This window comes from Megalops cyprinoides, chromosome 19 (assembly GCF_013368585.1).
Source record: "Megalops cyprinoides isolate fMegCyp1 chromosome 19, fMegCyp1.pri, whole genome shotgun sequence".
Taxonomy (NCBI): Eukaryota; Metazoa; Chordata; class Actinopteri; order Elopiformes; family Megalopidae; genus Megalops; species Megalops cyprinoides.
In genome coordinates, this window is record NC_050601.1 from 17745092 (window position 1) to 17817180 (window position 72089).

Consider the following 72089-nt stretch of genomic DNA (forward strand, 5'->3'; position numbering starts at 1 on the left):
GACTGCCAAGTTGGCATTATCATATTAACATTGTAATTGGGCCTTGAGGTCAAAAAAATTAAAACATCACAGATCACCATGTGACCTCCACTCTCCCAGAGCAGCGACAACTCACATTGACCAGTCGGAGGGAATCTAAATGTCACATAATAAGATACTGGAGTTTAGATAGATGGATGGAGTTAGATACTGGATACTGGACTTAAACATTGCCAGCAAAATGGAAATGGAAAGTTTAAGAACCTGGACTCTTTCTTTTACCCCCAATTCTTGTGAAATGTGGCCAGATTTATCAACCTAGAGCTAGATGAGATACTCAGTAAATGTGAGCTCATCGGCAATTGTTACTAGTGCTCCTATTAATATTTCAGCTTTGACAATGATGAATGAGTTGCACTATGTTTGGAGGCCACAACAAGGTGATTTGTGCATCATCAGCTGGCTATGTAATCTGGTAGCATTTTTCCTTCCAGCATCTCTGCTGCTTTGGTGGATTTGTGGCAGTGGAGCACTGTTCTAGACACCTTTATTTGAATGGGCCGTCCTGCTCCAGGGCATCACTGACAGCCAGTTGGAGTGTGAGAGAAGCAAGAGCTATGCTCTGGTAGAAAGTGTTCCAGTTTATCACTCATAGATGCAATTTCCAACCATCCCCTGATATTACTGGGGAGTATGGAGAAAACCTTCACCGTGCTAGCTGCATTGTGGATTACTGTTCCTGTTACCTCTTCGGCCATGGTATCCACATCAATGGCTTCCTCATATGTTCTGAAGATACTCTCTATTGTCTGTGTGCCCATAAAATGCTAAAATGCTTGCAAATAAACATGACACTTCGAGCATGTTATCTACAACGCAATAGCATGAGGCTAATGAGGGATTTCATATTTCATATTTTGTCATAGAACACTTTCGTGTTTGATCAGATCTACATGCAGCTGCCACATAGCCATGTTAGCTAGACATAAGATGCTGTGTACCATAATTTTCCCTTTAGTTTTTCATATTGTAAATGCAGTGCAGGGCGGCAGTGTAGCATAGTGGTTAAGGAGCAGGACTGGTTGCCGGTTCAATCCCCGCTGGGACACTGCTGCTGTACCCTTGGGCAAGGTACTTAACCCACAGTTGCCTCAGTAAATATCCAGCTGTATAAATGGATAACATTGTAAAGAACTGTAACCTATGTAAGTCGCTTTGGATAAAAGTGTCTGCCAAATGAATATATGTAAATGAAAAATACCTCATGAATATTGTTGCTCGGTAGGTGACTAGTTCTAATTACAGCTAGTTAGCAACAAATTGATATGAATTAACATCTGAGGAATAGGACTGGCTTAGGGGATGGAAGTTAAAACTGGAAATATACTAAATTTTCCTTGGAGCAGAATTAACGAAACAAACAAAATGAATTTCCAATGTCCTAAAACTTTTACATTGATGGTTTTCAGTCAGTAATTTCTGAGTCAGTTCTTTTATTGCTGTCAGTACTTCGCCCCCCTTGCTGTTGTTTTTGTGTTTCTCCCTGTCTGTCAGTGTCGTCCATGTGCTTTTGTTTACGGTTCCCTTGTGTTTCGGCCCTGCCCCGCTCTCCACCCTGTCCCTGCTCACCTTATTTCCTGATCACCTCCACCTGCCTGCCTGCCCACCTGCATCCCATCTCCTTGTCAGCCCAGCCCTTTATATACCCTGCTTGTCTCGGTCTTGTTGCCAGTTTGTCTCAGTTTTTCCCCTCTGTTGTGTACCTGCCTGTTTGCTTGTGTTATTGACCCTGTGACTTCCGCCTGACTTCGTCCCTGCCTGCCGCCCTGCCTTGGTTGAAGTGATGGGAATAACATATCTTTGAAGAGAGATCTTTCCTTCCCAAGAGCCGTTCAAAAGAACGGCTCATCGTTCCTTGAGGGGGCGGGGATTACTAGGTTTATCTGCGAAATAATCATATCGTATAACGATACTCATACTGCCAGACCTAATATCATTGTATATTTGTGCTTTACAACATAACCGCCATTAAACAAGACGCAGAAAGCGAAAATCTCTCTCTGTCTCTCTCTCTCTCTTTCTGTCCCTCTTTCAGCAGGGATCAACCCAGCGACCCTTTAGTTACGATTCCTGCTCCATAACTACTATGCTACACTGATTGAACTTAAGACACACAGTGAAATTTGGGCTCAACGATAAAATGAAGCTCTCAAGCACGACTCGGATCCCTTCGTTCATACCAAAGACTCGTTCAAAAGCCTTGGATTGGTCGCGAACATAATTTGAACGTGAACGCCTGATTTGCCTGTGTGCCTGGTTTTTGACCCTGCCTGTTCTGCCACCATGAACTTGCCCTGTGATTCTAATAAAGCCGCTTGGAACCTGAACATGCCTGGTCTGCGTTTGAGTCCATGCCTGTGTCCTGAAAATTGCTGACAACACAATGGTATCATGAGCAAAATGGCATTTGTGAAATGCCCAAAGATCACTTTACAAACTTTCCAGTGAGAAGAATTGGGACAGTCAGCCCAGTGAATAGGTTCTGTTGCTGTCTAGTAGCCCACATGTAATGTTGAACTTGCTGGTGCTACTTGCCAGTTCACATTTGTTTTCAGGATGTGATGCCTCATTAATTCTTCATAGAATCTTAGAACATGCAGTTTGTGGAATGCCTAATATCTGAGCTGCATTTCCCTCATAGGTTTTATGACGCAAAACACAAAGAAGGCATTTTTCTTCAGTAGAAAGTGTCTTTCTTTTCTCCTGCCATGTCAACCAGCCTCCAGGCACTCAGCCAAACTGCTTTAAGAAATATAAACAATAAAGGCTAATTTAGTGGTGTTACCATCTAGAATGAGTGTTAGTTGAGCAAGCTAAGGAAGAGACACCGTTACCTGAACAGACAACGCCAGCATCTTCACCATGACCACAGTCTTCATTCCCAAACCCACGGTGTGAGCAGTCTATGAGAGAGGACTCACTGCCTGTACATGCAACATCATCCATCCAGGTGGGCTCACTCCCCTGGCCAAAGTGGGCATCATGTGGAGCAGACATAGGACTCCCACAGCCCAGCTGTCTACAGACCACTGCAGCATCATTCAGATCCCAGTAGTCATCACACACAGTTCCCCACTGGCCATTGTAATAGACCTCCACTCTCCCAGAGCAGTGACTCCCATTAACTAGTCTGATCTGAGCACCATCTAAAAGTCACAGAGGAGAAGAGACTGATAAAGACCAGAACCTTTCACATGGTCAGAAAAAAACTACTTCTGCAGTAAAAGGGGACTGTGTAACTGAACAATTTCCAGCAAACAGACTCAACTTACCAACTGATAAAGTGATGCTCAGAAGGATAACTGTTAGGGGAATACAAGGAAAAAATTAGCAACTGAACTTCCAACTGATCTCCTCTTTCAAACTAGTTCAAGGAGCAGTTGTCTTTTACCACATTATTCCTCACTGTGATGAAGTATGTACCTTTGCCATATGTTCTTATTTTTATATGTGATTCACACTGCAGTTCTATAAAAGCTACTTGTTTTTTATCCATATCCAACAGAGTCTCCTTCTGCTATGGCCACTGGACAACAGATGTATTATGGCGAGGTCACAGAGTTTTGCATCTTCATGTGACCTACAGGGTTTCAACCTGTAATTCAATCCTTATCCACCAGGTGTCCCTTTAACATGACTGCAAATGTCACAGGCACGTAAATAACTATACAATTGTCAGCTGAGCCGTTTAACTGTAACAATAACACTTCACAGTGCTAAACAACAAATTAATGCCTCCTTCCCTGTAATTAACAAAGTGGTCAACAATTTCCTTGCCTTTATATTATACGGTTACCTGTGCAATGATCGATTCAAGGAGAGAAGCAGTTGTTTTTGTGGAATCCCACTTGTATTTTATCAAGAGGCCTTATCGCATACAGTACCAACAAAGCTCAGACCCCTCAGTATTAAGCACAAGTGAGACTTAGTCAATTCTATGCTCTGCGAAACGTTGCTGGCTTTTACTTTTAAGTTTGCATTATTACATGATATTTTATTGAAAACATAGTTTATTTATGGCAACAGGATTACATGTTACCATTTTAGACAGTATAAAACATGGACAAAAAACCCTTGATGTATTCTGAAAAGTCAGTAATTACCAGTAGCAGTGATGATCTTATCAAATAATTACTAAGTTTCTGAAATAATTAATAATAATCTAATAATTACTCTTAAGTAGTTTTCTAATAAAAAAAATTTAACAGTACTGATATTACTACGTCAGGGCTCCAGACTGCGACCATTTAGTCGCATTTTGCGAGACAGTGCGACTAAATTTTATAACTAGGCGTACCAGTGCGACTTGCAAATATGCCCACATATGCGAACATTTTTTGAGAGTGTGCAAGTTAATACCATGCTGCACCAAAAAAAGGGTGCGACCAAATCATGTGCTGGTGGGACCAACTGAGAAAGTGCTACCAGTGGAAAAGTTAGTCTGGAGCCCTGTGTTTACATTTGTAAATTCATCATTTGATGTTTATGTTTAAAAAAGCACCATTTAACTTTTTTCTCTTAAATCACTGCTTCACTTTGTGACTTTTTCCTTTAAAATAAAACAGCACATTGGTATTTCTGTAAATTGTCTATTTATTACCAAACAATTTATCAGTAATACAGTTAAGATGAAAAAAAAAAAAACGAATCTGTTGTGTTGCATGTCGATTTAAGTGGTGCACCTAAATTTTATGCTGGTGCTCCTAAATTTTTCAGTAAGGAGCACCAGTGTTGATAGTGGAAAAAGTTAGTCTGGAGCCCTGGATGTGCTGTAATGGTAAAGTAAGCGGTGCAGTAATTGCAGTAAAATTAATGAACAGTGATCACTTACCTCATGGTTGCATTTAATTTATTTGTTTAGTTGTTTTTTGTACTGTAATGACAGGAAGGTCACTGAACAGATATTTCTTTGTGTACATTTGTTAAGCTGAGGTTCTTCTCTGACCACATACCTCATTCTGACTACATTCTGTAAGCATGATTGAAAAAGCACCATTTCAATTAAAATGTGACACTGGTAACATCACATTGTAGTTTCTGTATTTATTACAGTTAAAATGGGGGGACATGTGAATAATTGTGTTGCAAATCGATTTATGATGTGTGCCCCTAAATTTTCTGCTTGCGCTCCTAAAAAATTCAGTTTGGGGCTACAGTGCTCCTGGTAAAAAAAAAGTTAGTCTGAAGCCCTGTAGGTACTTGCTCGTTAATTTCATCAAAGTTTCTCAACATATTTTCCAGAAAGTTCAAATTGTTATCGTGCACTTTCCAGGTAAACACCAGGTAAATAATGCAATGTAACTTTTATGTAGGGAAAAAAGCAGTTATCTACATTTTCGTTCTAAAATTCAGGCTCTGCCTTTAAATTTCATATTAACCATTGATATAATAACGGAAGAATAAAGAATTTTACGTAAAATGTTGACAAAACACTGAGATGTTCGGTTTCCATCATGCAAGCATCCTAGATATGACATTTCTGCATAAAATGGCAATAAATCAAACTTACCAAATGCCAGAAGCTCCAACATCCTGATCCTGATGGAATCTCCCAAGGGGCGGCCACAGTGGTACACAGGCTGTATGGACCTGAGACTCTGCCCCTGAGAACAGATGAAAGTACTGGGAGAAGCAGCAAGTGTCACAGTTCTTATGCAGAAGGTAAAATTGCTTGTGCAGAAAGGACTGAGATAATTGCATGTGGCACCTCGTTCAACCGCACCCCAATACACAGCTTTTAGTGGCACTTCCTTGTTTTTTATGGTTTAGACTAATTTCCTGTTTAGTGCAAATTCTGATCAATGTGTGCACTGCTGTAACTCACAAGAGCAAGTCTATGGAAGTAGTGGCAAGGAAAAGCTCTGACTGACCTGACTAAAAGTAAGAAATCTGGAGGGTTCAGGCCCAGGATAAATTGTAACTTACAAACATAACTTGTAACATTTTACAAGTAAACTTTACACTTTACAGACACTATACAATAAAATTTAATTGAAGTTTCAGTATGATAAATGGAAAAAAAATACTTAAGAAAAGTAAAAATGTGTGGCTAGCTGAGACTGAGAGAGGTTGTGGCCTGAGAAACTGGGGCTATCCTGCAAAAGAAAAGGGAGCAATATATGATGCATGAAAAATGTCACATATTTTAGCTAAACTTATAGCCCGAGAATAACGTTCAGTCAAATGTCCACTGGGATCTGAGTCTGTGGTATTCATAGAAATGAGATTAAATTGTGGCAGGCCTTTGAAAGACATAAACTTGAAAACAAACAAATATGGATAAAAATGGAGAGAAGAAGAACTTTAGGTGCTAGGTTTTTGGATGTAGCTCACTCGTAGCATAGCCTGTGAAATACGATACTGTAAAATTAAGTGACTTTCCACAGCTGTCAGTCAGAGGCACAGCTGCACCTGATTGGTAGCCTTGTTCTTCTCTCCTTGGTCCAGTCTATGTCAGTGAACTGGTCTGTAAAATTAGCAACTCGCAACACGTCTCCTTAACCAAATTAATTCAGTTGTATCCCTGCCTGTATCCCTGTATTTCTTTTCTTCATCTACTTCTTAATTGTTCCACCTTCTGTAACTGTTCCATCCAAGAGTAACCGGATTCCAGTTCTGCTAGCTTTTTCAGACAATACGAATAATGTCACAGCATTTTCCAGTTTGTCATTTCTTGCAAATATTTTCATGTCAGCACAGTGTGACATTTATGTCCTGTAAGGGAAAAAAGCCAAGTCAGTTTTTTATGTGTGTGTGTGTGTGCATGTCATATATGTTATAGGTCATATGTCAGCACTGTCTTTGTAATATTTATTTTTGTGTATATTGTATGTTTTAAATTCCATGTTACATGTGTCATGTGTTTTTTTTGTAGCTTACATGTTAAGGACACCCATCTCTCTCTTGAACTGCAAAACCAGTTTACCCACGGGTACCAATAAAGTAAACTGAACTGAACTGAACTGAACTGAACTGTAAAAATGTCAGCAGTGCTGAGATTATAGTTTTTGTCTGGAATGCATGTGTTGGATTTCGGTGAAATTGCTTCAATTTGACATACTTGAAAACTAACTAATAAAACTGTTGACACAAAGAACTTCAGTCTGGACCCCGGTTGAAGGAGACAGAGAAGGCTGTTGAAGGCTATCGATGATCTTCAATACAGCAAGTCTTCACAGGCGGTGGTCGGCTCAGCAGAGTTTCAGACAAAGTCTTTCATGTCTTTCACACGTCTCACACCTTACACACTTAACCATGGTCATGGTCCAGTTCCCTTCTCTGCTGCCTGCTGTCTGGTGTCTGGTGTCTGGTGTCTGGTGTCTGGTGCGTCGAGAGCATCTTTACAGCACCCTAAATAGTTAGAAACTTGTGTGCACATGCCTCATGGGATATTTAATGCTGCCTGACCCTGCTGTCTTAGAGTCTGGCGCCTAATTGGAAAAACATTTTGCTTCAAAAGTATCTTTGAGCTGATAGTGAGCACACACTGACCCAACTCCTCTTTGTCATGGACAATGACAGGGGAGGCAGAGTGGGAAAGGTTCACCCAAGCAGTGTGCACCTATATCACCTAAGACCAACCTTTGCATAAATAGAGACTAATCATTATACTGATAAAATGATCACCAAATAATCACCACTGTTTTTCACATGGGTGTTTTGGCTGGTTTAGGCGATGGGTGGTGGTAAAATAATGGCCATGGTTGTGAATATGTTCAGATGCAGTGGTAATTTGGTCACAATGCAGCAGACATTTTTGCACTGTTTGACAAGGGGCGACTGATTGAAATAAATGCTGTGCTGTAACAATTGTGGTAAAGACATATCCTGATGGACACCAACATTTAGATAACAGTGTTATTTTTAATAAAAGCATCAGTTGATAGGGGAAAAAAATGCAATTTCAAGGTCTAGACAACATTCGATAAACAATCCAACATCATGGAACTAAAAAATGCAGAAATAAACTGGTTTGCACTGATTGCTGTTTAATTGCTGTGCAATTAATTCTGCTTTTTTTATGAAAAATCATAATCACTGTAGCAGCTAACAAAGTGCAGAGAAACGCCTAGCAGAGCATTGAGAAATGTTTGAGAAATCTGTCCTTACACAGACAGAGTTCAATCTTGTTCGTACAGAAAGGACTGTGAGATAATGGCAAGTGGTCATTGCTCTGACCATACTTTAGCTACATCTTTTAATGGTACTTCCCTATTCTCAAAACAGAGAAGAAAGACAGCAAGAAAGAGGGAGGAAATGGAAGATACAACGCCAAAACAAACTCTGTCAGTCATAGACAATAAATCAACGCATGAAATTACAGTAGAACATGGAATGTATTGCTTTTATTATATCAATGAGGCAGACCTATTGATTCTCCCTTTGGTGGTGATGGTGATCATGAAAGGGGGCAGCAACTGATGTTTAAAATAATGACTTCTTGATTTCAGAGGAGGTAGGAAAACCTATAACCAGAAATGACAGATTAAAGTAAATAGAGTGATAACAGGTGGTTACATTACATTACGTTATTTAGACTCTCTTACCCAGAGCGACTTCCAAATAAGTGCATGACATTTTTTGAATAGAAAATAGAGATAGATAGAATAGACAGAGAGGAAATTAGACTATAGATAAAACTTGAAGAGATGAGTTTTCAGGCACCCAGGGAGTCTGTTCTATGAATCTCAGCAGAAAGTTCATTCCACCAGTGCAGAGCAAGTACTGAGAAGAGGCAGGTCCAAGAGATGCTGCCCTTGTATTTTTGGGACACAGAGGTGACCAGAGCACAGCTTACTGGCTTGTAGGCCTTGATCATATTTTGTATGTAATAGAGGGCTGATCCATTGAGTCCCTTAAGGGTTAGTAACAAGGTCTTGAACTTGATCCTTGCTGCAACCAGTAGCCAGTGGAGGGATTCAAAGAGAGGTGTCACATGGGCCTGCTTAGGGAGGTGGTAAATTAGTAACAGAGATGACAACTAATAGAAAATGATAATGACTAAGTAGTAATTAGTTATCAGTTCTAGAAGGGCGTGGAACAACTGAACAATTTATTTGGCTTTAGTACTACTGTCTTAAATTTGGTGAGGGGTAGGTATACATTTACTTAAGTTGACCCTGAAAACAATGACCCCTTACTGACCCCTGGTGTTCACCTGCAACTACATCAGTACTATTCCATCATCTACTGTCATCTGTCACAGATTTCTACTTAGATTCTAAGTAGATTACTATTTTGCTTTCTACTGCACATAGGTTAAGTAAGGTTGCAATAATAAATGTATACTATATCATATAAACTTTTATGAAAAAAAGTCATTTTTATTTGTTTCAATTATTCACTTGAAACATAGTGGATGTTTGTTGTGTCACTAGTTGTGTCTAATTTATTATTAACACTAGAGAAATTCAGAACAACTAATTACGTAAGGAAAACTTATTTTGTTTCACAGCGAGTGTTTTGTTTTCCTGTTTCAGCACTAACAGAATGTATGATCTCAAGCCAAATGCAACCGAATTGATGCGGGAACTCAACACAACTTTTTACTTTTTTTCCTGCTTGTTCTCTCACTACATTAGAGCGGACGTTGTCCATATCCAAAAAATATTTTTATGTATGCCGAAACATTATCGTCCTTTCCCACCATCAGCTGAGCTCACACCCCGCCGGCGCGCCACCTGCTGGTGCTGATGCTAGTGAGCAACGTTTACTCGGCGCACGAAATACGTCACGCAGATTGTGGTTGGTCGAAAGATTTGACTGGGTGGGAACGGATTTGTGAAAGAGTCCACGGTGAAACGGCATTGGGTGCTTCGCGCAGACATCGCCTTTCCTCTGACATGAACGATTTCAGTTGGCGGAGGGAGAAGTATTTTTCGAAAATTTGAAAAGGCCCGCACTCAGGTTAGGTCTGTCTGTCGGCTGCGGTAGGGTCGCATTCGTTAACGTTAGGAGCATTTTATTTCCGTTTCAGTATCTCGCCTTAATTTAAATTTTAATAAGCCTAAATTGACGTTTTTTTTTTTTTTATATAAAGCAACTGTTTTAAAGAACGACATAAAGCACTGAGATGGCGACTCAAACTGAAGGACCATTGAAGGTGAGATTAAAAAGTAACATCACCTAGCTAACGTTTGCTTTGCTATTTAGATTTGTAATCAAAACTTCGTCAGCAAAGGTTTGCTACGCTACCTAAGCTAGGTTAGCGGTGAGAAAATCAGTTTCTCGCACGGTATGCATAAGCCTGTTAGCTTTATTAGCAAACTCGCCTCACGAGGTGGTGATCTTTTTTGTTTTGAAACAATGCAAGCTAAGTTGATTGTGGTCTTTGGCGCCAATCGTAATGAATAAGGTTATGTAGTTTAGCTAAAATTGTTTAGGCAAATATTAAATGATGGCTAAGTATAACTAGTGCTGTGACTTTAACTGGCTTGCTCACTAATTTACTTAAAGTTGCATGGTTTACCAACGCTGCTAGACAACGTGAGCCTGCTAAGTTGCTAGCCAGACGGAGGAGAAATGTCAGGTTTGTTAACTATGCAATACTAAGCGAAATTAACGTTGGTTACTTTAACTAACGTTAGTATGTAGTATGGCAAGCTGTTGGTAGTTAGCCAGTCTGTTGACCACACAGATCTGGTAATAGGAGCAAGTTAGCCGTAGGAAGGAAGTGGTCATGGTCAGTGACCACTACTTTTTGGAGGGAATTTAGCTAGCTAGTGACTTTACCTAGCCAACGTTTGCTTACTCTTTTTTTGTTCATCGTGTCTACCATCGTAAGGAAAATACTTGCAAAGGTAGTGTTGTATGCGGCAAAACAGCTTCAAAGTTAACCTGCTAGATAGAATTCTTGCAATGAAAGTTGAGAAGAAAAGAGCCGAGTTTGACATGGTATTGTATGGAAAGTGTCAGCTGACGTTACCTTATCGATGGTCAGTTCGTTCAGGTTTTTAATAATGACTGGGTCAAGCTCGCCTCATATTCAGACCAGTATAGTGGTTCAGAGTTAAGGATAGAAGTGGAAAAGTTTAAGTCTGTACTGTACTGGTTTGCTTTTAATGATAATAAAGATGGTCATTGACGTAAAAGACAAAAACGTGCGTCAGTGGCTTTTGGGTTCATGAAAAATTCGGGGTAAAGGGAAGTTGGAATAACTCCTCTAAGACTTAAGTTTAGGCTCAATTTAAATTGAATTCTTTAAATTCAAAGTTAGGCCTTTCAGTCCTTATCAGTCAAATGAGGTGCTACACTTAATGATTGATAAAAATGAGGTACGATAATCAATAACTATTTCACTTGTGTTCCTTTTCCTTTATTCCTTTTGCATTGTGTACAGTATATTTAATATTTTCTTAAAATGATTGATTAAATTCAAGTGCAATAAAGTAAAAATCACTGTGTGTGGTCAAGTTAGACTGTTCAAAAACCACCCCTTCAGGCTGGTATTATTGGTGTTGGTCTTTATTGAAACTGAAGGTGAACCCACACTGGGGAGAGAAGGAACTGCACTTGTGACCATCACTAAATGAAATGAGACCACCTCATTAAGAGCATCTCTGTGAAGTTTAAGCAAATTCAGGAGGAGAGATTGGAGCTTTTTAGGAGCGTTCATTTTTCTTGAAGCATACTTGGTTTGGGAAAATTCCCCAAGCAGACGTTGATATTGAAGGCACAAATAATGTTGCATTTTAGATACAGGTATCTAGGGAATCAAAAATATTGAAATTATCCCAGTGATCTGCAATGCCAATTCCCCTGAAGAAGGAAACCTGTAGTATTTTACAGCAGATGCTGTCGTACTAATAGCGCTTTTCCTTGCTTCAGGCTCTGTTCGAGAACAAGACCAAAAAGAATGACAAGCGCCTGTCGGTGGAGAGGATCTACCAGAAGAAGACCCAGCTGGAGCACATTCTGCTCCGGCCTGACACCTACATCGGCTCTGTGGAGCCTGTCACTCAGGTGGGCGAGCACTCAGCAGCATGATAGAGCAGAGGCATCACCTAGCAGCCTCCCTCACTGGAAACTGCCAGCGCTGGAACAAACCTCCTTACTTGCTTAAGACTTGCAGAGCTTTTTTTGAACAAATGTTTTATTTTCTTCTTTATCACTCCCCAAGGGAAAGACTTGCATAGTCTATATTCAACTGTTTATGCTTTTGTACAACTGTGTGTTTGCAGCAGGGTACAACAGAGGTGCCACACTGAGAACTAAAACCTTCTGATTGTTTCTGCTCTAAACCGTTTACACAGACTGTGATCTGTTGGCTCACGCCCTGTGAGAATCGCAGAGAGACGCTTTGTCGGAAACGTGCATCTTAATGATTCGCATCGCTCTCTTCCCTTTATAGCAAATGTGGGTGTTTGATGAGGAGATCGGGATGAACTGCAGGGACGTGACCTTTGTTCCCGGTCTCTACAAGATCTTTGATGAAATCCTGGGTGAGTAACCGGGCACGTGGGCTGGTCTGGTGTGATGGCTTGGAAGTGAAAAGTTGTGTTATGTTTTGACATTGTGAATGAATCAGTGATGATGTTCATAAGTCATTTTGCTCTCGGTGAGTAGAATAATGTGCCTCTTGACATTTGGACTAATAACATTGTGCTGTTGTGCTTCTGTAAAGCATGTTGCTTAAAATCAGGATCTGTAGGTAGCATTAAGTTGTATGATCCAGTTCGCCATGTAGGTGTATTGGAAAGCACTTGTGTGTTCACTCCCGTTCGCAGTCTTAGTCTGAACTTCCCTTTCTGCAGTGAACGCTGCCGACAACAAGCAGAGGGATCACAGCATGTCCTGCATCAAGGTCAACATCGACCCGTGAGTGTCTGTCACTGAGGGGCTGAGGGCACTTCAGCAGTCAGTGCCCGAGACATCATCTCACACGGCAGTTTGTGCTGGAAGACAGGCAGTCATGAGACTTCTAATCGCGATCATTTCCTTAAATGATTTACCGCCAATTCAGTGTTCATGTCAGTATGAAAACAAGTAGTATTACAGCATATCATGGTCTGATTCTCTGAAGCACTCATCTCAGGTGGTTTTCTATCAAAAGACATCAAAACTATGAAATAACATAAATGGAATCATGCAGTGACCAAAGTGTTATAAACAAATAAAAACTTAACTTATATTTTAGATTCTTCAGAATAGCCCAAAAATATTTTTTAAATTAAAAATGTTTTAGAAACAAATTCATAATTCTAAATTCTAATTCTACCTCACGAAGCTCAAGGTTAAAATATGGTTACATATGCAAAGTGTTTAATGAGTAAATGTCCTCCAGACTGATATAATGAATCAGTCACTGGCCTGTGAATCTGTCACAAAGGCAAACCGCCTTGAGTGAGCCCGCAGCTTGTCGTTTGGAGAGGCTGCCACAGCGCGAGTGCTGACGGCCCGCGTTTACCTGCACAGGGAGAACAACAACATCAGCGTGTGGAACAACGGGAAGGGGATCCCCGTGGTGGAGCACAAGGTGGAGAAAGTGTACGTGCCTGCCCTCATCTTCGGCCAGCTGCTCACCTCCAGCAACTACGACGACAACCAGAAGAAGGTCACCGGTGAGAGACCCGCTTACGCATGCAGGAGAAACAGGAGTGTGCTAACTGCATTGAATGGCGCTTGGGGCTACTCTGTTGGTACATATGTGGTTGATGTAGGTGGTTAGTGTACAATTTCCGAGAGGCGGCGTTTTAGTGGCAGTTGTGCCGTGGGTTCACTATCAGGCGTGCATCAAGACAACGACTTTCACAAAGTTGCTTCTTAAGTACTTGATACATTCATTTAAACAATGTCCTGCTAACAAAACAGAACTACATCTCATTGTTTCAGGGCCACCTATGTTATGGGAGGGTGAAAGCATTGATACCAAGGTTCTCCTCTCAGATCTGCATTAGATTTGGGCCTGGCCAGTGTTGGGCAGTGACACAAATGTAGTCTAGCAGGCTTGATGAGCTGTAGGGTTTTTCTGCCAGGTGGACGCAATGGGTACGGAGCAAAGCTCTGCAATATCTTCAGCACCAAGTTCACTGTGGAGACGGCCTGTCGGGAGTCCAAGAAGGTCTTCAAGCAGGTGGGTCCCCTGCTCCCTTTTGCAGCAGTTGACTTTGACTTGGTATGAGTCACTACTGCGCTCTCTGGCCCTGTTCGTAGGAGCCAAACTTCCTACAGTCCTACAAGCATTTCTTGTTTATAGAGTGAGTGTGTGTGTGTGTGTGTTATATAAATACAAAGGGAATTGCATGGTCCATGTGACCCTTTCCTAACTGTACCACCAGTCATGTATGTACATGAGCGCTTCCACAACCCTGCCCCAAAGGCAAGAGAATAAAAAAACAAAATGTTAAAGTTCTTGAATGCATAACTTTTTAAAATGTATCTTTAATTTTAAGTCAATTGCACAACGCCACTGTAAGTGAGAGCCTGCTTAATGCAAATGTCTCATGAACAGTGTGACAACAGCGCTGAAACCTTCTCTGTCTGTCTGTCTAAAAATTGTGCTTGCTCTTACCACCCCCTTCCCCTGCAGACCTGGTATGACAACATGGGGCGGGCAGGCGAGGCCAAGATCAAGCCCTTCGACGGCGAGGAGTACACCTGCATCAGCTTCCAGCCCGACCTGTCCAAGTTCAAGATGCAGATCCTGGACAAGGACACGGTGGCCCTGATGACTCGCCGGGCCTATGACGTCGCCGGCTCCACCAAGGGGGTCCGCGTCTTCCTCAACGGCAAGAGGCTGCCTGTGAGTACAGCCACGGTCCGCTGCAGATAAGTCTGCTCTCAACAAACCGTGCCGCAGAGTTTTAGCCCTTTCCAATTGTAACCCCCGACAAATGATGCCCCACAGTCACGTTTAATGTAGAGACTGCTGACATCTCTTACTACTACAGCAGTAATTTATCATGTCATTACTTCTGCTCAGAGTTACAGAACTACCCATGTTCTCCTTAATACATTACAGATGTAGCAATGAAAGCTACATTACAGCACGGCTGCTGTAATTGTTATATTCAGTGCTTGTGTAATGGGATGCATTGTCTTATTTATATTAATTTGGTATTACTATTAATTTTATACTAATAGATGAATTTGCTTATAGGCATGCAAGTATACAGCCTGATGGTAGGGCTAGGCTGTAGTGCACTGTATAAAAAGGTTTGAAGTTTGAAGCAAAGATTTACCTGCATTGATAAAGTGCTGCTTGTTGCTGCTTCCATTTGTTGAAGCAGCATGCAGCCTGAGCTCCCTGCATGGTACATTAGGAAGGCTTCACTGGCAGCACAAGCATCAAACAACTTGTGTAAAGCCTCATTTATGAAGACATTACATTTCTTTGAATGGAAAAGAACATCCTTTAGCTCAGAAAATGGAAACAGGTTGTCCTGTTTCAGTTATAGACAGATTGTCTCAGATGTAGACTGGTTTATTAGTGTGTTTAATTCTGAATTTTATTGCGTCAGATGCTACATGTTTAACCTTTAAGATGGGGGAAGAAAATGAACAAATCTTGAGGTTGCAGATTTCAAAGGGCAGATTGTTTCCTCAGTGGGGGGGAGAAGAAACCTTGGTAAATGGTGTTGTCAGGTAAATCACTTGGCTTTGACTCAAAAGTATGCCCGTATGGCAGTTGAGTTGCCTTCAAGTTGGAGCTGTGTGAGCCACAGAAGAACATCGGTCCAAATGTTCTCTCCCTGCACCCAGGTGACCGGCTTTCGCAGTTACGTGGACCTTTACCTGAAGGATAAGGTGGACGAGGTGGGCACCCCTCTGACTGTGGTCCACGAGGTCGTGAACGAGCGCTGGGAGGTGTGTCTGACCATGAGCGAGAAGGGCTTCCAGCAAGTCAGCTTCGTCAACAGCATCGCCACCACCAAGGTAGGCCTGAGCTTCTGCTGCTGCTGCTGGGAGCTACAGCAACACTATTGCTGTGACTCATACACAGGTTTCTCTTGCCCAGGGTGCCTTTTTTGTTGCTGTGAAATTCAATTACTTTTGTGCTTTTTTTAATAACATTTAATTGTGTTCATTATGTGTACAGTGTAGTTATTGTTGTTTGTAAATTGTGTATATTCTGTAAACTGTGTATTGTGTATTACGCAAACTGTTGTCTGTACTACAATGCACTGTTGATGTGAACTATGCACACAAGATTTTCACTCTCCTGCACAGCTGTGTCAAGTGATGTGACAAGAAAGTGATTTGATTTGATATTAATAATGTAAATTAATAATGTTCAGCAGTGGCATGAGAAATGTAATTGGTTGAGTTGGTTAAATTCCTGTTCCCGAGGGACAGTAGAGTGTTTGGCGCATGTAATGTAACGTTTGACTGAGGACTCTTTCTGTCTGCACCTCAGGGTGGGCGGCATACGGATTATGTGGCGGACCAGGTGGTATCAAAGCTCATTGAAGTGGTGAAGAAGAAGAACAAGGCCGGGGTGACAGTGAAGCCCTTCCAGGTGCGTCCCGCTGCGGCCTGGGCCTAGAAACGCCCCCGTGCCGCATATCCACTTCCCGTGTGAGATTTTGACCTCGTTTGTCCCTGTCTGCGTGCAGGTAAAGAACCACTTGTGGCTGTTCATCAACTGCCTGATCGAGAACCCCACGTTCGACTCCCAGACCAAGGAGAACATGACCCTGCAGCAGAAGAGCTTTGGATCCGCCTGCACGCTGAGTGAGAAGTTCATCAAGAGTGTGAGTAGCCAGCCCCCCCGGTCCTGCGGGCCAGCTCTCCTCGTGTATCCAACGGAATTCGGGTCCCACTGACTTCCCCCCTCTCTCCCCCTCCCCACCCAGGCCACCAACTGCGGGATCGTGGAGAGCATCATGAACTGGGTGAAGTTCAAGGCCCAGACCCAGCTCAACAAGAAGTGCTCCGCGGTCAAGCACACCAAGATCAAGGGTGTTCCCAAACTGGACGATGCCAACGATGCAGGTAGGCCCCGGTTTGGCTGACCAGTGTGAAGAGCTGGTCAGCTCGTGACTGGTAGGGCTGGATTCTACTCTTCTGCCTTTCGAAATTGATGTTCTATTATAGGTATAGATTTACGTTATTACATTACATTGTCATTTAGCAGACGCCCTTATCCAGAGCAACTTACATAGGTTACACTTTTTACATGTAATCCATTTATACAGCTGGGTAATTACTGAGGCAGGTGTGGATTAAGTACCTTGCCTAAGGGTACAGTGCCCCAGCAGGGAATCGAACTAGCAACCTTTTCATTACAAGCCCTGCTCCTTACCACTTTGCTAAGTATGCTACACTCCTGAGATTTACGGGATTGGCCAGCTCATGGTGCCCTCTCTTTCTCCATAGGGGGTAAAAACTCGAGCGCCTGCACCCTGATCCTTACGGAAGGAGACTCAGCCAAGACTCTGGCCGTGTCTGGGCTGGGAGTGGTGGGGCGTGACCGCTACGGAGTCTTCCCCCTGCGTGGTAAAATGCTCAACGTGCGGGAGGCTTCCCACAAGCAGGTCAGTCCACATATGAAGCACTGCAGATGAGTAATGTTCTTATGCTCCCTCTCAAAAATACTCACTGTGTTTGATTTCCATTTTTCTATATCACAAAATGGCTGCAGCTATTCTGTCTAAAATTTGCAGGGTTGGTTGCAGGCCAAGCAAAATTATAGATTTACAGCAATGTCTGCTGCATTCCCGCTGCATGAAGGCCAAGCAAATGATATAGAAATGACTGGAGGCTCAGCATACAGAAACATGCATGAGGAATCTGACTCGCTGACAAGTGACTGGAGCTTTGTGAAGTCAAAACTCTGGCCCCCCAAAACTCTGTGTTTCTGGCCCCCCCTGCAGATCATGGAGAACGCGGAGATCAACAACATCATCAAGATCCTGGGCCTGCAGTACAAGAAGAACTACAGCGACCCTGAGTCCCTCAAGACCCTGCGCTACGGCAAGCTCATGATCATGACAGATCAGGTCTGCCTGCACTCCCTAGAATAAGCATTAGCCAGCCATCATTTATTACAGGGGCAGACTTCAACTTAAGTGATTAGATGTCCCACTGCTGCTACGGCCAGACGTATTGAGGGAGGGACTTGAAATTTTTAGTTTTATTACTAAATGGCATAGATTGATTTTGAGGTATTACTTTTCCCTGTTTGAGACCGTCGCTGCATGCAGAATTTGGAACTGTGTGATTAGTGTGTCCACTACTCTGTGCCTAAGTGCTCCAATTCCCAAGGATCCTGTGTATTTACTCTGTCTCCCCCTGCTGGACAGGACCAGGATGGCTCCCACATCAAGGGGCTTCTCATCAACTTCATCCACCACAACTGGCCCTCGCTTCTGCGCCACAGTTTCCTGGAGGAGTTCATCACTCCCATCATCAAGGTACATGCACTAACAAGGAGAACGTTGTGTGAGAGTTCCGTTGTTACACAGGTTATTTGGATGTAATTGTTGCGGCATACAGAAATGTGTAAAGATTCAACCGTGCATAGTTAAATGGTGAAAGGATAACTCGCCACGGCATTGATGTTCATTTATTTACATTGCATTTGCATTCACAGTTATGCAATTGTGAAAGAATTATGAAGTTCAACCTATTTGAAACCGGAGTTTGTTTTTTCCATGACCCTGAGATCATCTCTTACATTATAACCTGATGGTTCTCAGGGCTAAGAGGCTGTAGCCTGTGAACATGAAGTTTAGCTTCCCCCGCTCTATCCGTGCAGGTGTCCAACAAGAAGCAGGAGCTAGCCTTCTACAGTATCCCCGAGTTCAACGAGTGGAAAGAGAACCAGCCCAACTACAGATCCTGGAAAATAAAGTACTACAAAGGTTTGTCTCAAACCCCTGTGTGGTAGTGCACCCAGCCAAGTAAGCATCCCTTTTCAATACAGTCTAGTATGCCCTGGTATACAAAAAACCTTTACTTGAAGTGCATAAGCATTTATGATACTGCTGTAATATTCAAGTTATATGTACTGTTACTGCTTACTTGAAGAGTGTCCATAATCTTTCTGAATGTTGTATGGACAGCTGACTACATACTATGACCATAAGCTAAGCATTTAATGATTTTGAGCATCCACCATCTGGTATAACTGGCTTCATAAACCTTTTTAATAATGCTTATCAAGTAAAGGTGTAAATTGTAAATGCCATCTTCCAGTCTCGCTCCTTTAATACTTGCCTTTTGAAAGTTGTGTTGGTGTATGGGCACAGTTATAAAAGGGTGATGATCATCTTGGCACAGTATACGGGGCTTTAGGTTATGAGTTAACAGGACATGTGTTCTGAAAACCACACTCTCTCTCTCACGTTGAGTTTAAATCAGTAGCTGCTGTCTTCACCATCTCAGCGTGTTCAAGCAGTTGGAAGTGCCTGCTTCAAGGACAGCATGCCCCAGTGTTGCTAAGCTTTCCCTTAATTTCCCCTCTCCCCCATACCCCTGCCTGTGCAGGTCTGGGTACCAGCACCTCGAAGGAGGCGAAGGAGTATTTCTCTGACATGGAGCGCCATCGCATCCCCTTCAAGTATGCCGGTCCTGAGGATGACGAGGCAATCACCCTGGTGAGTGAGTGCGGCTGGTGCTGAGCCCAGCTTGGGTCTTGATTCATAGTGCACCAGAAGGATGGGAGCAGTAACTTAGTAATGGGAACTTTTAGCCGCCTGTGTCTTAATTACTGTGCTGTTAATTCTTGTCACATTTTTTCCCCTCATGTCCTAATTAATGTGTGCAGTTAACAGCTTTATTAGTGTACATGTAAAGGGATATGGTGTGTAAGTAGACCTCCAGTTCACTGTATTTTATGCATGGTACCATGTGTAGCTTTCTAAGTTCCTGCCTGTATTCCCTCCCCACCCCCCAAGGCCTTTAGTAAGAAGAAGATCGAGGAGCGGAAGGAGTGGCTGACCAGCTTCATGATCAACCGACGGCAGCGCAGAGAGCACAACCTGCCTGAGGTGAGCCGCTGCTGGTCCCCTGACCTTTGACCCTGTGTAGAACCTTCCACCTATCGCCTAACCCCACCGTCTCTGCCCTGGCTCCCCACAGGACTACCTGTATGGCCAGTCCACCAAGTTCCTCTCCTACAACGACTTTGTCAACAAAGAGCTGGTGCTGTACTCCAACTCGGACAACGAGAGATCCATTCCCTGCCTGGTGGATGGTGAGTGAGGCCGTGGGGTGTTGTTTTGTTTGATTTGGAAATCCTTTCCGTTTATTATATATGAGATTTTTTTAAGCTGTTTTAATGGTAGCGTAACGAAGGGCGGCAGTGTAGCATAGTGGTTAAGGAGCAGGACTCGTAACCGAAAGGTTGCTGGTTCGATCCCCGCTGGGACACTGCTGCTGTACCCTTGGGCAAGGTACTTAACCCAGAATTGCTTCAGTAAATATCCAGCTGTATAAATGGATAACATTGTAAAGAACGGTAACCTATGTAAGTCGCTTTGGATAAAAGCGTCTGCCAAATGAATAAATGTAAAAGTAAAATGTACCTCTTTGATGGCGTGTTTGCTTGCATGCCTGGTACCCTGTCACTGGACTGAATGACTAAAATCTATTGAAGATGAGGAACCACACAAAATTAAATGACACAAGGGGCTGAGTGTAGCCATTTAAACAGGCAACTGGACTTCTGCACAGAATAATGCCATAAACCGTTGGTATGAAATTGCTGCATTAAGTGAACTGATAAAGTTCACTTACACAGTTATTTATGATATCGAGTGTCAGTTTACCAAAGCTATTTGGTAGAGAGCTTTAATGTTCAATTAAAATTATGGCTATAAAGCTGTTTTTAAAGTTGTCTTCCACTAATCTTCCTGCTTGTGTGTCAGGTCTGAAGCCAGGCCAGAGGAAGGTCCTGTTCTGCTGCTTCAAGAGGAACGACAAGAGGGAGGTGAAAGTGGCCCAGCTGGCTGGCTCAGTGGCCGAGATGTCCGCCTACCACCATGGGGAGGTGAGTGCAGTTACGCTGCTCTCGGCCTGCTAGTGGCGCTGCAAGCTTTATCTTCATGCTCTCTTCTAAAAGTATAGACTTGTGTGGCTCCTGATTGGTCCAGTATTATAAAGCGCTTGATAAGAGCGCAGGTTGAACAGAACAGCCTGAGACTTCCCAAGTCTGAGTCTGGTCAGTGTTATTATCAGATTAGGACTCATGACGGTACATTGATACGTCGATGTGTTCCTCCCAGCCACAGAAATAATATGCAGAAACGCAGATTTGTGTGCTGCTCTGTAACCGTGTCGTCTCTCCTCCCTGCGCTCGCAGATGTCTCTGATGATGACCATCATCGGCCTGGCGCAGAACTTCGTGGGCAGCAACAACCTGAACCTGCTGCAGCCGCTGGGTCAGTTTGGCACCCGGCTGCACGGCGGCAAGGACTCGGCCAGCCCTCGATACATCTTCACCATGCTCAGGTCAGCGCCCGTATCCGGCTGTCTTTCATCCAAATACGTACATGGCTTGAAGTGACGTTACATTACATTCAGCAGGTGCTCTTATCCATTGTGATTGTCGTAGGTTACAAGTTGTATATGTTACCCATTTATACAGCTGGATATTTACTGAGACAATTCTGTGTTAAGCACCTTGACCAAGGGTACGGCAACAGTGGCCAAGTGGATAATTGAACCAGCAACCTCTCAGTTACAAGCCCTGCTCCTAAGTATATTAAAAATGGGCAAAGAGCTTTGACCGAAAGGAAATGGCTTACCATGAGTGACTGTAAAACGGTGTAATCGGGGTGCTCGGGGTGAGCATGTCTATGCTTGCGAGTGATTTAAGCTTGCATTGAAAGAACTCACAGTAAGGACTTCTGACTCTCTGCTGTGCAGCCCACTGGCCCGCCTGCTCTTCCCCGGCATGGACGACAACCTGCTCAAGTACAACTTCGACGACAACCTGCGGGTGGAGCCCGAGTGGTACATACCCATCCTGCCCATGGTGCTGGTGAACGGCGCCGACGGCATCGGCACGGGCTGGGCCAGCCGCCTCCCCAACTACGACGTGCGTGAGATCGTGAACAACCTCCACCGCATGCTGGACGGAGAGGAGCCCTTGCCCATGGTGAGCGGTGTGTTAACCACACTGGGTTCTCCCAGTTCATAATGAAAACCAGTGCCAGGCTAAGCAAGGTAAAATGAGTGTTTGAACTTCAGTGCATGTTGACCTTTTGTGTGGGCTGTCAGTCTCTGCTGAGAGAGTGTTGGACCCATACTTTTATGCAGAAATTGATACACCATCTATCTGTTATCCAGAGTCTGCTATGGCCACAGCCAGAACTCCCTTTTGACCAATTTATGAGTCATGTTTTGAGTAAGAATCAGTTTCCGGGTCTTTAACATGGTCAGAGTAATTATGATTTCTGCGTATGGCTATGTGAATTGGCCTAAACTACAGTGTTGCTTCTGTTCCGTTAGCTTCCAAACTACAAGAACTTCAAGGGCACCATTGAGCAAGTGTTGAACAACCAGTACATGAACAGCGGAGAGGTGTCCATCATCGACTCCACCACCATTGAGATCTCTGAGCTGCCAGTAAAAACTTGGACACAGGTCAGTGAATCTCCTTGGTGATCGTTGGCCTCCTGTCTTTCACCTGGCTCAAGCCTGCTCCTCATTTATGCGACAATAGTCTGCGTCCAACAGGAGTGGAACACCTTCACCCAAAATGCTGAGAATGTTACAACTCTAACTCCTATAGCAGTTTGTTAGTAACTGATGACAGGACTGTGGTTAGCATGACTCATTGATTTGGCAGGTTTAGCCCGGTGTCCCTCAGTGCTATGTTTGGCATCCATTTCACGCCTCACAGAGGAGGATTAAATTGAAACGAACCGCCTGGGAGGGGGTGACCCAAAGGGAGAGCACACTGACGTCAAACGGCATGTCCTGCTTCTCACTGTCCTTCCTGTCCCCTGGGCGTTTTGACGCGACGCTCAGACCTACAAAGAGAACGTGCTGGAGGTGATGCTCAACGGCACGGAGAAGGTCCCGCCCCTCATCACCGACTACAAGGAGTACCACACGGACACCACGGTCCGCTTCGTGGTCAAGATGACCGAGGAGAGGCTGCGGGAGGCGGAGGCCGCCGGCCTGCACAAGGTCTTCAAGCTGCAGAACACGCTCACCTGCAACTCCATGGTAACATACCTGCTCGGTGTCTGACGTGTTACAGTTATGTGCACACATGAGTGGGGAATCCTGGGAAGAAGTGGGCAGTGCTCCCTCTGTGCATAACACAACGTAAAACATAAGTCATTTAGCAGGCGCTCTTCTCCAGAGTGACTTACATAGATTACAGCCGTGCCTCAGCAGGGAAGTGAACCAGCAACCTTTCAGTTACTAGCCCTGCTCCTAACCGCTACTCCACACTACTGCCGTCTTGAATGAAAATGAACGAAACAAAAAAATTCTTATTCATGCGATCTGTAGCCATGTGCTTGTTCTGTAAACTGTTTTGCTGGACAGTGACTCTGGAGCTCAGTGCACTCTCCTCCCCCTCAGGTGCTGTTTGACCACGTGGGCAGCCTGAAGAAGTACGAGACAGTGCAGGACATCCTGAAGGACTTCTTCGACCTGCGGCTCAATTACTACGGCCTGCGCAAGGACTGGTTGGTCGGCATGCTGGGGGCGGAGAGCGCCAAGCTGAGCAACCAGGCCCGCTTCATCCTGGAGAAGATCCAGGGCACCCTGGTCATCGGTGGGTCCCCACGACTTGCTCGCACCGGCTCCTACCTGCGCCCAAGGCAGGGCTGATGACCTGCCTTGGCCCCTTCAGACACATTTATTTAGTGTAGGGTGGCCTATGTGAGCCCCGTGAGACTATCATAGTGTCATTCAGAGTACTCATTATGAGGTGCTGGCTGTGAAGATCTACACCAGGTATTTTATTGTGGGTTACTTTCCGGTAGCTAATCTTAGCCAGCAAGACCGTTTTTATTAAGAGCCTTTAGATAAAGGGGATGTCCTTGAAGCTTAGCCCTTTGTCAGTGAAATCAGGGCTTATCACTGATCCAGCAGGTTCTGCTCTCCATTTGTTTTCAGTTTTCTGTCCCGTTTCAACTTAAACGCAGTCAACAGCCACAGACGTGACAGACCGTGTGCTCTCCGTAGGGTCTTTGACTTCCCAGTGTATTAAAGAGTTGCATCTCCCCTCCCGCCCACAGAAAACAAGCCCAAGAAGGAGCTGATCCGCATGCTGCAGGAGATGGGCTACGACTCGGATCCCGTTAAAGCCTGGAAGCAGGCGCAGGAGAAGGTGAGCGGCGTGGCCACCCCCGCCCATCGGGGGCCCGACTCTGCCTGGAGCCGCCACTCATTTGTTCTGCCACTTACACATCTCAGGGGAGTTGGGTCATTTATGCAAAGCACAGTCCTGATGCATCATTTGATGCATTGCTTATGAATGTGCTTTAATATGTAAGAATTCCCTCTGTGTTCTCACTCTGAGAGTGGTGCCAGGGTCATCACCACGTGTCACTTCCATATGTTACCTGTAGAAAGACCTGACTATGATGCTGTCTCTTTTAAGGCATCGCAGATGGAGGATTCTACTGAAGCAGGGGAGGAGGAGAACGAGGAAGATAACTCCGGCCCAGACTACAACTACCTACTGAGCATGCCCATGTGGTTCCTGACCAAGGAGAAGAAAGAGGAGCTGTGCAAGCAGAGAGATGCAAAGGTCAGAGCCCCCCTGCCCTGTCCGTAGACTGCTACAAAGGCGCTCGTAACCTGAGAGGGACGTGACATCACAAATATCATTTTTCTGTGTGTAGATGTCTGTATGCACATGCACAAATTCTTATATTCTTGTATTTTGGAATTTACTTTGGCATCGAAAATTTACATTTTACAATTTACATTTTACTTCATAAATTATGTTTACATTTAAGTGTATGCCTGTATTAAAGCAACACCTTTATTTTTGTAATGCTTTGCTATGATTAAACTAGATATATAGTAAGATGTAAGGTCAGGACGTTGCAGCTGTATTTCTGTGAGTGCGGGTCTGTTACGTGGATGCCCTTTATACTTTTCTGTCAGCTTAATGAGTGCACTGCTGAAAGACTTTGATTTGGGAACCCATCGGTAAAATGCGTTATCTGTTCCTCTTTACTGTATGTAGATCACTGAGCTAAACACCTTGAAGAGGAAGAGCCCCACTGATCTGTGGAAGGAGGATCTGGCTGCCTTCACAGAGGAGCTGGAGGTGAGTCAGGGGCCGTCTGCAAACTACCACACCTGGGCTGCAATAAATGCAGGATAACCCAACAAAACATTCCAGAGCGGACTGATCCCCAGCCCCTAAACTGCCCTCTCCTTCCCCCCCCTCCCCAGCGGGTGGAGGAGAAGGAGCGGGAGAATGCCACCATAGAGGTGAAGCAAGTGAAGGGCAAGACGGGCCGGGTGAAAACGGTGAAGGTGAAGGAGGAGACCCTGCCCACCCCGCAGGGCCGCCGCGTCATCCCGCGCGTCACCAGCGCCATGAAGGCCGACGCCAACAAGAAGGCGGACAGCAAGAAAGGCAAGAAGGTCAAGGTCAGTGTTTCTCCAGGGGAGCGGCCCTGGGGTGCGGCCAGCGCTGGTGGTATGGAGAGAAGCTGTATGGATAACGAGGCAGAGGTTGCTACAGGTCACAGCTAGGGCATTCCTGACATGGGCTTGAGTGCTGCTTGCCCTCTTGTGGCATCAGCTGCTAAGAAATTGGTTATTACCTTGGCGTTGACCATGCTCCGACTAAACCATGTTACAGTACCTCGATACAGAATTAGTGCTTGATGGTGGAATCTTTTTCTTACTCCTCCAGTTTTGTCAGGGGTTGCATTAGGGTTAGGAAAGATCATCCTAGATCTCTCCTTTAGGCTGAAAATGCCTGGAACTTCTCAGAATTGTTATTTAAGCACAGCGCCTGGCCTGAATCCCAGGTTAAACCATCTCTACTGAAGTAGAACATTGTATAAAAAAAAAACAAAACACATTGTTAATAGGGTGACTGGCAGACAGCTAACTATGGACAAGCCATTGAGCACATTTGGAAAAGAAATGGTCTGTTTGCTTTCTCTCTTTGGTTGGCTGACATTAATGGTGGGCTGCCATGTTGTAGGTTTTGATCATGTTGAGTTAAGCATGGGCTTAAGCACTTTTTCCCCCTCTCAGACTGAAGATGGAGTGGTGATGAAAATGTCCTTTGAGGATGGACAGGACAATGAAGACTCCCAGGAGATGGGCTTGGCAGCCAGACTGGCAAAATCCAAAAAGGCCCCTGCCAAGGAGAGAGGTAATGCTTCAACACAAAGCGTGATGTGAACCCATTGATGGGTCTGACAGAGACCGTACCTGAAAGGTGTTGCATGAGCCTTGTTCATGTGGACCAGTTACACGAAGCCTAAAACTATGTAGCTTAAGACTAATTGACCTGAAATTGGTAATTCATTGCAACCTGTAAACCACCTTAAGTAAATTGGCATTGGAAAACTGTTGGATTGGTTTTGAGTATCTGGCTTACCCCTGTTGAATTGTGCAAGCATACATAAGTGTATGTCTGAGAGCAGTGTCGATGAATGTGTCTGCTTGCAGCATCGAAGAGTGGGAAACAGACCACCCTGCAGTTCAAGCCGATGAAGAAGAACCCGTGGTCTGACGACGAAGACTCTGATAACGATGCTGTAGCGGAGGTGGCTCCTAGAGAGAGGATGGAACGCAAGACAAAAGGTGGAATGGACTTCTCTGCTATTCGTCCAGTCCCTTTTAATGCTGTCTGCCAACATTTTAATAGCCTTTGCTATGACTTTGCTGAGGATTTGTACCTCAGGCTTTCCAGAGTGCAGACTCACTGTTAGCCCCTAACCTGGTCTGTAGACTGATGCTCCGTTTTTCCTGCCTAAGGTGCGAAAATGAAGTACAGCATGTCTAGCAGCGAGGATGAGTTCGAAGACGCGATTGGCGGGAGGAAGGCTGCTGTCAGCGACGACGATGAGTTCGTCCCCAAGGCCACCGACAGCGAGGGAGACGAGACGCCGTTTAAAGCACCGGAGCCCAAGTGAGTCCCCCGTCTGTCTGCACGCGAGAGAGACTCGTGTATACTTTGCATGAACGTTAATGTGATATGCTCAGAGTGCAAACAGTTTTTATGCTTTTGATATATTAGCTGGAAAAACATGCGTCTCAGATTTCTGAACGTTGACTAAATTCAAGACAGGGATCAACTCTGATGTCAAAAATACGTACTTGCTTGAAGTCTGGAATCTCATATTCTATGTTGCCTTACTATTTACTGTGTCCCCCCCCCCCCATTTTCACACTCGAATAACTAATAAATTATTAACGGAAATGTCCACTAAATCTTTGCTGCAGTCCTAGCTCTTAGTAGAAGAAACGTACTATTTTTCCTGGAGAAAAATAACTGGCAAAATAAAATGGTATCCATTTCTTCTTTTTCCACAGGAAAAAGGCAGTGAAACCAAAGAAGACTGAAAAGGAAGCGATAAAAAGCAATACAGACTGTAAGTATATGATCTGTCCTTTAAGACTTCTTGCAGACAGAAACCATCTGTAGACTTCAGTGAGAGACCTGTAACCCTACAATAGTAGATGTTGACACTGCAGCTCAGTCCAGTACGGAGGAGATGACCGTCACTATGACATCTGATCACCCAGCCAAGCCCAAATCCAAAGAGCCCGTCGTCAAGAAACCTGCAGCTGCTGGCAAGAAGAAGAAACTCATGGGTAAGCCAGACAGACAGATGCACACAGATCGACGCTTCTGAAACATGCCAACGTGTCTTTGTCTGTGGCTGATTAACTATTAAATCCCCTAGTCTCCTTTTTTATGACACTGAAGCGATTAAGCGTCTGAAATCTGTTTTTAAAATTGGAACGCTTGACATCTAGAATTAGTTCTGTTGCTCCTTTGTTTCTGAAAGCTTCTGTCCACCTTAGTAGGTTGCCTAGAACATGACAGTACATGTGGTTTATGATCTGATGAAGGCAATGCATAGCATCAGGACATCCTCCAAGTACTTTTTGCTGTATACCCCAACACTGTATTTGCTTTTAACACAATGTCAAGATTTGGATAAAATTGATTTGTTGGTTATATGTAAATCTTTTTGCTGTTGTGCCCCTAAGCCTTTCATAAAGTAACCCTGATTTAAATTATTACCTGTGTGTATAACTTTACATTTCAGTGACATAACATTTCATTTAGCAAGTGTTTCAGACACATTTCATTTAGCAAGTGTTTCAGACACATTTCATTTAGCAAGGTTTTGGCTGCTCTAACAATGTATTCGTTAGACTTGGAAATGCCCCATGATTCAGTCTGGGAACACATGAGCCATGAGCCTCTTTGTTTCCTTTCTTTAAAGACGTCAAGCAGCCGTCCATCATGGACGCGCTGTCCAAGCCCAAGCCTGCGCCTAAAGAGGCCTCTGAAGACGCCCCGAAAGAGGTCTCTAAGGCCGCCCCTAAAGGCGCCTCCAAGGCTGCTTCCAAAGCTTCTTCTAAAGCCTCCACCAAAGAGGCCTCCAAAGCAGCCTCCAAGAAGGTGCTGGTGTTCAGCAGTGACTCTGAGGACCAGGCCGCCCCACCCGCGAAGGAGAAGCCCGCCCCCAAGGCTCAGGCCAGCCGAAAGAGGAAGCCAGCCAAGGAGAGCGACTCGGACAGCAGCTCCGAGGACCTCATGTCTCGCATTAAGGGGAAGAAGACCTTGGGAAAGGTCAGTGATGCGGGGGGGGTATGTTTTGTGCCTTAACCATTTATACAACTGGGCATTTACTGAAATGGTTAAGATTCAGTGCCTTGCTCAAGGTCACAAGGGCAGTGTCCCGTATGGAATTTGAAGCCGTAGCCCTTACAAGGGTATTTCCTCACCCGCTGCTCGCTATGTGCCCTTTCTGTCTGACAGAAAATGAAGAAGTGGGACGAGGACGAGAGCTTCCAGCTGTCGGACGAGGAGGGCCCCGCTGTCACGGCGGTGGTGCCCCGGGCCAAGACGGGACGCAGCAAGCAGGCGGTCCGCTATGTGCTGGACTCCGACTCTGATGACGACTTCGGTTTCTAAGGGGCCTGCATACACGCATCTTAGCGTGGCTGCCAGCACCTCGGTCTTCCCAGTACAATTTCTGCTTTGGCAAGATACGGGTTTGAGAATCCACTAATCGCGTCTTGCACGTTTCAGGCCAAACATTGATCAGAAGACTGTTTTTTTGACGTTACAGCTGTACGGTATATGGCCATCGATCTTCCTCTGGCAGGAGGCATTATTGTGGTTATTGTTCTCGAAAGTGACCGTGCCACAGTGCCGGCGGTGGTGGTTTTATTGCACTCATCAATTTTGTCTGTTTCATGCAATCTTACGAGGCTCGCAATTGGCAGCAATACCATGAATGCACTGCACTGCTGAACAGACTGAAGAACTGAATTCGAGATGATTCAAATGCAGAAGGCCTTTACAGATATATTAGATATAGTTGTTCTCATTTACTTTGTGGTGATAAATACTCTTTACTCATTTGTGTATAATGGATTTTTTTTTGTATTAAAAATAGCTTTGTTTGTTGTAATTTCTAAGTGAGAAGCATCTTCAGCACTGTTTATTATAGAGATAGAAAATGGTGTGTATCTTATTTGGCGATGTAAGGACCATAGTCTCTTGTGTGGGCTAACCTTACGTTTTGCCTAAAAGCTGAATTTTCAAATTTGTCGGGAGCATGATGTGGGAATGTAAAGGTGTTGATTTTTTTTAATTGGCTCTTTTACCAAAGTTTTCAGGCCACAGTAGAAAGTGGTGACCCAGGACAGTGGCTACATGGACATTACCCATGCTTGTATATACATATATTCATGTTTGTCTCATTTTCAGTGTTGTCTTGTCTTGTAAATATTCACTGAGTTCTTTTAATGTCTTCTTTTTCCAAATAAACCCAGTTTGAGTACATTCCTTGTTTGTGTTGTCTGGCCCTCACTTGCATGATAAATTTTGGGTTTGAGTTGTGCCAGGTTACCCTTCTGCCCGCACACTCACACCAGCATCGAAGCTCTACCCACTTGCATTGTTTTTACTTTTACTTCAGCAGTATTTGACACAGTAACCCTGAAAGTCTGTTTACTGAAACATTGTGTGAATGGTAGCCTCAGGGCTAGGGTTTCACCGAAACCATTGTTTGCTTGCATGTGGGTGTTAAAAATGTTAATAGTGTTTCAAGTCTTACCTAAAACCAAAATGTTAAATGTACTGCACTGCATTTGAAAATATAGTCCCTTTATGCTGAGATGAGTTATTCTCAGACCTTTGTTCAATAGCTATAATTGCGATTCCCTGTTCAGCTTGAGCAGAAAGTAGCACAAAGTGTGTACCACCTGCTGTTATGGGTGTATTTGCGCTACCTGGAGCCGGTACACGACTGCAGTTGAGTGACGTTGGCAGTACAAGAACTGTGTTTGAGTAAACTGAGATCAGACATGCATGAATTCTCCATAGCTGAATTCAGTAAGCCATGGTTTGTAGAAAACATGTTGGAAACTGGAAAGACTTTCACTCAGTTCTTGAGGTTACTAATGCAATAAAAATAATATTCACATCAACTGATGTCAAAAGGTGGTTTAACAACATGATCAATTACTTTACATTCATTTAACAGATGCTCTCATTCAGAGCAACTTCCAGCACCAAAGAACAGAAGTGTGTCCTTGGTATATTTATAAATGATTCTGAGAACTTGCGATGTGGATCACTGGATGCCACAGATAATGGAAGAAAGAAGCTTGTATTTGAGTAGACTGCAATGTTCTATCTGTGACAATAGAGGGCAGCCTTGCCTTAGGATTCTCTGTCTTGTTGGCAGTCACAAGTTCACATACAGAGAATAGAACAACATTTGATAAAAATGTGGAAAAAGGCCTTTACCTTTAACTTGTATGTTTAGTGGTATTTCAATTGAAACAGGCTATCCAGCAGCTTTGTAATCAACAGTGCTTTAACTCCCTTTCTGGCTGTACAGGAATCTTCCTGGGGAGATGCAAACTGCTGTATGCCTTCACTCAATGGCTTTGGCAGGAAGCTGTAGATTTCTCTATCTGCAAGCTCGTTGTGAGTTGTGTGACTCCCATCTGATTCACTCAGGTGAAGCCAGTGCTTCTGAATAGACAGCGTGCCTATCTACAGGGGCACCCAGCACGTTGGCCATGGATCTCTCCTACAGGTCTTGCCTCTGATAACACTACACATGAGCTATGGAACCATCTGTGATGCTACAGGGAGCACAGACTCCTTTTGATGTGGCATTCCTGTCCTTAGAAAGTTACTCTTCATTCCCTGGATTCGTGGGGCCTCCTGGGGATTGGAGAGTTCTGTGGTGAATGCGGGTCATGTGTGTGAGCGGCTTTCTCACAGGATTAGGGATGAGGGGACACTCACACCGGCCTCTAAACACCTCCACAGGGGAACATGGCGCAGAGGGGCAGCATTCTTGAGTGAGGTCCCGGCTTCCTCTCCCTGGTGTACAGTTTGGCCTGTTAAGACTACATCCATCACCATGGTGGCAGTGCGGGCCAAGAGCCAGTGACCACCCAGGTCATTAAGGGAACCTCAGGCCCGAACCCTAAGCCTCTCTCTGCACCTCGTATTGTGGCCCGGGGGAGGAGCACTGCGGGGTCTGAGTGAATCCACGGCTTTTCTCACGCTACCAAGTTGGCTCCAGAGCTCTGCTCCACCACCCCCCAACCCGGTCTCTCACTGAGTTTCGGATCTCACAGAACCATGATGTCCACCTGTTGACTCTCCCACAATGCACTGTGCTTTCTGTTCGCTTTGCAAGGAAGCAATCGCAGGGGCCGGGATCTTATGAAGCGTGTCTAAAGTAGAACTTGTAAAACCTGACAAATACATGTGAGATTTTGCTGTCTTGTGCTTAAATGCATCTGTTTGTGAAAAGTAAAGTTTACTTTCTGAGGGAAGAACGTTGTTTCTTTAGCATCGCTAATAGGGAGCCGTCACTGAACAAACTGGCCTCTATCCAGACTGTATTTCTGCCCATACCGTAACACCACACCAAATGGCGCCACATGGACCGTACCTTTTGCCTAATCTGTACAACCAGGACACCTTCCGCCTGCTGCGCTGCCGGTCAGAACAGATTGAGGCTTGTCTCGTCGGCTGTTGCGCCGTTTTGCATCTGGGCAATCTGGGAGCGTCCGTGTGCCCGTGCAGGGTGTGATGCCTCACGCCGGTCGCTTGTCACCGAGCTGGTGCGTGTAGGACAGCCTCTGTCGCCCCAGAGTCATTCCGAGCGCCAGCGACGTCCAGCTGTCTCAATGGCGGATGTCTCACTCTGGCACGCCGATCTTACGCGTGGCTGCCCTGGCTATTTTTGCCCGCGTCTCACCTGTCTGAATGAATTTGGGCTGCAGGCCCTGACGTTGTCTACAGGTACACGCCGGACTGTCTGGTGACGCTGAACTTTGACGGTCCTGTTCTCAGCCTCTTCCCCTCTATGCTATGACAGTATTGACATTTCGGTTTAGGCCAAAAATCATATTTCATTTTAATGCCCCCCCCTCCCTCTCCATCTCCGTATGCATGCAATGCTCTCAGCAGCGGTGACTGCTTACCTCTGCTCTAATTCAGTTTGACAGGGCAGAAATACCACCGCTGCTACCCCCTGCCCATCCACCGTCTCCGCCGCGTTAGTCTCCCATTGGCTGCCCCTAACGCTCCGTTCTGCATGGAGACAGAAGCTGACCTTCCGCCCTGGCTCAGCTCCTCCCTGCTTGTGGGGCCGGCCTCCTGTCACGGCACATGTGTGCCACTGTCACCCTGCTTTACATTACACTACATTACAATGCTACCATTTAGCAGGCACTCTTATGCAGAGTGACTTACATAGGTTACAGTTTTGCATGTTATCCATTTATACAGGTGGATATTTACTGAGGCGGCTGTGGGTTAATTACCTTGCCCAAGGGTACAGCAGCAGTGCCTCAGTGTGGAATCAAACCTGCGACCTTTTGGTTACAAGCCCTGCTCCTTAACCTTTATGCTACACTGCTTTGTGGAGGGAGTATTTACAGCCCTCAGAATCCCTGTGTGAAGCCAGTCCAATCAAATGATATCACAGAATGTGTGACGCAGTTTCCATAGTCTCTCAGTAGAGCAAATAGGTGGGGCAAAATTGCACCATTAAAGGTGAGAAAAAAACCACTCCATAGAACAGTCAGGAGCTGTGGAGTTGTGAGCACCTTCCATGCCATTAACATCATGATAAGAGAGGTGCTAGTGCAGCAGGGGTGGATAATATCCATACTTTTTCTTTGTTGCTTTCGGTGAAGTCCTCATTATCTCTCTCTGTCTTTGTCTTTCTCTTTCCCTCCATCTGTCTCTGCCTTCCTCTGTGTCCGCAGGGACAGGTCTGCTTCTGGGCCCAGTGCGGATCGGGCTCTGAATTTGCTGTTCTTTCCGTTCCCTCCTCAGAGCTGCTCGGCGAGACTCCGCCCGCTAACGCTCTGCTGCAGTTATCTTTGGCAGAGGCCTTTTTGTTGTGGGGGGTCCAGGCCTTGCTCACTAGCGCTTGTGTTCATCATCAGCTGCTCTGTGTGTGTGTGTGTGTGTGTGTGTGTGTGTGCATGCAATGTCCCAGGGGAAGATGTGGCTCTGTGCCTATGAATGCTGGAGACGGCTGCATGTGGACCTGTGTTTGATTTGTAGAATCTCATCACGGCCTTTCCACAGCCAAAGCTGCAGTTACTTTCAAGAAAATATTTGCCATTTATTCATTATAAAGTAAGCCAGGGTAGCTCATTTTGTTTATATATTCATTACAAAGAATGGGTACCTGATTTTGTTCATATGCTCATTATAAAGTAAGAATGGGTAGTTCATTTGTGCATACATTCATTATGAAGTATGAATAGGTAGTTCATTTTGTTTTCTTATTGTGTTTGTTTGATAAAATTATTTCTGTGAAGTCCTAGAATTGTTTTCTTTGTTCTGAAGATGTACCCTATTAAACAAAGATATTCCAATGTCTGAGAAAACTTTAGGAGCACATTTCTCTCATAAGAGAGGATTAATCTGACACACACCCTTGTTAGAAGGTAATTAACTTCAAAATCATTCCAACCATGTACGCGCTTTTCCTCCTCGTCGAGACAGAGGGCTGTGTGCCACAGAGAGCTGCTGTGAAAGGCCAGTCAGCAGCAGTGTCCAGCGCTGTGACTCAGCGGGTCAGGGGATAGCCGAGTGCAAACCGAAGGCAGCCTGTGGGACGAGATGGAATGCACGCCGGTCATGTGACCTGCCCTTTGATCCCTCCTGCCAGGGGTACATTGGTTCAGGCCTGGGAAGCTTAGCGGCCTTCTTTTTTTTTTCTCCTTCACGTCTAGCGAGCGCCAGATCTGATGGATTGTGCCTTAACTGGAGGCATCAAACATGGTCTGCAGGCCCTGAGCCACTCCTAGTGGAATAAGACTAGCAGAAGTGAAGATGGAATAGTGGGTCAGACTCAAAACGTTCGACTGAAGATCGAGCATTCAAATGCAACTAGAGTTGGAGTAAAGAGTTGGATACTTTACCCATGATGGTTCAACGGAATACCTAACCCAAATGAGAAGCATTCATTACTTTGGGTAGATGACAGCAAATGCCAAATCACATTTATACTTGTGGCAGCTGTGAGACTTGAAGCCTGTTTGAATTGAACTGAACAACTTGAACAGCTATGATCTGAGCAACTGGGCTGTTTGAAGAAGCCACAACAAAATCAATACATGTCGGAAATGATGCCTTTTATTTCATAAGGAGGAAACATATTTCACTGAGATTACACTTCGTTCTCCGGTAGGTTCATTTGGGTTGATTGCTTTACTTGAGTTCTGTGCTGGTATTACAAGCTCTGAGAATCTGTTGTTTTACAGAAAAGGGAATATATATCGTATATATATCGTATATCCCTGTAAACCAACTAATCTGAAACAAATATGTAATTGTTTACATGCATTGGCAGAGAATGCAGCACACAAGACAGTCCCACCCCCCCCCCCCCCCCCCCCCCCCAAACCACTGCTTTCCATCCAGTTGCCACTAGGTAGTGCTGTTGGCTGTACCATTATCTCTCCTTCAGCTTCATGTAGCGAAGGATCCAACCCCACAGGACTTAACTGACAGAGAGTTTGATGAAAAGTTGACTGCACAGCACGGCCGTGGATGATGTGGGTTTGCATCCGGGGAGCGCAGCGCCCCGTCAGGTACGCGCCTCACCCAGAGCAGTGGATGTTGGGGAAAAGGCTGGCTCTCCACGGGGGGAAGCTGGTGTCAGCCGTGAGAGAGCCAATCCCCCTGGCCCCCTGCCTCCCGGTAACCTTTAGTGCACGCTTGTCGGCGCGGCGCGGTGAGTCAGGAGGAGCGGAGCTGCCCTTTTCCCACGGCTTTCTGGGAAATGTGATGTGACACGGAGGGAGAGGGGTGGCTTCTTCCCCTCCCTCCCCTCCCCCGACTCCTCTGGCAGGAGGGATGAAGCCAGGCCAGGCAACCCCTTCCATCAGAAGTGTCTCAACCAGGGGCACAAATACAGACCCCAATACCAGGGGGCCAGAGTGCTGGGTCCTCACAAAGGCAGGGAAAGCAGGCAGGGAGGACTGTGGCCCTTGCTCCTACTGCCCCACTGACCCCAGATCAGATAATCCAGCCCTAATCCTAACCCTAGTCATTATGTGCATATGCAGAAACAGACCCAAAGCCAGTACATACAGTCATGTTATATCATGGCCAATTGCACAAATAAAGACATTTCTGTTTATTTGTTTTGAAAAGAATAAATAAAAAGAAAAGAAAAAAATAAAAACAGCATGTTAAGGTCATGTACAGTAGACTATAGATTTTTCTGTAATTTGCCTAGGAATATAACTGTTACCACACTGGTCTTTTTTAAGCATACTGTAAAAATACCATATGAACTCACTTTGTGACTGGAGGATGCAGTTTTGGATGTGGAAAGTCTAATAATCTATCTAATCTATCCACAGTCTTAATCTATCCAATAACAGGACACCCACTTTTAAGAGGTGTTTGTAATGCTAAGAGTTTATCTAGATGCAAAGTAACTCTCTTTTGCACAGATTCCAGATTCTAGTTTCACAGGTTCTAGCAGCAAAGCTACAGCCACAAGCTGCCTATACAGACAGGCTTCCATATGTCCTCAATGTTTTACACACACACACACACACACACACACACACACACACACGCACAAACCCAGGGAGACATGCTTATACTCTGCTGGGTGGTAGACAGGGTGGACATCACAAAAGGCACCCTATGGACAATCCCCCCCCCCCACCTCACACACCCCCCATTGCCCGAAACTTTGCTTTTAGTCGAAAATGCACCTTCCAACAGGAGGCTGTTTACCCAGCTCGGATCAGGGAAAGGAAAATGGGAAGGAGAAATCTATTAGTCTGACAGCTCTCCCAGAAAGCGGGACGGCTCTCCCCCTGGGAGGGGTTGAGGGATTAGCAAAAATCGGAGCGGCGAGAAAGGGAGAGGGAGAGGAAGAGAGGGACCGGGCGATTCATGAGAGAAAAAAAAAAACATGTTTCTGCCTGTATAGGTTCATTCTGCCGCCCCTTGCAGGGGTTGAGGTCGAAATCATAGATCACGCTGTTCAAAGGCACGTCTGCGGGTGTCAGTGGGACATTTCCTCCCGAGCTGAGCGATCTGTGCTGCCGAGTGCATGAAAAGGCCTCGCGCTCCACGCTCTGTCGCGCGCGCATCGATTCCAAACACACAAAGATGGCGCGTTGTATCATGTGTCCACAGTAATGACCTGTGCACATGTGCTGTGCTGGGGTTTGGTTGTGTTATATGGTAAAAAGCGCTAGTGAAGCGCTAGTGAGTTAACACGTTGCACATAACAGAAAGGATATCTGCCGAACAAGTATTGTACACTGTTGTATCATCATGTGATCTTTTTTAGCTTGTTAGCTGGTAAACATACAGTGATGATGTCAGAGAGGTAAAGTTTAGAATTTTGAGGCGCGGTTCTGTTTTCCACGTTTCACCAGATGTACCCAGAGGAAGGGGGGGTGAGAACAGAGAGAGAAGGGAACAGGCAGACAGACAGACAGACAGACAGACAAACTGACAGTAAGGGAAAGTGATAGTGTGGAAAGTATTGCATGTTAGCATCGGCAGAGAGGAAGTGAGTGGTGCAACAGACAGCCACCGCTGCCCTGCTTCACGCCGTCGCGCTGGCTCTGTTCCAGGCAAGCTTGTCAGGGAGCGCTGTCACCTGCCTCTCTCATCTCTCCCAGCCGCCATGCTTTTGAGGGGCGCTGTCGGCCGCCATGCTTGTGAGGGGCACTGTCAGCTGCCTCACTTGTCTCTCTCTCTCAGTCACCGTGCTGGTAAGGGGGCACTCTAATTCGTCTTTCAGCACCGTCACCCCCCCCCCCCCCCCCGGCTTCGTATGTGTCAAGCGTCTTGCTGAAAGGTTCTGTCTGCTGCGGGGCTAACAGATCCTCGATTATTTATGAGGGAGAGCTTTTGAAATGCCAGAGGTGCCAGTGCATGCGCTCCACCAGTGGTCTCCCACCCTGGTGAGTCTTCGTGCAGCTTCGCTGCCACTGTGGGCTCTGGCTCGTGACCCGCTGGCCCTGCTCTTAGACTGAATAGGGCCCAGGGCAATGCCGTCAGGCAGCAGTGTGGAGCAAAAGTGGAGCAGGAGACTTCTACGCACAAGATTATGCTGTTGGATCAGATCTCGTGTGGGTCACTGTGCCTCTGAGAAAAATACCATACCCGAACAGCATCAGTAAATGTCAAGCTGTGGAAATGGCTAGAATATATAACGCGTGAATGTCGCATGAAAAGGGTGTCTGCTGATAAATTAACAACTTTTCTGAGGATATAAATTTACATACGATCAAAACATGAAGGTTGAGTGTGATGTGGTTATTAGCGGTATCTTCCTTTGGCTTGGATTCGAGGATGGGAGGGCACCTGGCCAAGGGCCAAGGCTGCTGACCCCCTGTATGGACATCATAATCAGGGAAAAGCAAAGGCAGGAGACGGGGTGCGGGAGGATTGCCCTGAACAGCTGACACAGAGAGGGAGTGTTGAGTGGGATTTTTTAAAGTCATGAACCGATTTGTCTAGGGTTGGATAATTGTGTAAGGATAGCCTGAAAACTCTTCTCATGAATCTTAGTTTGGAACTTCAGTAGTAGCACAATAGCATTATGGTACTTTAATTGAGAGTGGTCCACGAGTTCACCCAAATTTCCAACAGGACGAATCCGTGTCTGTCTAAACCCGTGCTCAAATCTGCGTCAGTCTGTAGAGACGCCGGCCCATTAGCGGTGCCATAAGGAGTCCGGTCCAGTGCGCTAACGATCTTTCTCATCACTGAACCCCCCCCGTCCATCCAATTGAGAACAGCTGCCGCTTCCTTACAGATGTTGTAAGTCACTCGCTGAGTGATAATTTAAAAGGGCATTGAGTTAACGCCCCTCCCACACTGGGACTGTGTGTGCTTGTGTGTGCTTGTGTGTGTGTGTGTGTGTGTGTGTATGTGCCTGTGTGAGTGTGTGTGAGTGTGTGTGTGTGTGTGTGTGTGTGTGTGTGTGTGTGTGTGTGTATGTGCCTGTGTGAGTGTGTGTGCGTATGTGTGTGTGTGTGTGTGTGTGTGTGTGCGTGTGTTTGTGTGCGTGTGTTTGTGTGTGTGCGTGCGTGTGTGTGTGTGCCTATACGCATTTCTCCATGACTGTATGCGTGCCTGTGAGATGGTATCTGAGACCGCGTGTAAACAGGGACAGAGTGTGGACTCTCCCCTCTGTGTGCGTGGGAGAGTGCGGTTCCGACGCGCTTGTGCTGAGGAACGCCAGCGAATCCCTCTCCGCGCACCATGCTCTCCACCATATGGGTCATGTGAGGTGTTGGTGCGCTCATAAATCATCCGGGGCTGCAGCTCTGTACAGTTTCCAGAGGGCTGGCAAGCCACATTTTTCACTCGCTGATATGAAACTGGACCAAGATAAGGGAGAAAAACGTCTCAGAGAGCCTTGTCAATAGCATCTGCCCAGCACGCCCCCTGCTAATACATACAGCAATGTTCTTGCCCCAACATTGGGGGAAACATGATAATGTTGCCGTGATGTTAGGGGAGCGTTTGCGGGAGGGACCGGTTCCAGGAACCAGCGGGAGTCGTGGGGAGGAGCGGGAGAGTCTCGGTTCCAGCATGGAAAAGGTTGTCCTCCTCTTCCTCCTCCTTTCCCTGGGAAGATTCCTTATTTCCTGCCAAGCAGCGTCAACCTGGCCCCGGGCCGTGCGGCTCGGGGAGGGGGGAGAGGGAGCCTAATGGGGGATTGAGGGGGCGCGCACATGCTGCAAAGGTTTATTTCTGTCCCTCTGTTCCTCTCTTACTGCGCGCTGGCTACACGTGTGTGTGTGTGTGAGTGTGCGTGTGCGTGTGAGCATGTGTGCATGTGTCATCCTTCCTTCCTGTCTCTGTTGTCACTGGTGAGAGAAGGTGGAAGGCGGGGTGGGGGAGACAGTGCCAGTGGAGCTGACAAGCACGAAGGATGGCATCAGAAACAGGCAGCGACTGTAGAAATAAACATCGGTCACACAGGAGACTGCTCATTAGTCTGTGCATGGGTGCATGCATGTGTGTGCGCATTCACGGTCTACAATTCACTTCGAGATTGGACACAAATTATAACTGTAACCTCTTTTGCCCAAATAGACCCATAATCTTTGTTTTATAAAATGGACTCATTGCCTATTTTTTTTCGCTGCATTTTTTTCTCACTGCTCTCATGCATGAAGAAAGTTGTGCCCAATTCGTTAACTCCTGTGGTGCCCTTTGACTCTCACAGGCCCAACTTTCAGAGCAATAACCCTGTCGCAGCAAGGACTGAGAAGCAGCCTTTGGTGTGCTCCATCTGCCTCCCAGATAGCCCCTCTGCAGGGCACACTCTTTACTCCAGCGCCAGGGCTGTTCTGAGGCCTAGCCAGGCCGTCCTGCACGCTCCTGTGCCCCACCCTGTAGATACCGTGTGAGCGTGCTCGGTCCGGGGGTCTGAGTAATAGGAAAGCACGCGAGGCAGCAGAATCAATGGGGCTGATTTCATTACTGTAGTTAGTGGGTTAAAGGTAAGAGAGGTGAAACCGGAGCCGCAAAGACTCAGCCATCTGCCGCTGATTAAATGTGAAGGCAGAGCGTTCGGATTGTTTTATTAGATTTGGGAGATAGTGGGAGAGGAAAGGGTGGGGAGGAGGGGTTGGGAGATGGGCTGGTGAGACAGAGCAGGTGAAAGATATTTGGCAGCTGCTGGAGATGCACTCTGGGGGATGGCGGGAGGTACTCATGGGTGTGTGTGTGTGTTTGTGTGTGTGGGGGGGGGTTTCCCACCTTTGGTTCGGAGAACTGAATTCCGTGCTTTAGGTTACACCTCACATCGAGCTGGCCCGCCGTATGCCTTTCCTGCTATAGAACTGGAACCTCTCTTGCTCCTTGTGCTTTTCACTGTTTTCTAGAGTCAAAACAGAAACAAGCGTGTCTCTATTGTTAGTGGTGCCAGCCTTGTTTTCGCATGAGCGTCTGGAGTTGACAAACAGCGTGACAAAAAGCCGCTTCCATCAGCACTAAAACTGATGAGATAAACCCTGCACGCTGCTAACCAGTAATCACAGCGAACAGCGAGAAGATACGATGAGGACAAGCAGAAATACAAGACAGAGAAAGGAGTATTCCAGGGAAGAGCCTCGGCCTCGGCTTGCAGATAAAGCCTGGCCACAGCTGTCTCAATCTGTGCGGACTCCAGCGCTCGGCGGTGGCTGAAATCAAAGCTTCGCAATGAAACATTTACAGATATGGCCACGCAGCCGTTACTTTGTTCTGAGGGCGGCCACGGGAAGCCAATGAAGGAATGTGGTTAAAGCCCGCGCCACTGATGTAAAATTAGCACCCCAAACATTTAAAACAAAATGATTTCTCCATGTTTTTCTCTCTTATTGGAAGAGGTAATTTCAGGTGTTTGTCTCGGTAAAGGATGACGGACGGCATCAGCATGTGACAATCCCCAACACAGTGGGCAAGCTCAGGGATGCTGTGGTATCTCTAGGTAACAAATATATGGCAACATCTGAACATCCAAATTAGCACACTGTTGACTGACCTGGATTTCGACAAATGTGTGACACAGTGATGAAAAAAATTTAAGGATATTACACGACATCACCCAGCAAGGGCTGACAAAAGGTCTTGGTCTTGGTGATGTTTTCCATGTGTGCTGTTTGTCCAAGCTTCCTGTAATGTGTAATAAGACATCTTCCAGATTCAGAGGGTCCAATGGGGGGGGGTTATGTAAATCATTTGCTCTCAGGGAAAAGGTTGGTTTCCCCTCATTGTATCACTGTATTTTGTACATCATTCCTTTTGACCTCCCCTACTGGCTTATCTGTGGCTTACACATATCTGTGGCCAGTGACACGATCTGGAGGTTTTCCAGCTCTCTCAAGACCCGAAAGAAACATTTTTGGCGAGGATTCAGTCGTTTGTCCTGATTTTCCCATCACTCCCGCGAAAGAGTGTCTGAATGGTGAGAGGCAAGGGGGTTTCACCACTGACGTGGACGCCATGGGCCCAAACAGATGACAGGCGGCGCGTCCGGGCCCGACACCAGCCCGCGCTGGATGGCGTGCCGTGGGCGGCCCTTCTCTCCCCCCGCACCAAGTCGCAGAGGTGCGCATGAGCGGCAGCCGGCCCGCCCGCCTGCACTCGCACAGCTGCGGCTTCGCAGTTTCGCTTCCCTCTTCTCTCGAAAACCGCACGCGTATTTGCCACCACAATAAGTTCCCCTGGCAAAACATGCCTTGTGTCAACCCCCCCCCCCCCCCCCCCCCGCGAAATATATCCTCCTGCCCACGTTAACATAAATTGCCATGCTTACTGGCAGGTACTAACTGTCATTGAGGTGTGACATTTTAGCTGGTCTGCCCCACTGAGAAATATCTGCACCACATGCGTTGCACCGTCCAAAGTTTATTTCTGTATTGTGGTGATGTCTGACACAAGCCACAGGGCCTATATTGAGTGTGTGATCCCCACTCTGCGCCGGATAGAGGTGAACACCGAGGTGCCCGGTGGCATGCAAGGGGTTAATCAAGGTCATGTGTGTCAGGTTACTAACCTCATTCACTCACAGAACAGACGTACTTCTGTTCTGAGGGTGTTCTGAGTTCAAGTGATGGGAGGAGGGGTATTTTTGGTGAATATTCAGTATTGTGACTACTGTGTTGCCTTTCCTTTCCAGTCCCATGTTTGAACTACAATGCTGTGTTTACACCACATCCAAAATCAGACACTTTATACGTGAGAGGCAATATCAAATCTCCATTATATTCCACATGACAAATGACAAAAATTCTTTTTTTGGGGTGGGGGTGCAAATACTGCACTCACATATTACGTATTACATTTCGAGCCTATAATCCTACTATCCTGGTTTCTGTGTATGATTGGAAATTAAGTTTTAAATGGCAGGTATTTTCTTGTGGCAAAAACTAAACATGACAGATTTTGTGTTTTGAACATTTTGAACATGATGCACTGAAAAGTAGATAGATATTTGATAACAAAGCAGTATCATATCCTCTCTTCCTGTCTCTCTCTCTCTCTCTCTCTCTCTGTCTCTCTGTCTCTCTCTTTCACACAAGCCTTCTCTCTCACACACATACATGCGCACACACACACATTTGGTTTTACACATTCCAGCCATTGCGGCGCTACTACAGGGATAGGCACACACACATCACCCAGCAAATACTGTGTTCCTGAAGCTGTCTTGCCGTCTCAATGCCTCAGTGCCTCAATCAGATAAAGACTACAAAACACTGACAGTATTACAGAGGTTGCTCTACTCATCCGCCTCTGCAAGCGAAGTGCCAGCACGCTACAAGTCACTCATTTCAGATGGTAACCTACACACCTTCGGCCTTATCTACCACTTCCTGTCATATTCTGCTCGCAACCCTGACATCCTGTCAGTCCCCACCTTAGCCTCAGATAACCTCAACAAAGAGCTACAGGCAGAAATGTGCTAGGGTGTTTATCATATACTTATATGTACAAAGTCAGGCCCTTAGGGATTTAAAAACAGCCTGGCTTTCCCACTGCTCTCAGAAAGTATTCCCAGCATCCTCCCACTATCTGTGCTTTCCAATTAGCTCATTTCGCCCCGCTGGGGGATTGTTGAAATGGTGCCACGGTCCATTTTTGCAAGATGTGGGACAGGGAAGCAAAGACTAGAGTATGAGATAATTATCAAGGTGAGTATGGGAGAATTAATGAGGCTTTGTGAGGGGTATTTTGTGAGGGGTGGGTAAACTACAGAGGGAGATCATGCATTGAGAAGAAGGGGGCTGGTTATTTAGGATTTTGTGCTGTTGGTGTAGAGTGGCGGACTGAGCTTCTTTATTATGGTGCTGCTCTGGTGATTGATGTACAGTGAGGGGCCCTGCCACTGCTTTACCCGAATATGTTCTGTTTAGCTTTATATGGGCTAACCTGGGGACAATATACTGCCTCGTGCGTAGGAAGGGGGTGGAGGTGAGAGAGTGTAATGTGGGGGAAGGGAGGGTGGGCAGGACAACTGGCCAGCTGCACAGAACACACTCAACAACAGGGCCCCAGTGGAATTTGGAAATAAGTTCACTTACAAATAAACACGCACACACATTGTGCAGAAAAAGCATACTCTCATTACACACCGCACTGCACTGAATAATGCGCTCATATACACGCTGTCCAATAAATGTCAGACACACACACTGGGTATTGCACTCAGGCACATGAAAACAAAGCCTGAAACAGAAACAGCTGTCACATGGAAGCCCACTGCCTTCCGCTGCATGGACACAACTGCAAGGCTATTGGCTAAAAACCCTCTGCTGTGCTCCCAGTACCCCGTCCACGTTGGCTCCGCGCAATTCTCAGAAAGTGTGGCCTGCATTTACGCGCCCTCGAGGGTGCGTGTGCGTGTCTGGCACGCTCCATCGGCCGGCGGCGCAGGGAGCGGTCCCTTGGTCGGCGTGTGCGTGGAGTCCGGCCTCATGTGACAACCGGGAAAGACACACTGAATGCGTTCCGGTGGTGCTGCGCACCACAGCACACCACAGATATGGCAGAGGTGAGGGAGGTGTGTATGTGTGTGTGTGTGTGTGTGTGTGTAGGGGGGCTGGTGGAGGAGGAAGAGGCGGATGCGGGGTGGACTTGTTTAGAGGGGAGAGGACGCTCCAGCTGCAACAGATCAGCGGGCAGGACGGCAAACTGCCTCCTGTCCCAAAGCTTTTGAAACGCTCAAGCCCGTGGACATGTATCTCTCTCTCTCTCTCTCTCTCTCTCTCTCTCTCTCTCTCTCTCTCCCTCTCTCTCCCTCTCTCCCTCTCTCTCTCACTCCTCTGCATGTTTCCTGTTGGGCTGGCTAGACTCCTTTGACAGATTTACAGCTCTGGGGCCAGAGTTTTCCGACAGCAGCAAATAAATCTTACATCGCCCCCTCCCTGCGTCCCCCCTCCCCACCTAAAAAAAAAAAAAACAACACACACTCACCAGCCAATCCCCCCGCCTTCCCAACACCACCCCTTTCAAGTCTAATGTGAGCAGCCAGGGAGATGGGTGGGGGAGGTCTGTGTGCCTGGGGGCGAGCTTGCAGTTTTGCGGCCTGTAGGAGGAATGCTGGACATTGATCTTAAACCAGAGAGTCCCACAGGCTCAAATTTCCGTCACATCGTCTCCAACCTGATGCTCTCTCTTCTCCCTCCCCATCTCCTTGATGTTGATGCTTTGGCTCTGTTCTGGCAGTCCGTCTCTGTTTTTTTTTTTCCCCACACCAGATGGATACGATCAGGGATATTCTTTATTTCAATGGCATGCCATTGCTTTCTTTCCCTCTCTTTCTCTCTCCTTCTCTTTCGGCGTACGCTCGTTTCTCTTGGTCCTGTCACTCGCTACCACAGTATTTCTGTCAAACATCTGTTCCTCTGGTGTCTGAGAGCCAGAATGTGAAATGACTTGGAGCTCATTGCTGTGTCTTACTGTCTGAACACGAGGCTCGGTGGCTGGTGAAGTGTTTCACCTATGCTGCCACCCAAGTATTTTTTGTCCATCTCCTCACCCTTACCTACATCCACAATAACGCAGTCTGCATGTACTGACACTAATGTTCTTCTAACGTTACTTCAGCATCCTTTCAACATCCTTCCATCGTGCCCACAGCATGACACAGGCTCCACCCCTCTCATCCCCTCCCCTTGGTGACCGTGACTGGCAATATCACACTCTGCCCTTCGGTGACGTCGGAGAAACGTTCCCAAAATGCTCACGCAGTGTCACTCTCGCTCAGCCCATCTTCTTTTCTCTCCCGGCGGCTAAGACTGATAATATCCTTGCCAAGGTTCCTAGCGCTTCCTGCATTCCTCCATGGCACGCACTGTTAAACTCGAGCGTGAGCTAGCGGCATGTGCTCTGCCGCCCGCCACACCTTTGTGCGCTCCCAGACCTCTTAAGCTCCGAACTGGCCCGGCTCCTGTTTAAGTGCTTGTGTCCACGGTCGTGTCTGAGTGGGCCTGGCTGGTGTTCCGTTTCACTCTCACCCCTGGCCTGCTCCCACGAGGTAAACACCATCTTTACGTCATGTTTCACAACGCTCAGTTAAAAGGCGCTGAGGGCATTTCCCTGAAAGCTAAAACCCAGGGAAAGTTTTTGGATCAATGTCCCCAAAAGTTTATAAGCCTTGTAAAGGATACGCGCTCGGGGAGTTATTTGCCGGTCCAACCCAACATGTTCCCTGAGTTTTAGCTTTCAGGGAAATGCCCTCGGTGGCCTTTAGTCTGCTGTTATTTTATTGGCTCTGGGAGGAAGGGAGAGGGTATGAAGCATCCCATCCAGACCGCTGCTCCCGCCAGGCAGAGTTTCCCAGCGGGGGCTACGGGCCACAAGCTTTCTTCCTTCCCAACGTCAGCCTGTTATGTCCCTGTTAGAGTGACAGACGGCACTGGAAGTGCACACTGAGCACCACTTCGCACTGGCACACTGTGCTCTGGGGCTGAAATTAGGTAACCACTTTCACTCCGGCACAAGGCAGTTATTACAAATCCAATACTGAGACCAAATGTTTTTTTTTGGTTTAACCAGAAACTCTCACATCACCATCTGTGCTAAGATTTACAAAAGCACGCTTCAAACAAAGAACCTTTCTAGACCGGTTTTTGATAACACAACCTCAGTGACCCTTATTCTTTGCCATTTTATGTCTTCTAAAAACGTACAAATTCACTGGCTTAAAACATAGTTTGGCCTTCTCAGTTTTAAATGTAAAATAAATTAATGCTTTGTTACCTTTATTCGTCAGCATAATTATAGTTTTACTCAACCTGTAAACCTGTGATTCATCAAAAAGGAATCAAGGCTCATGTTCAGAAATGACCAGACCCGCTGATGAGTGAGGTGACAGAGTCCGCTCTGAAAAGCGCTGGCTTTGTGTGAGGGCCCCAGGAGCTCCAAGGCCTTCTGTGAAATCGCACACACGCTCTTTGTGGTGTTTAAAGAGTGTCGCCATTTGCACTCTGCTGAGAATAGCAGAGCCGCGGGATATTATAGGAACAAAATGCTCCGCATGTTTTTGATTATTCCTTACCGGCTCCATAAAGGAAACAGTCCTGCCGCATTGCTGCTTCTGACAGTGACAGCGGATAGCTGCTGGGAGGAGATGGCGCATAGTGTGTGCAGCTTCCGTCGGTCGTGTGCACTTCTTCAGAACAAGGAGGTAATGCGTAAGGAAGCGAACGTCATTTGCAGATATTAGCTGGGGAGCCCCCACCCACATGCTAGAGCAGACTGTCCATTAAAACAAGAGTAGCATCTTTACTCAGCTGACAGTAACATTTTCCTGATGATGCTGTGATGCTGCAGCACTGGAACCTTGCTCCAGCAGAGGTGACATTTTGAGAAGTTAATGTGCAAACAGGGTGGTTTTCTCCCTGTCTCCCCTGTGAGAGTACCAGTAATGGATTACTGTGTGTGATTGCGTTGTACAGGCTGGCCATCCCTCTGTACACACACGCATACACAGACACACAAAGACACACACACACACATACACACACACACACACACACACACACACACATACACACACACACACACAGACACACACACACACCCAGCATGTAAGATCAATACGGAAGATTGATCAGGCCTAGTGCTGACAGCTTCCCTTTCACCCCCCACCCACTCTGATCAATTCTCCTGCGCGGCGTGATGGCTGAGGTTAATCACACTGGGAGAGACTAACACCAGTCTCTGATTATTACGCTGTCCCTCAGGTATGTGTGTGTGTGTGCCTGTGTGTGTGTGTGTGTGTGTGTGTGTGTGTGTGTGTGTGTGTGTGTGTGTGTGTGTGTGTGTGCGCGTGTACTTGCACGTTTATGTGTAAATTTCCAAGTTTACCTCTGTGACTGTCTGTTTACATGTGGAACACACAATGAGGCAGATAAACCTCCATCCCCTTTTAGAATGCTTTTTCAGCATAAGGTAAAGGTAAATGTTGCAGTTTTAAATTACAGTGACAGTGACAGTAATGTTGTTTAATTACAGCAAATGGTGAAACACAACGGTAATATAGAGGAGCAAAGTGACGACTGCCTGAGAATTAAGAATGCTGTGGGTGCCTGGGGTGGTATGCTTTGGCAATGCCATGTCCACACCACACAGCTGCTGTAAATGAAACCAGCAGAACCCAAGCAACCAATCCTCCGGTGCAACAAATCCAGGCGCCGGTTGGTGTTTGGCCTCAGGGGCCGGCCTGGATTCACTTCCCACAATCCTTACCCACTGGTGAACGCAGGTGTCCTGTCACCTGCTAGTTGCATGGGTAGCTTGTCCAATGTGGAAACACTGCCCTCATAACTTTGTTTTATATATGCTTGTTAATGTATTTCAGGCTTCCCCAACGGTATTACCCAACCATTTAACCATGTTATATTGTGGCATCTTTCTCAGAACGAAAGCGCAGAAACACTAAAAGCGAAATGTCAGGATTCACAAGATGATAACCGTATTTGAAAAACTAAGATTCCAGATAGAATGTGACGGAGTGTGAAAAAGAATAGAAGATAACAGTATAACAAAGCTGCAGCAGAAAATAGTGAAGCCAAAACAAGAAAATGGACATATAGAGATAAAGAAAATCATAATTTCAAGTGCTAATTGTTGATAACGAATGCTATGCGTCAATAACCCTAGTCTTTTCGTGTGTCATATCCTGTGGTATTCTGGCACTGATACATGTTCTCTGCATGTTTGTTCCACCCAGAAAAAAAGAGCCTCTGCAGATTTGCTGATTTTAAAAGATCTGCATATTGTAGCGCATAACTTGCTCTCAGCCGATCCAAAATCAACCTATCCTGATGGCTCCAACACAGTTTTGTCTCCAGCCCACATACTAGGCATACTTAGTGGATGAGGCTCCCAGAAGTAGAATATTACATTTTCAGGCTTGCAACATGCAAAGGAGCATCGCATTGCACAGTTATAAATACGAAACTATTTACCATCTATCCGTAATCTTTCTCGATCAACAGTAAAAGTGAGAACCTTTTCAGAATTTTAATGTGCTCTTCCTGCAAGCTTTGCACACTCCCCTCTGGTCTATGCAGGGTCAAAGACAAAGATGGATGGTTTGGCCCTCCTCATGTGCAGATATCCTTCCCTGACCTGAGGAGCACTCAGTGGGCTTTGGAGTATCCACGCGAGTCGTGCTCTAAAGTAAGTCCACCAGGCTCCCACCTTTATGCTGAGGGAACGCCACGTGTGGCAATTTAATGGCAGCCCTCTGCTGCGCTCTTCGTGCTCCCCTCCCCACCCGGCAAATGGCTTTTAGGAAAAACAGGCGAGAATGTTTTCTGCAGTGAGCTGACTCCAGCAGGCATCGCTGCAGTTTCTCACACCATGACCTGGAGTGACCTTTTAGGTTTCAGTTCCTTTTTGTTGGTATGGGCAGCTCCATATCCACTGCACACCAGGAAGGAGCAGCGTCGGCCCAGAGGGGCCTGGGGACTCTGAGAGTTGCGTGACAGATAGAGAGAAGTGGCATGGATCTGTGTGTGGGCGGGCAGAAGGTGGGCGATCGCTGCGTGGGAAGACATGCAAAAACCCTGTGGGTCTGAGTAAGGCGGGAGGAGCCCAAGCTAACCGGAGGAGCTGGGCTAAGAGCCTCAGTGAGAAAAGACACCGCAAACACAAAGCCCTGTTTGATGATGCGGATTTAAAAAAAGCACTCTCTCATTTAAGGCGGAATGAATTATGACTTCAAAGGCTTCTGTTTGTTGTGTGAATTTCTTTCAGCGGGATAAATGTGGACGTTGTGTGATTTTAAAGGAGGGGAAGGTCATGTGTCATGTTTCCTTGAGTCACTTCTGTGGTAAGGGAACATATTTACATGACTGTGCTCGGGGATATTCGGCGGCTTGCTTGTGCCCGTGAAAAAGTCTATGAAACACTGACTTTTTCCAGGAAAAAGGTACTTTCTGACTAAAAGCGAGAAGGTCCCTGTTTCTAAACTGAGATGACAGAGAAGCAGAGAAACAACTGGTCTGGCAGGTGGCAACAAGCCGTCACGAGAGAGAGAGAGAATGATAGAGAAAGAAAGGGAAGAGAAAACACAGGATGCGCAACTGAGAAATGAAGTGCTCAAATGGAGGGAAGAGGAGAAGAAGGGCGTAGCAGAATGTCCCTCTGAGTATCTCCATAGGGTGTGCCTTTCTGCAGCCCTTGTGTGCTTCCTGAAATCTTGTCAATCCATTTTGTCCTTGGGAGCCCTCACAAAACTTTTTCATCGTGTGTGGTTGATGTAGCTTCTTTCGGTTCATTAGGGTGCAGACACTCCCCTACTTGCCACCCCCCCCCCCACGCACACACACTCCTGCTGTGTCCTCTTGAGGCCCCGTGGAACAAGCTTTTCTGTCCTTCTTCCAGGTCTGTCCCTCCAAATGTCACTCCACTGCTGACTTGCTCACGATAATGCGAGATGACAGCCGGGCCTCGTGCCTTCACGCTTCAATGAGCCGAACTCTAAATATTGGAAGGGGGGGCTGGTATGCTGTGAAAAATAAGACAATACAAACTTTGTAGGACATTTTTCAAAGGACAGGTGGATGGTCTGTGGAGGGCAGATGGCTTGGGTCTGAATTTGGATTGTTCGGACAAACACAGCGACTATCACCTCACGGATGGGGCTGTTAGCTTTCCACCTGCACTTTTGAATCCAATTTTTTTTTAGGGCTTCTTCTTGCGTCTGATGGTGTACGACAGTAGTCGGGCACTGGGGCAAATGCGAACTGACCATTTTTCTTTGATGCTGCTAGTTCAAAAGTGTGGAAGCGGGGATGGAAAGCAGGGGCTGTTTGACCTCTCAGGGACGATGGAGCTTTGAAAGGGGTGCTGGTCTGGACTTTCGCAGCCCTGTCTGCTTCAGTGTAGTGTATGTGGCACACGCCTCCAGAGAGATTCTCCGCAGAGGACACCTGAAGTGCAAAAGATCACTCTGTCCTCCCAAGCAAGCCCACGTGCACCTTCTGTTTATTCAAGCCATTTCAATCCTCTCTCCTGTGTGACAGGTAACCTGAGCAATTTTTATGCTGTTGTGCTTTAGGCAGCCCCTGTTGAAAATGAGACGACAATCTTGCCTTTGTAAGCAACAAGCAGGAGCATGATTTTAGAAGGAAATATTTTGGCAATGCCCTCCCTGATTACAAGGACTAAACTGTGGGATGATTTTGCGTGTGTGTGTGTGTGTGTGTGTGTGTGTGTGGAGAGGGGTGTCCTGCTCTAACTCTGCCTCTGCCTGTCTCTTGTTCTATTGGCCTTGTTTTAATGGTGGTGCTGTTCCAACCAATCAGAGACAGGTCTCTGCAACCTTAATTTTTCACCACTGGCCACATCTGGAGAGGCTGTGAAATACCCTTCTCCTTTATGAACTACTACACTTGGCTCAGGTTATTCTGGAGGAGAGCCCTGGGCATGGTCCCTCTGTGTGGCCTGTGTGTTGCATTTCTGCCTGTCTTTCCCATGCACGTCCTGTGTGCCGATAGCCTAATCTGCGCACCCCCTCCTGCCCCTCTCCCTGTCCCATCCAGGGACCCTTGCCCTCGCCAAGAGAGTCAGCTGGCCCACTGACAAAGGAATGGGGATTGAGCTGTGATCCCTGACCCTAACCCCCAACATTAAGCTGTTTCACAAGTAGCATGATTGGGGTCTTCTATTATCATGAACAATGCTGCAGAAGACAAAGGTATTTACAATTAAGGGTACAACTGCATCATAGATCATAGCTAAGTTTCTGGCCAAATGCCACATCCAGCAGAAAAGAGTAAGCCAAAGACTGAACTGGATGATTTCCAGTTACCAATCTGTGTTGTACTCTACAGTGTGCAGTTTGTAAAAACCGCGAAGCCTTACATTTTCAAGCAAATCAATGTTTTCTTTTATATTGGAAGTTTTGTAAATTATCACTTATGTTCTATATATACAGTATATTAGTTTGTATTCATTGAATACAATTATCTTTACATGGTGTTGTGTAACATCACTTAGATCAAATCAGAAGGACATCATGAAATAAACTGCATCCTGCAATGTAAATTATTCAAAGGGCTACTACTAATGCAAGATATTTTTTGAACATTGTAACTAGTTTTCAGAAAGTTGCTAACTTGAGCTCCAGAATGGCTCTTTTGGCAAAGGTACTCATTTTGAGAGCAATTTTGCCAGGGTATGGTGGACTTAGGTTGACCAGGGTTCCCCGAGTTACCATTGTATCAGTGCATCTGAACAGCTTGCCACCCAGATACAAGTTACTAAGCTGTCGTCAGTAAGAAATGAACTGCTCCTCTAGGCATCACTAACTCTGCTTTGGTTTACTGTGTAAATTGCTTTTGATGTTCTGGTTGAGTGGTTATCAAATATAAAGGCTAAAGTAATTGATTCTTTAGGGGAGCACTACTACTCTGCTTCATTACACACCTCATTGGGTATTATTCAGTCAACGAAAAAAAAATGACAAGAAGGGAAAAATGACAAGAAGGGAAATTGTTCATGCTGTCATAGAGGTTGGATGAATCTGACTTCCTCCACAACAAAGGACGGCTGCACATTGGTAAACATATCTTACAATAGTTGCCCAAAGTCCACTGCTGTTAATGAGTCCAGCATTGTGGTTTGCGTTTTATTTTCTTTCTGTTTCTGGGAAGCTCAACAGATTCAGTGCTGCTGTTATCAATCATTTTTGTGTAGCTGCAAGGTTTCCTGTGGCTGCATTGTGATGGTGGGCCTTCCTACAGCAGTCCTGCAGAGGAGACTCTTCCTGTAGCAGTGCTGTTTGCTGTAGTACTATTGCAGGGGATAGTACTCCAGCAGGGGATGCTGCAGAGGACAGGTGTTTTAACGAAAGCAATGATACGCACTCTCTCATTTCTCTATCACCCTCCAGATAATCCTGCATCGCGATTAATCGGTAGGTCTGTATTTTTTCAACATGACAGCATTGATCATTTCAGAAAACAATGTGAAAGTGATTGCCACTGCGCCTTGCATTACATTTTTCAACACATAGGTTAGCGTGTCTATGCATTATTTTATTATCAGTCTGAAGACGTCACTATCCAGAGCAGCTTGCAGTTTTATCCATTTACACAGCTGGATATTTACTGAGGTTATCGTGAGCTAAAGCTATGCCCAAGGGTACAATAGCAGTGCCCAAGTGGGGAATCAACCCAGCAACCTTTTAGTTATGAGCCCTGCTCCTCACCACTATGCCGCACCATGCAGAGATAAGAGTCAGGTGTGGCTCATTATTTCCTCTGTATTCAGTCAGGTCAAAATTCTGTTAAAAAAGATATTTGGCCCTTCCAAAACCATAATCAGGATGTAGTGCATTACTGTTTACAATACACAGGGGTTGAGGTCAACATATGTGTTGTGTACATATATGTGCTTCACAAAATAATACTGAAGTGCATAAATATACCTAGCCTTTAGACTAGACTATTCTGCAGTGGTTTTGTGCTGCAGTAGGAGCCAAGGACTGCATGAATTTCAAAGGCTATTTTTCAAATCAGGGTGAGTGAAGTTTCATATTCACTGGTGGTAAACTTAATAACCTTGAACATGAATGAACACAGAACACTGCTAAATAATGGATTTTACACTCTTTCTGTTTACAGCAGGGTGAGCAGAAATATGTGGTTCCAAACCAAAACAGTGCAACCAACTGGCTAAAACTTCCAAAAACAAAGGATGTTATCTTTTTTGACAATGATTTATCTTCCTACGCTGTGGAACAGCATGTGGTCCAACTAATAGAGATGCCGCCCATTTGATATGCTGCAGAAGAGCAAACTTGCCTTGCCTGACACAGTTCTATTTGTCAGAGGAAGAAAAAGCTATTTTTTGAGGACAGAAACAACGTATTATAATAACAAAATATTTTAATTTCAGGAGGACTGAGAAGCGACACCTTTGCCGATCCTTTGCTGATCCTTAAAATATAACACACAGCTAGTCATTTAGGATCAAAACCCGCGATAAAATGTATGGTCTCTTCTGTGCTATGCTTTTTAGTTTGTAGCCAGCCATTTTTTCAGCTGGGTACCCAGCTAATTGACTGGTGTTAGTTGAACTCTGAGAGAGATGAAATGAACGACAGTTCCACCCGACTCCCTCACAGTTGAACTCACATTGGTCACTCTTCCATGCAACATCTCCAAGGGCCCCCCCCTTCTATCTTGAGAACATGAAAATTGAAAGCAATGCTGTCTGCCACAGCATTGTGACTTCAGGTGACATTTTCTGACACAAGCTGAGATTATAAAAAGCCACTTGCAGGACAAACTTCATTCACTTCAGCCACTTCATCCATGGTAAAGCTGTCAGGGTGGAGGACACTTAAAGTGATGGACAGGAAGCACTGATATCATGAATAGATTAAGCCCCAGACTGGAGCTTAAAACGGCTTAAAAAGGTCTCTTGTACTAAAAAAAATGACAGGTTCCAGCTGTATTTAGTGTTCAGAACCTGAACACCTTCTTCCTCCACATCACGTTTGGCCTGTGCCTGTCCTAAAGGAGCGGCACATGACATGCTCCGATGATGCTGATCAGGACGCACCCAGCCTAAGCACAGCAGAGTGAGAAACGCACACACACACACACACACACAGAGGTGCTTTTAAAGACCTCTGCATACTCAATTTGCAGTATCTAAGTTATCGTATGTTGCGTCGTCTTTGCTGAGCAAGGTTCGCCTGTCCAGGACAACTTAAAAATGCATACCATGTTCCAATCCATCAGTTGGATTATTATTAGTGCAACTGAAAAAACATACTTTGCACAAGAGCACGCTGCTAGTGACTTTCCCATGATTTGAGCCCTCCACCCCCCCAGGTCCAGAGCGCGGTGCTCAAGCCATCACCCTGCACTTTTGCCCTGCTGACCAGATACATTTTGGCTCTTAAGCCTGTGTGATACGCCGAGCCACTTTGAACAGCGGGGGGCAGGGAACATTGAGAGACGTGATGTGAAGGTGAAGGTGTCTCTAGCGCCAGAAGCACTTTCGTCCGCTGCTTGCTCATCCGTGATACTCCGGGGGCCGCCGATATCGGCCGCTGCCCAGGAGGCGGTTCTGATGGGCTGAGCTCCCCCGCTTATCGGTCAAATTATCTTCGACTTGCCTCTCTTCCCCTCTCTCGCTCTCCCTCTCTCATCTCAGTAATGACCGCCTTTGCGTGCTGATAATGGCGGCCGCCCGCGGCCTCGCTATCTTGTTTCCCCTCCGTGTTTCGCCACGCCACATGCGCCCGCGATCGATACGCAATTAAAAATGGCAACGATGAATTAGCGAGGCCTGGCGCTATTCGCAGCGGAGCTTTGTCACCAGAGGCCGGCAGAATGCACTGAAGGAGGCAGTGGAATAAGAAATTCAGGGGTTTGGAGAGAGAGAAAACAGCGGCATGTTGTTTAAAAAATAAAAACACACGTGTCAGCTGATTCTGAGACAGATGGTACCCAGAGCATAGTGTGAGCTGGGATAGTTATTATGCATCAGTGCTGTGAAGTTGTGTGGAGGAGATGCTTAAATATCCAGGGGAAAGTGGGGTCTGTCAATGTAGAAATAAATGTAGATCATATTAAGGGAATTGTGGGGAAATTTAAAAAATAATCCTCTGAATTAGACAGCAAAGACTATGTACAGGGGTTCTATTGGTGGAGCCTGTGTGGGAAGATAGGGAGAGAGGTGTGAGAAGGTGTCAACATTTCCTACTCAGAAATGTAGATGGGTGTGCCTTATTTCTGTCTAGGCAACCTGCTAAAAATGTGATAGCGTGATTTTCAAGTGTCCTACAGCTAAATTTCCTGCTTGGCAGGTTGATGTCATTTCCTTTACATTTTTTTTCTGACCATTTCACCACTCTGTATTTCATATGCTTATCATGTTTCATGAACCAGCCCTGATTGAAACTGATAAATTGGTCACGCCAGAGATGACTGCACAATGCTCAGTAGGGATCAGTGGGGATTACGTTTTATAATCTACAGGAATTTTATGTTTTGCAATTCAGGCATAGGGTGTGCGTCGCTTGATGGCTTGAATGGCACAATTTTCGCACTTACACCCCTTTAGAGTATCCACCAGTGGGGGAACGGCACTTTGCTGGTACAACAATCCTCCTGGCAAAAGCAGAGGTCGCAAATGTTAAATTAAATGGGCTGACTGCCGCTGGCTGGTATCCGCGCGTAGAAGTGACACTGTAGAACACCAGGAGGGATGGACACAGGGCATCATTCGGCTAAATGCTGACAGGCAGCTGTCGTCCTGCGCAGTGACAGGCAGCTGGGCAAATGTCCCCTGTCAGGCCGCGTCTCGGCCCGCCGTTTATGAGCTGACACAGCGGATGGCGGAGGCTGAGGGACAGCCGTGACAGAGAGGCACCGGAGGGAGATGCGGCGAACGGCAGGAAATGTGGGAACAGGGAGGCGGAAAGGAGGGAACGAGACAATGGGGAAAAAGGTGTGGGACTGACAGAAGCCAGAGAGAGTTGGACGGAGGGAAAGGAGAGAGTGAAGTCAGCGCCCGTCAGTGCCCCCCCCTCCCCTCCCCTCCCCAAAAAACTCCCCGCCTCTCTACCTCACACTCTACTTTTACGGGCTGCCATTTCCACTAAATTAGTGCCCAGGGTTTTAATGTCAGTTTACGCAGGCGTTTTATTGGCACACGAGCGGGTGTTTGTGTGAACTGGCATCCAGCGGGCCTGGCTGGGCCCTAATCCCTCCACGGCCTCCCTGTGGTTTCGCCTTTTTTGTTGTTTTTTTTTTTTTCTTCACCCTACTTTAAAACACCAGAACTCTGCTGCGCTTGGCTACACACTAGCGTTTTATAGACACTGAGCACTGACACTCCTGGCTCGCCCCCCTCGTGACGCTGATGGCTCTGTGCCGGCCTGCTGGACTGGTACACTGCATCTGTGTGCGACACCACGGTACAGCCTCATTACCAGGGACGCCCTTGGAAATCACACACCTTGCAATAGCATTCATCGTGAGCCATGAGCTACATTTGACATAATAATGATAATAATTACACTACTACTACTATTACTATTACTGCTACTAATTACAATAATAATAAAAAACACATTTCATTGGTCCTAAAATGCTTTACCAGTGTGGGATGGAATTTCGTCAGTCACTGTATGCAGCATGCACAACACATTTAAACATATGTGAAATGACTGTAATACGATGTTTAAGGTTGTATGTGTCAAAATATATTAGATACTGTCTAAGAAGTAATTGGTACATTTAGTTACATGCGTTATGTGGGTGGGTAAAATAGTTTGTGCAGATTGAAAATACATTTTAGAAAGCATTGAAAAATTGGGCTTTTTGTTAGAGGTCTGCTTTAAAAACTGCACTCTCTATCCATCTGTGCCCCCTCCTGAAGAGTAGACACTCTGGAGGCTAATTAGGAGGTAATTAGATTTGTTTAAATTGATTTGTGATTTAGCCCGGCTTCCGCTGTTCCAGCTCATTGCCCAGCGCAGAAATTTCATTAATATGCCATTATTTCCGCGAGCCGTCTAATTAAAAGGACAGACTCTCTTGATTAACAGCGATTTGCCGCTTAACGAGGGGCGTGAGAGCTGCGCGGAGGTCCGACCTGGTGAGGGCACGGGGCACCGGTGTTGCCTCACCTGCGACACAGGTGACATGTGCACTCCCTGCACAGGCTGCCCCCTCCACAGCAACAGCTGATTCCGTGCCATTCATCACGCAGGGGATTATGGGACGCTGATGCGAATGAGGCCACATTCGGCCAATGAGCTCAAGCCTCGCCTCCGCCAGCTGTTGGGTCCTGGAGGCGGGCTGTTGAGCAATAGAGGCGAATGTTTGCGCCACAATTTGGGTCGAGAGACAGAGTGAAGACAAAAGACCAGGAAGTGCCTTGCCAGGTATGCTCAATTATTCATTCCCCCCCACCCCCCTTCTGTCAACACCCCTCTCCGACTCTTCTTTACCCTGCGAATTACCTGTCATCACTGACCCCCTCTTCAGTCTAATGGATGATCTCCTCTGTGTCAGTAACAACGCGCTGTTCTCAGTTGCAGTGGGTTTCAATCAATCAATCAAATTTAATTTAGCGCCAGGCCCATTGGGATGGAGCTCTGGTGGATGGCTTTGCAGAGCCCATTGAGGAGGAAAAGGATTAAAGCATGAAGACAAAGTGATAAGATTGTGTTTGAGGAACTATCTGTGGTGACCAGCAGGTGGTCAGAATTTGTTTGGGTTTTCCGCGAATCAAAACCTGATGGCTCCGTGATGAGTCTGAGCTGAGCTGGCCTTTTTCACCCGCCTCATCCCCAACCCCCATCCCCATGGTCCTTTCCCATCTGTCCTCTGACACCCCCATCTGACTGTCTCTCTCCTCCTGGTGTTATCCTTCCTTCCCAACCCCTCCTATCCTACCATCTCTCTCCTTATGTCATCTTCTTCCATCCTCCTCATGCACACACACACACACACACACACACACACATACACATGCACACACTCGATCCTACCTCGTTGTGGCAGAGAAACAAAAAAATAAAGGTAGAGGGAATCTAATCCGAGAAACCCAACCTAGCTCCCATCCTGGAGTGGACAGCAGCACAAATTAAAGGTGTGCAAAGATACCCCCCTCCAAATGCTTAACCCAGTCGCTCTTAGAATCGAGTCCACACCATTTCCCCCCTAAAGAGACTCGTCTATAAGCAGTGGCTGTATGAACACTCGAGCAAGCTCACCTTACAGGCAGTACAGTAGAGACTGTTGACCCCCTCGTCTCTTTATCTCTTTCAGTTTAACATTTCTATCTAGTTTGTCGCTCTTCCTATCTGGGTGGGTGTTTGAGGAGAAGGGGGCCCTGTGCCCTGTGTGGGGGGGAACCCGGAGCCTTGGACTTCCTCTTCCTGCCTCCAGCATGCTCGGCCTGACGGTCCTCCTTTTCCCTACATATTTGTTTCTCTCCGCTGTTATTAGTCTGGGTAACGGGCTCCGTTCCAGGCCTTTGTCTGGCGAGCTGACAGACACGTTGAGTTCCAGCTTCATCTGGCTGAACAAGGGCAAGAGCGAAAGAGAGAGAGAGAGAGAAAGAGAGAATGTGTGTGAGAGAGAGCACACGAGAGAGAGCGAGAGAGCGAGAGAAAGAGAGGGAGGTCACTTCAGTTCATAGCTCGAAGGGATATCAATCATCTTGCAGTCTCCACCCCCAGCTGCAACGAGCTCACAATTGCTCTATTTCCTTGCCTCTCTAGCAATCCACCTACACCCCCCTCACCCCCCTCCCCCCACCCCGGCCTCTCTGTCCTTACAACCACCTTCCATTGCACTAATAACACTAATAAAAGTAATAAAAATAACAATAACAACACTATTAAAATGATAATAGCCAAGATAGTAAAATGAATTATTAAAGGCTGTTTCAAGCTGCATATATTTTCCCTGTAAAAATAAATCATCCACTCGATTTACAATTCATTTTGGAATTGTTTAATCCAGCCTTACGATTTTCAAGGAATGTAAAACCCTGGATCACTCATTATTTGTCACCAAGCAACATAGAAATACAAGCACTTGAAGGAAAGTCCTGATAACATAAAGTAAAGGGGATGATATGAAGTGTATTAAAACCCCTACATATTACTACTGCTGCTGCTATTACTACTACTAATATTAATAATAATAAAATTTAAAGCCATTTCATACTGAGGCGAGACTCCAGTGGTATGCCAAGGAAATGAAAACAATATCCCTCTGGGTTTTTAATCCTGAATCTTGTGCCTCTTGTGCTTTTCTCCTGCTCTCAGATGTGGTAAAAGGCTCATTTCCACACGCCTCACAGCTGTGCACAGCACATGAAATACGTGCCTTACCTGCCCTGTGGTTTGCTGCGATGGCAGTGTGGGGGACCGACTTTAAGTTATCTGGGGCCGAAGAGGCTTTTCAACGATCCCCTCCCAGCCCACTCGTCATGGCACTGTGCACTACTGCTCCAGGGAGGTAATGGGTTAAGTCCGTCTGCAGCCCACATCTGGGACTCATCTGAAACATTCCACAAGGCTTACCACATGTTTTCAGATGGACTCAGCTCCACGGACTGGCTCGGCTGTCAAGGACTTGAAAAATGTTTTTTTTGTGTGTGTGTGTGTGCGTGTTATAGAGCATTAAAGTGTATAGTGGCTTTTTTTTTTCGTGTGTGTGCGTGTGGGGGGTATGTCCCCAAATGTGTGCATTTGTGAGTGTCCGTGTGAGTGGGTTTATTGGGGGGAGTTTCAAGGAGGTACTGATAGGTGTTTGCAGGGGGTGGGGCTGTGAACATACCTTAAAATCGATTTGCAAGCTTGTTTTCCTTTGAGCGCTTTCCCACTTCAGAGGGAGATCCCAAACTACGATAACCTTCCCCAGCCTGCAACAAGATATCTCCTGGCTTGTGTTTTCCCTGCCTGGTTCTGTCCATATGCATCAGTACGGAGAGGGAGAGCGAGAGCGAGAGAGACAGATGAATTGACCCCTCGAATGCAAACATGCACACGTCCAGCTGGCCGCGGACAGCGTGAATGTCCACCCGCTCTTGTGCTGAATTCGTTACAATGTACTGACTTCATTTCCAGCTAGTCTCAGTGAGCTGAGGCTTTTAGTGCCCTCTCATTGGTTGGATCGGGGGGATCGCAAGATGCACCGCAGCTCTGTTGCGACACCAAGCTGCAGAGTAGAAGATACACTGTCAAAGAAGCGCTGATGAGAGTGATCGCGTAGCTGCATTGCTCCAAATCCCATTGCTTGCGAAAATATGATGACCTGGTGTGGGCATCCCCTTCACCCTTAATGTCATGGCATCATTGTCCATGGCAAATGACTTCTCTCTCCATTGCACTGGGCACTGACACTTCCCTTGCTCGCCATAGCAAGACTCAGAACCCGAGCCTTTCTGGGCTAAAGGTCTACAGTAAAACAGCGCTGGCCATTTGCTGTACGGCCATGATACCCGCATGGTGACAGGGAGGGATACCGAAAATATTTTTCTTGGGAGGGTCAAGCTATGTGTCTCCTCCTGTGGTTCTGACAAGTGGGCTACATTAGACCAGGGTGGCTAAAGTTGCACTGGAAATAGCTCTGGCAAGGTTCCCAGGCAGTAAATAGTCCCTTGAGTTTACAGGAGGTAGCTGGGTGGGTTAAAGACACCTGCTGGGAGACTGCCAAGCACATAGTAAAACGTAAAGAGAAGGACATTCTGCTTTCCACCTGTTCGTGCCAACGCCCAGGTTCAGTTTATTGCCTGTTTTGCACTTACCTGAAATAAGTAGGGCATGGTGCTGGGAAGCATATGTTTATGAAGATAGCATGGATAGATTTTAAAGCTCTCTAACTGCTACCCCTTATAAAAATACTATTTCATGCTGACAAGGGATACATTTATATGTGGAATACATGTTTGATCTCATCTCCTAGGGAGAAAATGACAATGCAGTTGGTTCATTAGGCAACACTGAGTATGAATGCAAAGTATTATTACAACATTATAATAGTGTAATTGATCAGCTGAACATGTGAGGGTTTTTTCTGCCTTCTCCTCTGGTCCATGTTTTCATTGTCACAAAAAGTTTCCAAAGCTCTATTGCCGAGTTTCGTCCACGGTTCAACACTCATAGGTGCTCATTAATATGAAGAATCTGACCAGATGGTTTCGATAAGGGGTCCAGGACACAGCTGCGGGGACCCAGGGGGATGTCCCACTGGAGTGAGAGATGAGGAGACAGGAAGAGTGGACCTCAACCAGCACAACCATCTTAGGAAGATAAAGTCTGTATCAGGTTGCCCTTTGGAAGCCTTAGAAACATTGAAAAAACCCACAATCCCCCTGGTCTTAGGGTCTTTCCATTTTGATGCTTCCACTTATGGAATGTCCCCTAAAAAAAAGACTAAAAGAAGGGGCAGCAGTGTGTCATAGTCGTAAGGAGCAGGAATCATAACCGAAATGTTGCCGGTTTGATTGTCCGCTGGTGCACCACTGCTGTACCTTTGGGCAAAGTACTTAACACACAATTACCTCAGTAAATATCCAACTGTATAAATGAATAACATTGTAAAAAACCTTAGTCGATGTAAGTTGCTCTGGATAAGAGCATCTACTAAACGCCAGTAATGTGATGTAATGTGTTGAAACTTGCTTTCTGCTTCTGAGCATCGCTGACCCTCTTTCCTTCACTCCACACCATGTGATTTCCACTGCAAACGCGATGGGCAGCAGGGCTTTGATTTCCCGTTCGCACCCTCCGAACGGCAAGGGGAGGACAGCGAGCGATGACAGGTCCCGGAAACACCGGGGCAACGGCAGCTTGCCCTCTGCTTCCAATTAACATCAACTGCAATTAGCGCGGCAGAGCGGATGGGAGATGTGAAAGCTCGACAGTGGGCCAGCAGGAGCACCCCCCCCCCCCCCCCCCCCCGACGCGTCTCACTCCTGCTCTGCCGTGCCCTTCACTGGTGCCTGAGTTGTTCTCCTGGTTACCACCTCTTGGGGGGGGGGACACAACTAGACTTGAAAACTTGAAGACTCTTGAAGACTTCTTGATCCCTGGTGGCCAACGGCAGTCCTCACATGTCTGGCGTCCGACAAATGGGGCGTCCTTCACCTCGTTCCCCATAGGGAACAGACAGAATCCATTAAAGCATTTATAGCAGGCTAATGGGTTGGGCATGCCAAGATGGATCACATAATGGCACTCTATAGCAGTTTTCAGCCAGGCCCTCATTGGTTATATGTGACACAGATATGGGTCACACTACTTATCTTTACATTTATACATATATATGTGTGTGTTTGTAAAAAATTGTGTTCATATATAACAGGTCTAGATTATGTGGATTATAACAAGCTATAATATAGCTTGGTAGCTTGGAGTCTTGTGGTTTTGCAGTTTACATTTTTTGTCAGATGACTGTATTAAGTATAACGTCTCTCAGTAATGGCCAACAGATGTGACTCACATACACCTCATATTCACCCCTTTAAAAAGTATCACCTGCTCCACTCCCTGCATTAGCCTCACTGCAGTGACCCCAACAAACCACTCCACTACCTTGTTGAGCAGCTCTGCATCTGCTTGTCATCCTCATTGATCTGAGTGGTTCCCTGCAGTACTGTATACTGTTGAAGGGCATGGTTGTTGTTGTTGTTGTTTTTTTTTTTTTTTACTTATAGTGCTGTGGCTCACCCCCACTCCTTTTAATTAATCTCTGAAATTTGTTGCACTTGAGCTTAATGTAGTTTTGAAGCCTTCCAAAAAACAAGCACTTAAAAATTGACCTAATGGAAAATGTTTTTAGTTCATTACATCTAGCACACACCAAGTCCATAGCCCAGATAGCAATCAGGGTAGGTCCAGCTAAACTTTCACTCTTGATTTTATTTTCTCATAGTTGTACCTCAGCGTTTCTTAACATTAAATAGAAACAGCTCATTATACTAAAAAAAAGCCTAAAATCTATAGTACAGTCATGATTTTGTTCTCTTCACAAACTACCTCATTTGTATGACAAATGTATACTTAAGCAAAGGAGGATATTTATGCATGGATTAACAACATGGATTAACAATAGAAATGTATAATTTGCTCAATTCAAAGAAGACAACCTCGGCTATTTTTACAAAGCTATACTTTTTCTGAACTGATCCTTATATTACGTTTGATCGTGTGGACCTTTTTAACCAGCTTCGCAAGCATATCACACCCTAATTTCTACTATGTTAGTCAAAAACACCAAAGTGCAAAGGCATGTTCATGATCATACGTTTGAATTCCACTTGTTACCTCATCAAGTAAGTTAAGTCCACCGCAATATTCGATCACTTTCATCCAGTCACATATGATATAAACGGAATCTTCCCGAACTTGAGCATGACTGGCTTGTTTTTTTTTTTTTTTTGTTTTTTTTTTTTGTAATCCCCGAGCATTTTAAGATATTTCTACTGCTAGATATTGTTTTTAGGCTTAATATTTTGATTTAAAAGAAATCATGCCTGCTGTGATATTGATGACATTGTGGTATTTGTAATTTCTTGCAGTTTTGGAAAGGAAACAGTTCATAGCATGAATCACATGAAGTATCAAACTTAAGTTGCAAATCCAACTATTTAACTTAAATTATTCCATACAATGTGTGTAAAAAGCGAGAAAATGAACACAGTTTTAGGGATACATTCCTGAGGTGTAGTTGCCGTCCCTGTTTATTTGATATGCATGACATTACCTTATAGTCATAAGATAATCTGTTCTACCGTGTGCAGTGGCTGTAACACAATGTTGATTTCAACGGTAGATTTCTGATACGATGCGGATATTATTAATATTAGTATAGATTAGTGCAACTGGATCCGTAGGCTCCCTCCAACGATTGGCACGGCGGATAAGGAAAGTGGGTGGAGACGGGCGGCCTGGGGCTGGTCGGTATAGGTTTCAACAGAGAAGCACATGACCGCAATGGCTGCTGGTGCGTACGAGCGCAGCGGCAACTTCTCCCCCTAAGAACCTGTCACGCGAGTCTCCGCAACTCGGCAGCAAAAAGGGAAGGACGATCTAATCTTTCCGTCGCATCCCCCCCACTCCCGCACTCAGAGGAGCAAGAACTTCGGGAGAAAGAAGCCCATCGCAAACAAACACCGGTTGAACTTCTGCCAAACCGAGAGACCGGTAGGAGGAGTCAACAGGTCGCAGGTATTCACTCTTTTTTTCAATTTCTCTGCAACAATGTCACAGACCGTTAGCCGGTTTGCGTTTGCTTTGGCAGAGTACAATGAAGCAATTACTGGTTTGCACCGCAGTGGAGGGGGGGTAACATGTCGGGACTTAAAATGCACCGGTCTGATCTTCGGTTTGCTTCAGCAGTTGAGCTATGCAAGCCCCAAACGCAGAAGCAGGGTTGCTCTTCTGATGTTGTAGCTACATAACAGGCGCTCTCATCGCTTGTCTTCCATATGGATAAATTGTTTGTAATCACGTTGACTGTGCGGATGATGACTACAAGAGCTTGGCTCTGAAATGACAAGGTTGTTTTTTTAAGACTGCGATTAACAGTCTTTCTTAACAAGCTCGTGCCTTGAAATACCGAACTATCTGTCAGATGAAATTAATTTTTCTGCAGTTCTGCTTTTCAGTATTGCTACAATCACAGTTGCTTAAATGGCTGAAATAGCAGCTGGCGAAACCGATACGTATCGAGATTTGAAGAGTGCCGCAAACGTATAAATAGTAACAGCTACCTCTAAAAACGACGAGTCGGGTTGCCACCTCTGTTCTGTACGGGCACGTTTGACACCGCTAATTTATAGACAGATCTGCGAGAGACAGATTTAATTAGAATGCCAGCTAGCCAGCGAGTGACAGCGTCCCCGCACGTCTGCGCGCCCGCACGTATTGAATGTCTTGCACTGTGTAAGCAATGTATGGATACACTTCAACGGTCTTCACTCAAGCTGTGACAAGGAGTAGAGGGGCTTGCGGTCAAATCCAAGGGACGCGTCCGCTTCTTTTGTGCCGCACACTTGTTCACAAACGCCGAAACTGTCACGTTTGAGAGGGAAGTTCCTTATATAATGCGGTTTAACGTAGCGCGCTTATAAATTCCTGGGGACGGGGGGGGGGGGGTCTCTTTGGAAGTCTTTTTAAATGTTGCGTCGTATGCTGTGGAGTTCTTGGCTTTCATTCTTAATTGTGCTCATTTGTGATTGTGTTAACATGAGCGGCGATAGTATATTAATCAGAGCTCACTTTAAATTAGGTCTCCGTCGTTTTTTTTTCACTGCGACGAACACTCGATCCATTACCGCGGGCAGAGCACGTCAGTGATGCGGTTAGTAGGTTCTAATTCTTTATATGAAATAGGGTACCTGGTCGTAGCATTGACAAATAGCTCATTCAAACCCTGTGTTAGGAACATCGCTGCCATGGCAATTAAACAGCAATGCAGTAAACACAATGGTGAGTATGAAGATGGGCAAAAAACCGTTCCATTCGTTATCTAATGCAACTTTATTATTTCAGTTGCTGCCTAGCTGTTTCAGAAGAGAAAATGTAGCCCTTGTAACCGCATTACCTTTACGTGTTCTGTTTAATTTTTTGACATTAATGCCTCATTAATAACATACTTTATCAACCATACGTTTTACTCTTGTTTTCTCAATAGGTGCAGTCATCAAAATAACATTTCACTAAATTTGCATGTACAATAAACAGGCTGTTTTCTCTGAAAACGTTATCGATAGTTTCAGGACAGCAATGATGAGCAGTTCTTGACCAACATTTGTTGGCAGAAGAGTCACCTTTGCACATGCCATTGGTCACACGCTAGTCCTAAATAACGACTGACACTTGGTTTTTTTGCAGCTTTGGCCTGCTCTAAAAATGTAGGAGTTGTTACCGCATTGCCTGCCCATTCTAACGCTCTATGACTGAATTTTTGCTATTACTGTGCACATGTGACAGTTATACAGAAACTCCTTCAAGTACTTCTCTGCAATTACCTCATCCTATGAGTGTGCAACAGTCAAAGAAGCGACCTTTGAACTACATTGATACTGGATACTGCTGTGATCAGTGGTATGTTATGAAACAGCAAAACAGCCAAGACTTGTCAACAACTATCAAATCATATGTGGATCGTATAAATATAAACACTCATTCCTGGCAGTTTGTGTTTGTGTTGCTTAATTCAGCGAGCAGAGAAGCTAACGTTTAGAGGATGCTTCAGAAACCAAGAGGCTTGAAAGACACATGCGAGTGAGAAATTTGGTGTCACGGCGGATTTTCCCACCCTGTCACCTTCCTTCTCGTTATGACTCACTGATCTGTGCCACTCGGCGGCCAGCAGCTCAGGCAAATCAGACACAAAGGGGAAAAGTTTCCGTTTTTTAATACAAGCATGTTTCGTCCTCAGACGATTTTTCCACTGGATTATTCCTCTGCGTGACATGGCTCCTAGAGAGGAGAAAGCAGCACCTCTTAGACAGGTTGCCTCTAATTAAGAGCCACCCCTCTCCTCCTTATGGTTGCTGATACCATAAGCGTGGTAGGCTGGTAGCCTCTCTGCCAGGCCTGCCCTATTTGGACAGCCTTACTTTATCGACTGTTGACAACTGTGTGATTAATTGAGATAAGTATGCACAGACCTCAAGGAGAGGCATTACGTGCCATTTGCTTGTCCTTATGCAATGATCAACACATATTGAATATGCATTTAGCAGGTAAAACACCCGCTACACTCTTGATTGCTCTACCAATGTGCATACATTATCTCAGTCTTGGTTGTGGCAAAACAAAGCTGTTTAGTGAGGTTACCGGAGAAGTACCTCTCCTCCTGACACGGACAATGCGGCCAGTGATAACAGATGAGTGTGATGGTAGACTACAGATCAGGTCTGGTTGAGCTGGCATCAAGCCAGCACTGCATAGCTAATGGAACTCATTCAACACCAGCATGAAAGAGTGGCTGGACCTGAAACAGATACACCTGACTCTAGCAGCCTGGCCAGAATTTCTGTCTACATATTCTATCTGGATACACCGTTGATGAGAACTGTTTGTTCAAAATCACATCTCTATTCACTAAAGAACATTTTTCCACAGTTCAGTAAGTAAAAGCTGCCTCATTTGGTTGGCTGGAGTCTGGCATATGCCTATATATGACTCATTGAAATTGTGAGGTGGTACATGATGGGTTTCACAACTGACTTTGAAGGGGTTTCAGAAGGGCTATGAAACCCCTGTGACTTGCGTCCGCAGAAAGTTCAGCTTCCTCCTTATGAGCGATGCCAGCCAGAAGCCTTGGCTTCGCGTTTGGGGATGCGTCATCAAGACCTGTGCGGCAGCGCATCATGGGCTGTGCTGCATCGATGTCAACAGGGGGCGCCATGTCTTCCCCTCCTGCCTGTGAAGGAGATGAAGTGAAAGCAAATAGTTTTTTTTTTGTGATTAACAGAGGGAGAGTGACTTCGTTTCAATAAAATGCAAGAATGACTCAAAAAACCCTGGCAGTTTTATTTATGGCTTATTTTTCAAGGCTTGACATTTCCCGTTAGTGCCCATCCCAACAAGATGTAGCAGAGATGATGAGGCTGGAAGGATCGAAGCGTGTGGCATGTGAGCAGTCTACAAGACCAGCTCAGCGAAGATGCTGCCTTGTCATGTGACCTGTGCCATTTATGCACATGCGTCTGTGGTTTCTGGTGTCAGGTGTCGGCACATCACACTGACAAAGGCAGTATACAGCACTGTTATTTATGTACATAAGAGTTTGCTTGTGTGTCTTTCCCCTCTTTCTACATCAGCAGATTTATAATTTGGCAACGTGGTCGAGCGTTCTTTTAATGTGGTCGATGGAGTGAACCCGTTTCTGGGTCAGATCCTTGCTTGCATTCTGTTGAGAGTGAATAAAGGAAACTGGAACCCCACAAAGGTAATAACTTTATTTTTCCTTTATTGAACCGTTGTGCATGTTTAAGGTGCACACATGCTCAGTGAAGAATTCAGGCAAGTGTTTCGATCTCCAAGGTCATCAGTGTCATGCATATTATGTGGCCAAATACAAGCTGGAAGAAGAAGCAAACACAATTTCTGAGGAATTGAATGTGAATGTTGTTATGTTAATAGACTCGGAAGGTGAACTCATTTGCTTGGCATTGATTGAGGTGATCGGTTGGCCTTTTTGCAGAACAGGAGGCTTGAAGAAGGGGACCACAACGTCAAAATGCTTCCGTTACATGCAGTCTCTCCCTCGCAAGGCTGCAACTGTCTGCAGCTCCTCTGCACGACAGTGGCATATGCGATGGGTACCCAGCATTGGCAGGTCACCCCCCCCCCCCCCCCCCGCCCCCCTGAGATGTGAGCTTCTCGGCACTCTCATAACGTGAACTCTACAACCACCCATCAGACGCCTCAGTTATGTGGTTTCCGAGCGAGAAGCAAAGGTCAAAAAACCACAGTCTGTGACTTTAGTTCCCACAAAAGAAATTAGAAGCAAAAATGAAAAGTGTTTTCTGCACTGCATTGCTGCTTTGAGCGGCTGGTGATCTGAGAGGCGAGCTCTGGTTTGTTTTTGAGCTGTTTTCTCGTCGGCCGCCCTGTCATGCACAGACAGTGCCTCGGAGAGGGAAGGAGGGTCACTGTGAGATCTTAAATCATGCGTGTTTCAGTGAAGCTTTTACAAGGTGATTATAGCGTGTTTACGCAGAACGGGCACTAGAGTGGTCAAGATCTGAGAATACTTTATGACAAAGCCATGTTCATGGGAAGCACTCCAGATAACTGAAATTTGGTATGCTGTATTTCACCAATAATATACTTGGTATGAGCCCTCTCTTACAAATCGATTGTGCTACATCACAGTTTATCACTGTGCACAGTAAATTTGTAGGATAAATCAGAGGAAACAGCCAACACATTCCACAGATAGTCGATAGTAGAGAAAAGGCAAATCTCAGAAAGCTATGTCTGTGATACTTTTGCATTGAATTTAACTGTTTTTTTTCACTGTTCAATATAAACAGGGATGACTTCAGAGTTTCTGACACAAAAGCTTGTTCATTTGACAGAAGCGGCAATGGAACGTCCTGTAGATTTACCCCTCTGATAGGTGGGGGGAGCTACAGGGCCGTCCTGGAAATAATAAGCGCTCTCCTTGAATGGCAACACCCCAGCCTCCGAAGCTTGGCCCAGCCTGCATCACCCCACTGAGTCTCAGTCCGCTGTCCCCTGCTGGACCCTGTGACAAACAGAGGCTAAAGCCATGCATGTGGTTTCCTTTCTTTTTTCTTTTTGAATGCCTTTGGTGTTGTTAAATATTCTCTATTTAGATGTCAGGGTGCCTGGCGGCAGGCGATTGTGTTGAAGAGTGTAGTTCAGGGCTGTGGAAGAACCAAGTTTGATCTAGGTCTCGAAGTGTGGAGGCTGGAATTTGGAGCTGTTCCGGGGTCAGCAGTTGTCACCCCGGATGCAAAAGGGAGGGGTACATGAGGAAGGCCGTGTCAACTGAATTCAGATGGAGGTGAAGGAGTGAATTCTTCATGTTCATGTTCCGCTGAATGACGAATGGCCCAAAAGAGAGGTCTGTATGTAAAAAATTGCAGTCCCCCCTATTCTGTCCACTAACAAACAAAGGTATGATTTCAGTGTCAGAGGTCAGTGAGTATAGTGCTTTTATAGGAGTCAGTCATTCACCAGTATTAACAGTGAGAGAGAACAGATTCCGAAGGGAGCGGAAGTGCAGCAGTGCACTTAATGTTGTGCTGTGGATTGTGTTAGCCGCTTTGTGCCAAGAGAAGAGATGGACTTGTTAATTGCATTCATGGTGTGTTGAGAGTTCGCCTAATATTCAATCAGGTAATTACTCCTTTTCCCCTCTCGCATTTTGTGAAGTTGTTTGCCTTCTATGTAATTCTGTTTTATGAGCTTGCTGGCTAAACAGTACAAATAAGCTAAGCATAATTGGTGTGATTTTTAGAAAATGGAACTGCGATTTTGAGAAAATGTAAAAATCCATTTTCCATTCGAAAACAATGATGAGAGAAGCTCTATTTGCCCTCATTCACTTCTTTGAAAGAGAATAGCCCTTGACTCTGACTGAATACTGCTTTTACTGACTCTATTTGATGCAGGATCCTTGGCACAGCATGCTGTCCTCTTATTTATGAATGAACAAGCTTTATCTTGTCGAAAAGCTTACGCTATTAAATGCGCCGTGGCCCATCCTGACAGTAATTAAGCCTGATACCATTTTCTATGAAAGGGCCCTTGTCAGTAGAATTCCCCCTCTCTATGAAACAACAATATCAAATGCCAGCCCCCGAATTCGCAGGGCGCTATCGCGGGATGGCAGCCCCTCTCCGAGGGTGATAACGCGCCCCGTTCCCTCCGAGTCCCCCCGTTATGGCGCTGGGATTCCACCACGGGCCGCCGTTCTAACATTATCTCCCTCGCATGAGAAGCAGGCCTTAATCGTGGCCTGGCCAGCCACCTCGGAAACGCGCAAATAAATAATGGCTGTGTATATATTTATTTTCCCGGGGCAGCTATCAGCGGGGAGACGGCAGTGCTGCCTCTGGATCCCATCTAATGAATGGCTGCCATTCTGTTTTTCCCCTCATTTTCCCAGGACAGTGCCATTACACTTGACAGATGATATGTTCCTCCTTTGAAACGGTGATCTTAAGCACATTGTCATTGAAAATCTGATTCACGCTGCCCCCCCCCTTCCCTGCTCACCCTCCACCCAGGGATGCACTGTTAATATTCCTGTGTGAATGGAGCTGCCAGGGTCCTGGGTTAACCCTTGCCTGCCACAGCACCGGGCCACACTGCAGCCATTCCCCTCACAAGAGCAAATGTTCTAACAAAGTGCTACAGGGTTATCAGTGCTGGTCTGATTGTCTTCTGTTTGCGGTGAGCCCTGTTTGATTGTTGCCTCTTAAGGGTAGGAAGCTGCGACCATTTCGACATGTGGCAGAAGGTAGGGGCTGATGTGCAGACAGACCCCGGGGGGGGGAGTAGGATGAGGATCAGACTGTGTCTTGTCGTGTCCAAGTGGGGAGGTGGCAGTTGTGTCCAACGGCAACACCCCCCTCCCCCAGAGCTAGCACTGACGGTGTGTCCGGCCACTGGCCGTGCTTTTGATCACAGCGCTGTGATCGGATAATGGCCCAGAACGGGGAGATAATGCTTTCCTGGCTGCAGCCAGCTTGCCAGCTCATGTCATCATCACCGTCTCACCCTCTCGCCAGCCAACCCCCCCCCCCCCTTTTTGTGGAGAGCCGCTGCTGCTGCCGTCTGTCGCCGGCGCGGCCAAACCGGACAGAGCCGCCTTGTTCCGTTCTTTCCGGATGCTGCAGCTCCGGCCGTTGTGCCGGACTGAGCCAGGACAACCTGAAACTCGAGAGTGGTTCTCCCTGTCTTGCTGAGCCGGCTGTGTCCCAGAACAGGAAGTCAACTGGTCCATTTCCTGTCAGCTGGTTTTCCTTTGTGCAGCACAGCTACCAGGTCCCATCATGGGTTTAATATCAAGTTACATTACTGGCCTGTTTTTTTTTTTTTAATCCTTTCAGCAATACCACTGTAGTACACCAGTCAACATATGGCTGCCATTAAAACTCAATTATACACATTCCATTTGCTTTGGTAGCAGGACACATGTAAGAGTAATGTCCCTGTATGCAGCTGTCTGCTGTAGCTGTTACGTGTGATAGTGTCGTATGAAGTGTATCAGTGGCTGTGCAGCGACTGTGTGCTTTGCATCAAGGGGCGGTGATCTCTCAACATTAATTTCACTCCTTCCTATAATTTAACCGATGTTCCCAGTCAGCCCAATTCCACGTTCGGCACCGAAACCCCCTTGTGCTTGGCATATTAATTCATGGCACTCAGGGAGAAAAAAGGAACATG

The 72089-nt window shown here is 46.0% G+C and overlaps 1 protein-coding gene across 1 annotated transcript; it reads left to right on the forward strand.

Annotated features, from left to right (window-relative positions):
- The first annotated feature begins 9998 nt into the window (after positions 1–9998).
- top2a (DNA topoisomerase II alpha) lies at positions 9999–29384 on the forward strand. Its single transcript, XM_036552000.1, has 35 exons — positions 9999–10141; positions 11866–12000; positions 12389–12479; positions 12792–12855; positions 13453–13598; positions 14013–14110; positions 14567–14779; positions 15739–15912; positions 16394–16495; positions 16593–16730; positions 16833–16971; positions 17356–17513; positions 17853–17978; positions 18282–18392; positions 18737–18842; positions 19468–19577; positions 19878–19970; positions 20062–20176; positions 20850–20971; positions 21284–21432; positions 21850–22081; positions 22435–22569; positions 22957–23157; positions 23521–23716; positions 24183–24274; positions 24548–24697; positions 25142–25225; positions 25354–25554; positions 26173–26293; positions 26593–26727; positions 26902–27055; positions 27460–27518; positions 27622–27741; positions 28383–28732; positions 28922–29384. Exons 1-35 carry the CDS (start codon positions 10112–10114, stop codon positions 29075–29077), a joined length of 4806 nt encoding a protein of 1601 aa, XP_036407893.1. The 5' UTR covers positions 9999–10111; the 3' UTR covers positions 29078–29384.
- The last annotated feature ends 42705 nt before the right edge of the window (positions 29385–72089 follow it).

Coding starts and splice junctions, on each gene's coding strand:
- top2a (XM_036552000.1), top strand. CDS start 10,112: ATGGCGACTCAAACTGAAGGACCATTGAAG. Junction 19,971..20,061: donor GAGAGCACAACCTGCCTGAG/GTGAGCCGCTGC, acceptor GGCTCCCCACAG/GACTACCTGTATGGCCAGTC. Junction 24,275..24,547: donor GGAAGCAGGCGCAGGAGAAG/GTGAGCGGCGTG, acceptor GTCTCTTTTAAG/GCATCGCAGATGGAGGATTC.